The sequence below is a fragment of the Pristiophorus japonicus genome, chromosome 3 (genome assembly GCF_044704955.1).
Source record: "Pristiophorus japonicus isolate sPriJap1 chromosome 3, sPriJap1.hap1, whole genome shotgun sequence".
Lineage (NCBI taxonomy): Eukaryota > Metazoa > Chordata > Chondrichthyes > Pristiophoridae > Pristiophorus > Pristiophorus japonicus.
In genome coordinates this window covers 322,834,458-322,903,265 of record NC_091979.1, presented here as the reverse complement: position 1 = coordinate 322,903,265, position 68,808 = coordinate 322,834,458, and the positions used below count along the sequence as shown (strand labels likewise).

Genomic DNA, 68,808 nt, shown 5'->3' with positions numbered 1-68,808 from the left:
TCCTTTTAATAGTCTCAGCTTAATTATATACTACAGATATAAAGTCAGAATGGCTAATTTTATAAAAAGTTCAACATTTTTTGCAAATTGCAATTCAACATTTGTAGATAGGAATAGATTAGTATTCACTTGTTAAGGTCCAGGTCACTAATGCATTTAAAGTATGCAGTGTAACTATTTGTACTGCACCTTGTGTCTGTCAAACCCCGCCCCCTGTCAAGCTCCGCCCCCTCCCAGCCCCGAATCATTCCCTCGACGTGGTGCTGAGAAGCAGAATCGGAAGCACAACTCTCCCCCCCCCCCCCCGCCGACTCTATCCCCCGACTCTCGTCCCGCGTGACTCCCTCCCCCCCGACTCCCTCCCCCTGACTCCCTCCCCCCGACTCCCTCCCCCCGACTCTCTCCCCCCAAACTCCCTCCCCCCGACTCCCTCCCCCCCGACTCCCTCCCCCCGACTCCCTCCCCCCGACTCCCTCCCCCCGACTCCCTCCCCCCTGACTCCCTCCCCCCGACTCCCTCCCCCCAAACTCCCTCCCCCCGACTCCCTCCCCCCAAACTCCCTCCCCCCCGACTTCCTCCCCGCTATTCCCTCCCCCCGACTCCCTCCCCACTGACTCCCTCCCCCCAAACTCCCTCCCCCTGACTCCCTCCCCCCGACTCCCTCCCCCCCGACTCCCTCCCCACTGACTCCCTCCCCCCGACTCCCTCCCCACTGACTCCCTCCCCCCCGACTCCCTCCCCACTGACTCCCTCCCCCCCGACTCCCTCCCCACTGACTCCCTCCCCCCGACTCCCTCCCCCCGACTCCCTCCCCCCCAACTCCCTCCCCCTGACTCCCTCCCCCTGACTCCCTCCCCCCCAACTCCAACCCCCCCACTCCCTCCCCCTGACTCCCTCCCCCCCGACTCCCTCCCCCCTGACTCCCTCCCCCCCGACTTCCTCCCCGCTATTCCCTCCCCCCCGACTCCCTCCCCCCCGACTTCCTCCCCCCCCGACTCCCTCCCCCCCGACTCCCTCCCCCCTACTCCCTCCCCCCTGACTCCCTCCCCCCCGACTTCCTCCCCGCTATTCCCTCCCCCCGACTCCCTCCCCCCGACTCCCTCCCCCCCGACTCCCTCCCCCCTACTCCCTCCCCCCTGACTCCCTCCCCCCCGACTTCCTCCCCGCTATTCCCTCCCCCCGACTCCCTCCCATCCGACTCCCTCCCCCCGACTCCCTCCCCCTGACTCCCTCCCCCCCCGACTCCCTCCCCCCTGACTCCCTCCCCTCCGACTCCCTCCCCCCCGACTCCCTCCCCCCGACTCCCTCCCCCCTTCTCCCTCCCCCCGACTCCCTCCCCCCGACTCCCTCCCCCCCAACTATCACTCACCCCCGAACTCTCTCCCCTCCTGACTCTCTCCTCCTCGACTCTCTCCCCTCCTGACTCTCTCCTCCTCGACTCTCTCCCCCCCCGACTCTCTCCCCGACTCTATCCCCCGCGTCTCTCTCCCCTCCTGACTCCCTCCTCCTCGACTCTCTCCCCCGACGCTCTCCCCCGCGACTCTCTCCCCTCCTGACTCTCTCCCCCTCGACTCTCTCCCCTCCCGACTCTCTCCCCCTCGACTCTCTCCCCGACTCTCTCCCCCTCAACTCTCTCCCCCGCTGACTCTCTCCCCCTGACTCTCTCCCCTTCGACTCTCTCCCCTCCTCAATCTCTCCCCCCCCGTGACTCTCTCCCCCCCGACTCTCTCCCCCTCAACTCTCTCTCCCGCTGACTCTCTCCCCCCTGACTCTCTCCCCTTCGACTCTCTCCCCTCCTCAATCTCTCCCCCCCGTGACTCTCTCCCCTTCGATTCTCTCCCCTCCTCACTCTCTCCTCCCCTGACTCTCTCCCCCCGACTCTCTCTCCCCCGTGAATCTCTCTCCCCCCAACTCTCTCCCCGCTGACTCTCTCCCCCCGACTCTCTCTCCCCCGTGAATCTCTCTCCCCCCAACTCTCTCCCCGCTGACTCTCTCCTCCTCGACTCTGTCCCCCGACTCTCTCCCCCGCTGACTCTCTCCCCTCCTGACTCTCTCCCCCTCGACTCTCTCCCCTCCTCACTCTCTCCCCCTCGATTCTCTCCCCTCCTCACTCTCTCATCCCCTGACTCTCTCCGCCCCTCCCGACTCTCTCCCCCCTGACTCGCTCCCCCGAATCTCTCTACCCCCAACTCTCTCCCCGCTAACTCTCTCTCCCCTGACTCTCTCCCCACCGACTCTCTCCCCCCCGACTCTCTTCCCCCCGACTCTCTCCCCCCCGACTCTCTCCCCTCCTGACTCTCTCCCCTCCTGACTCCCTTCACCTCCTGACTCTCTCCCCTCCTGACTCCCTTCCCCTCCTGACTCTCTCCCCTCCTGACTCTCTCCCCTCCTGACTCCCTTCACCTCCTGACTCTCTCCCCTCCTGACTCTCTTCCCTCCTGACTCTCTCTCCTCCTGACTCCCTTCCCCTCCTGACTCTCTCCCCTCCTGACTCCCTTCACCTCCTGACTCTCTCCCCTCCTGACTCCCTTCCCCTCCTGACTCCCTTACCCTGCTGACTCTCTCCCCTCCTGACTTCCTTCCCCTCCTGACTCCCTTCCCCTCCTGACTCCCTTCCCCTCCTGATTCTCTCCCCTCCTGACTCCCTTCTCCTCCTGACTCTCTCCCCTCCTGACTCCCTTCACCTCTTGACTCTCTCCCCTCCTGACTCTCTCCCCTCCTGACTCCCTTCCCCTCCTGACTCTCTCCCCTCCTGACTCCCTTCACCTCCTGACTCTCTCCCCTCCTGACTCCCTTCCCCTCCTGACTCCCTTCACCTCCTGACTCTCTCCCCTCCTGACTTCCTTCACCTCTTGACTCTCTCCCCTCCTGACTCTCTCCCCTCCTGACTCCCTTCTCCTCCTGACTCCCTTCCCCTCCTGATTCTCTCCCCTCCTGACTCCCTTCACCTCTTGACTCTCTCCCCTTCTGACTCTCTCCCCTCCTGACTCTCTTCACCTCCTGACTCTCTCCCCTCCTGACTTCCTTCCCCTCCTGACTCCCTTCCCCTCCTGATTCTCTCCCCTCCTGACTCCCTTCCCCTCCTGACCCTCTCCCCTCCTGACTCTCTCCCCTCCTGACTCCCTTCACCTCCTGACTCTCTCCCCTCCTGACTCTCTCCCCTCGTGACTTCCTTCCCCTCCTGACTCCCTTCCCCTCCTGACTCTCTCCCCTCCTGACTCCCTTCACCTCCTGACTCTCTCCCCTCCTGACTCCCTTCTCCTCCTGACTCCCTTCACCTCCTGACCCTCTCCCCTCCTGACTCCCTCCCCTCCTGACTCCCTTCACCTCCTGACTCTCTCCCCTCCTGACTCTCTCCCCGACTCTATCCCCCCGACTCTCTTCCCCCCTGACTCTCTCCCCTCCGACACTCTCCCCCTGACTCTCTCCCCTCCAACTCTCTCCCCCCCGACTCTCTCTCCCCTGACTCTCTCCACCCTGACTCTCTCCCCCGTGACTCTCTCCCCTGACTCTCTCCTCTCCGACTCTCTCGCCCCCGACTCTCTCTCCCCTGACTCTCTCCACCCTGACTCTCTCTCCCTACTGACTCTCTCTCCAATGACTCTCTACCCCATGACTCTCTCTCCCCTGACTCACTCTCCCCTGACTCTCTCCACCCTGACTCTCCCCCCGACTCCCTCCCCCTCGACTCCCTCCCCCCCGACTCTCTCCCCCTGACTCTCTCCCCTCCGACTCTCTCCCCTGACTCTCTCCCCGCTGACTCTCTCCCCTCCGACTCTCTCCCCACTGACTCTCTCCCCTGACTCTCTCCCCGCTGACTCTCTCCCCGCTGACTCTCTCTCCCCTGACTCTCTCCCCCCGACTCTCTCCCTCTGACTCTCTCTCCCCTGACTCTCTCCCCTGACTCTCTCTCCCCTGACTCTCTCTCCCCTGACTCTCTCTCCCCTGACTCTCTCCCCACTGACTCTCTCTCCCCTGACTCTCTCCCCGCTGACTCTCTCTCCCCTGACTCTCTCTCCCCTGACTCTCTCCCCTGACTCTCTCTCCCCTGACTCTCTCTCCCCTGACTCTCTCCCCACTGACTCTCTCTCCCCTGACTCTCTCCCCCGTGACTCTCTCTCCCCTGACTCTCTCCCCGCTGACTCTCTCTCCCCTGACTCTCTCTCCCCTGACTCTCTCCACCCTGACTCTCTCCCTCTGACTCTCTCTCCCCTGACTCTCTCCCCGCTGACTCTCTCTCCCCTGACTCTCTCTCCCCTGACTCTCTCCAACCTGACTCTCTCCCCCGTGACTCTCTCTCCCCTCTCTCCCCGCTGACTCTCTCTCCCCTGACTCTCTCCCCACTGACTCTCTCTCCCTCCGACACTCTCTCCCCCCGACTCTCTCCGCCACGATTCTCTCCCCCCCCGAATCACTCTCCCTCCCAACTCTCTCTCCCCCGCCTCTCTCCTCCACCGAATCTCTCTCCCCCCGAATCTCTCTCCCCCCCAACTCTCTCCCCCTGACTCTCTCCCCCCCGCCCCAACTCTCTCCCCCGACTCTCTCCCCCGACTCTCTCCCCCAAATCTCTCTCCCCCCAACTCTCTCCCCCCGACTCTCTTCCCCGCCCCCCGGACTCCTCTCGGGGGCCTGAGAGCGGCTGGCGTGGGGCCAAGTGTGGCCAGCCTGGGGCTGAGAGGAGGGAGAGGGAGAGAGAGACTGGGGGGAGAGTGGAGGGTGGGGGGGGGGGCGGTCGGAGAGACATGGGTGGGGGGGTGGGTCGGAGGGGCGAGAGGGAACTCAGGGAAGACGGACCACCTTCTCCCAACCCCCTACAAGGGACATCGTTGGAGTGGATGATATCCAGCAGGCACAACACTGTCACTATTCACTTCATATCCAATAAACCTGTTAAAATCCGTACACAATGCCTGCCCCGTCTATGGTGGGGTGGTGGGGGCACTTGTGCTGGTGTAAGGCACCTTGGCTGGGGGAGGCATGCACTTGGACTGGCGTAAGGCACTTTGGCTGGTCCTTGCTGTCTTCTGGGGAGCTCTGTCCTCTGTCACTTCAGGAAGTCAAAGTGGATCGAGTTACAACTTACAACGTCAATGAGATCGTGGGATGGGCGGTTCCTGTGACTCCTTCCTGTGAAACTTCAGGGTGTGGCTTATCCTCCAAGGGGACCAATCATAGACAAAGGGTGGAGCACGGTGGCCAGTTTTGCAGTACAAATAAGCGCATCCTTAAATCTATGGGAATAATGAAGAGATGAAGATCACATCTAGTCAGAAAGTAACAGTCGTAGACTTCTCAACCGTCATCTTAATGGGGGACCCTGGAAAATTGCTTTGCCATTTCTTTTAAGTGGCAGGATTAATTTTTCTGTGTCCTCTCAGGCCCTGAATCCAGAGCAAAGCAGGTGGACGATCGCTGGAAGAGTAACTGTCATTGTGCTTTCCTCCACGGTCAGGTTATCCTGACCTCAGCTTTAAAATATAAATCTCACAATTAAGGCAGGTGATTTGATGCAGCAAGATCACCAAAAACCATGTGACAGTTGTGGGGAAAATGCTGAAAATTGCAGGGAGTACTCTTTTTTTGCAGCTATGGGCCAAGTAAAATCCATTTCTGTTCTTAGTCTCTCTGTATACTTGCATTTTAATCTTAATCAGCCTGTTTTAACGTACCAGTGTTGTGTTCTCTCTGCCCACCTAACACTGAAGCAGGTTTCCAGCCATTTACTGTAAACCTGCTCTTAAGGTTGGCAAACGTATTAGCACTATTTTAAATTTAGAATTTGAATCAAAGTGTGGAGCTGAGTTGAATGCTTACAAACTGTAGACTGATTTACGAGTAACCAGCTGCTCTTACAGTCTCCACACTTGCTCAGAGTGCTTTGCTCCACTTATTTGCACTTTGTGCCAGGAGCTAAACATTTGCCGCCTGTAAGGCCAGCTATCCATTAATCAGCAGGAAATCTACTTTGGTGTTGGAAAGGTAAAGAAAAAAAGAAAGACTTGCATTTATATAGCGCTTTTCATGACCTCAGGATGTTCCAAAGCCAATGAAGTACTTTTGAACTGTAGTCATTGTTGTAATGTAGGAAATGTGCCAGCCAATTTGCACACAGCAAGCTCCCACAAACAGCAATGTGATAATTACATAAGATTACATTGGATGTACAACACAGAAACAGGCTTTTCGGCCCAACCAGTCCACGCCGGTGTTTATGCTCCAGTCGAGCCTCCTCCCCTCTTTCCTCATCTAACTCTATCAGCATAACCCTCTATTCCCTTCTCCCTCATACGCTTGTCTGGCCTCCCCTTAAATGCATCGATACTATTCGTTTCAACCCCTCCCTGTGGCAGCGAGTTCCACATTCTCACCGCTCTCTGGGTAAAGAAGTTTCTTCTGAATTCCCTGTTGCATTTCTTGGTAACTATCTTATATTGGTGGCCTCTAGTTATGCTCTTCCCCACAAGCGGGAAACTCCACTTTCTCAAAACCTTTCATAATTTTAAAGATCTCTATGAGGTCACCCCTCGGTCTTCTTTTTTCAAGAGAAAAGGGATCCAGCCTGTTCATCTTTTCCTGATGTGTAGACCCTCGCATTTCTGGTATCATCCTTGTAAACCTTCTCTGCACCCTCTCCAGCGCCTCTATATCCTTTTTATAATATGGCCACCAGAACTGTATGCAGCACCCTATGGGCTAAACTTTCCATTCGTTTTGCATCGCTACTGTCCACTTAACGTCCATTTTAATGCCTAGATGAGGAATAGCGCCCAGATATCGCCCATTTTGCAAAAGAATGGAAACTAATGCCCATTTATCGCTCACTTATCGCCCAGTTAAGGCATTTAGTTAATGCCGAGAATTAATAACACCACCCGCCCATTTCTTTCTTGGCATAAATGTCAGAAAAATGGAAACTAACGACCATAATATCGGCAAGCGTTACTTTTGGCATCTTGCCCACATTGCTCCGAAAATATCGCTCGCCGAAACAACCGCTGAGAAAAAGTTGCCCTCACCTGAACAAAACCCAGCGGTATGGACGCCATTTCGTAAATCGGAGGAGTTTTCATAGAACAGGCTTCTTCAACTTCTGGGGAGTTTGGATGTAATCTGGAGTTATTTTAAGGTAATTTGAACATCTGAACAAACTTATCATACTGTGGACGATTTGAATTTATTTTATTTGTTTTAGTCGGTAAATTTATGGTTTGTGAACAGTAGGTGTAACACTGATAGTTATTACAATGGGGCCTGTCATTTCTCAGCCTGGCTCGATGACCACGCACATGCTGCAGACTAGAGATGGCAGAAGGTTTATTGAAGAGCATTTTATGCCCAATCAAAGGGGCGGCAGACTGAGGAGAAGGACAAGAACGTTCACCTGACGCACTTATGAGAAAATTAGCAAATGTTATGTAAAATAAAATAAATTTAATACGTGTATTGTCATACTGAGAACTGCACAAAACACCCCACCCCAACCCCACCCCACAACAAAATTAGATCATTTAAATCATCTATTACATTTTGAACACTTCCAACAACACTTCAAATACAGAGAACACAAATGAAAAAGAACAAGGAAGCCCCTCCCCCTCCCCCCTTCCCCCAAACCTCCCGACAAAAGAGCAACAACATCAAAATACTCTCACAAATACAACTCCTGCAGCCATGCACCTCACTTTCGTTTTCTCCCTGCTTCTCCTCCCAACCTCTACCCCTTCCCCATCCCCTCCAACAATATGGCCACCAGAACTGTACGCAGCACCCTATGGGCTGGACTTTCCATTCGTTTTGCATCGCTACCATCCACTTAACATCCATTTTAATGCCTAGATGAGGTATAGCGCCCAGATATCGCCCATTTTGCAAAGAAATGGAAACTAATGCCTTGGCGCAGTGCTCCTCAGGCACTGCTTTATTGGTGGGGGGGGGGGGGGGGGGATGACGGCAGATCCTCTGGTTGGCCGGATGCTGGAGAGGGCGGTCCCGAGGAGGGAACGGCCTCTGAGCCAGAAGCAAGAGCTTCCTCCTGGCTCGCATGTGTCGTTGGCAATGGGGGGCGGGGGAGGGGGCGGTGCGGCAACTTGGGGTTCAGTGCCGCGCTCCGGGACCACTGGGAGTCCTCTGGCACCAACGTTCCTGGCTATCGCCTCCAGGGCCACTGCTATCCACGGCACGCACTCGGTCATGGTGGCCAGCTGTTGGGAAATGCCCCCCCATTGTCCGGTGGACCTGCTGACCTATGTCAACACTCCTCCTGGACAAATGAACCATGTCCCCGCTGAGATCTGCCGCCTGTGGAGCAGTCCTGCTGCGTTGAGCCAACCTCCGCGGGGTCGGCGCCAACATGGAGACACTTGGGTTTGCCCTGCGGCAAAGTGCTTGGGCCCGCTACCTCCACGGTGGCGTAGGACATGGCCGCAGGAGCACGAAATGTCATCGGTGTTGTAGACATGCTGGAGCTTGTTGCTGCAGGCTCCTCAAACTCCGCACTGTCGTCAGTGGAGAAGGCACCCTGCAGCTCCACGGGCGAGATTTGGGGCTCCCCAGCACCAGATTGATGATCCCCCGCCGAGGTCGCTGCCGGATCCGTACCTTACCTCGGTGGTGTTGCCAGTGACTGCGCTGTTGGCTGAGCTACAAAACATAAATGAAGTTATTAAAGGAGAAGTGGGTGCTAAGGTCACGGTGATTCAAACACTACACACAGCATATGCACTACCGCTATCAAAACCATCACAGGCATCACATTTAATGAACATAACCAAATTCTGCACTGCAATGGTTTTCATGAGCCCATCATTAATTAGATAACACTTTCATCAATCATCTATCATATATTGTTCGGATAGGAGTGGGTGTGGCATCTATTGACTTTACATCACGCAATGGTGAATACTTTATTCACATGGCATCACATCAGGCTCTGCTGCTGCTTGCGTGGCCGACTCGGGGTGGATCCCCACGAGGGCCAGCGCCCGCTCCTCGATGTCCGTCAGCTCACACATGATGGTGGCCCCCCACCCGTGCACCGCTGCTCGGCCCGATTCTTCGAAAGCTTCTTCTGCAAAAGGTAACAACAGCACGACATGGCATGAGATCATTGCATAAGATCATTGCTAGGTACTGTCACAGACACTGAGGCAACACATAACCAACAGATGTTAGAATTATTATTATTATCATTATTAACCTAAAGACGTACACCATAAACGTAGGCTTTGAGTTAAACATTCCCGGTCTAAGAGCAATGCATCCGATCTGAATCTATTCGCTCATTACACTTACAATTCTAATTATATAAATATATAAGTAAATGTAAATAAATGTAATACTTACTCTGGTGGATCTGACAAGGTCGTTCCAGCGCTTGCGGCACAGGTTGCCCTCACGTACCTCGTGCATCACCGACGAGACCGCCTCAGCTATTGCGGCCCAAAATTTCTGGTAAACCTTTGGGGTGGGCTTCCCACATCCACCCCAGGTCAATTGACCCCCAGGCGTGACTCCACCTCCTGCAGGAGGGCGGCACTTGCCTTGTCGGAGAATCTCCGAGCTCGTTTTCATCCTCCCACTTTGACTTCCTCTCCAACTTCACTGCTCTCACCAGCCTCCTCCCCCTCCACATCATGCTGTCTTGCCTCCGCCATGCCTTCCACCTAAATTTTTTTTGGCCAAAATTTCAGTGTCAACAAACTCGATAGTGCTCTAAATTCTTGTTACTCCTCCAAAAAAAATCTTTCCTATCTCCCACAACAGCCAACCAACAAGACAACACACGCTTTCACTTCCTCTCTGCTCTCTCTCTCTCTCTCTCTTCTTCTGCGCATGTATTGATGACCCCTGACCTCCTGAAACGTGGGAAACGACCGTTGCCATAGCATTGCTATGGACGCTGACATTTTACGGCAGAAGAAAAAAAAATGACCCTAATGTCCATTTCACATCGCTCCCGCTAACGCCCATTTTATAAAGTGGAAAGTTAGGATTTCGAAAATGAGCCATAATCCAGCGATCTCAAAACCCATAATAAACGCCAACGCTGGAAATAACGCTCATTTTTGGGCAATCTGCCCAATACTGGAAAGTCTAGCCCTAAGTATAGTCTAACCTCCCTAGTTTTCAATTCTAAACCTCTAGAAATAAAACCTAGAGCTTGGTTTGCTTTTTTATGGCCTTGGTAACTTGTGTTGTAACTTAATGATCAGATAATCTGTTTTTTGTGATGTTGATTGAGGGATAAGTATTGGCCAGGAGACCGGGGGGTAACTTCCCTGCTCTTCTTCAAAAATAGTGCCATGATCTTTTACATCCACCTGAGAGTTGCATCCAAAAGTCAGCATCTCAGACAATGCAGCACTCCCTCAGTACTGCCCTGGATTGTCAGCCTAAAGTTTTGTGCTCAAATCTCTGGAGTGGGACTTTAAACCACAACCTTCTGACTCAGGGGCGAGAATGCTCCCAACTGACACATGGTTGGGGGGGGGGGGGCAGGGGAAGTTTTAGGGGATCAGCGGGCGCAATCAGTGGCGGGTCGGGTGGGACCACATGCCTTTCTCAAATGCCGGGTCTGTCAATGCTGAACAGATCTGATACGCAGCGGCACGGGAGGTAATTCAGGTCATTTTGAGCTTGTTAACAGACCATTGAGGACTATTTTGAGCTCATCTTCAGAGTTTACTAGGTTGCCCATAGGGTCTATGCTGCTTGGGGATCACGTCAGGTAAGCAGGTCGAGAGTTGAATGGCCATGGAATCATTTCATTAATTGACAGCTGCAAATGTGCTAGAAAAGCTTCCATTTCACAGCTCTCGCTTTACAAGCTCAGAAGCTGCTGCTTAGTCCATTTGAAAGACAGTTTGAGCTTTATGCAGGTTGCAATTGTTTGGAGCAAACTCTCTATCCAGTGTCACCTCATTGGAACAACTTCTCTCACCAGTGACAGATCGCTTCTATCATCTCAAATTCACCTGCCATCTATTACATCAGCACCGGTACCCTTGAAACTATCTCACCTTGGGCCTCAGAGTCACCCCACAATCATCCCCAACACCAGCAGCACCAGGCACACCAGCAGCACCAACAACAACACCAACCTTCTCCGCAATCAACTGATGCTGCACAGGACAGAGGACATCAGCACCCGACCACATTGCTGTCTGGGATTCCAAGGATGACCTCACCATGGCCAGATTTACTTCACTTGACACTGCACACCCTGGCTGCACATGGTGCACCACCCCACACCAACACCATAAAGCCTCCCTACAATGCCAAGCCATTGAGCATCCATGAGGCGCTGTGGGCCCTCAGCAGCAGCAGAACTGTATTCCACCACAATCTGTAACCTCATGGCCCGGCATATCCCTCACTCTACCATTACCATCAAGCCAGGGGACCAACCTTGGTTCAATGAAGAGTGTAGAAAATCATGCCAGGAGCAGTGCCAGGTGTACCTAAAAATGAGGTGCCAACCTGGGGAAGCTGCAACACAGGACTACATGCATGCTAAACAGCAGAAGCAGCATGCTATAGACAAGGCTAAGCGATTCCACAATCAATGGATCAGATTAAAGCTCTACAGTCCTGCCACATCCAGTCGTGAATTGTGGTGGACCATTAAACAACTAACGGGAGGAGGAGGCTCCATGAATATCCTCATCCTCAATGATGGCAGAGCCCAGCACGTGAGTGCTAAAGACAAGGCTAAAGTGTTTACAACCTCCTTCAGCCAGAAGTGCCGAGTGGATGATCCATATTGGCCTCCTCCTGAGGTTCCCACCATCACAGAAGTCAGTCTTCAGCCAATTCGATTCATTCCACGTGATATCAAGAAATGGCTGAGCACACTGGATACAGCAAAGGATCTGGGGCCCGACAATATCCCGGCTGTCGTGACGAAGACTTGTGCTCCAGAACTAGCTGCACCTCCAGCCAAGCTGTTCCAGCACAGCTACAACACTGGCATCTATCCGACAATGTGGAAAACTGCCCAGGTATGTCCTGTCCAGGAAAAGCAGGACAAATCCGAGTCGGCCAGTTACCGCACCATCAGTCTAATCTCAATCATCAGCAAAGTGATGGAAGGTGTTGTCGACAGGTGCTATCAAGCGACACTTACTCACCAATAACCTGCTCACTGATACCCAGTTTGGGTTTCGCCAGGACCACTCAGCTCCAGACCTCATTACAGCCTTGGTCCAAACATGGACAAAAGAGCTGAATTCCAGAGGTGAGGTGAGAGTGACTGCCCTTGACATCATAGAAACATAGAAACATAGAAATTTACAGCACAGAAGGAGGCCATTTCGGCCCATCGTGTCCACGCCGGCCGACAAAGAGCCACACGGCCCTCGGTCAGCAGCCCTGAAGGTTACATATAAACCTATGAACAATGACGGAAAGGCAAAGAGCACCCAGCCCAACCAGTCTGCCTCACACAACTGCGACACCCCTTATACTGAAACATTCTACACTCCACCCCAACCGGAGCCATGTGATCTCCTGGGAGAGGCAAAAACCAGATTAAAAACCCCAGGCCAATTTCGGGAGAAAAAATCTGGGAAAATTCCTCTCCAACCCATCCAGGTGATCAAAACTAGTCCAGGAGATCACCCTGGCCGTATTTGATTCCCTGCAGTACTTACCATTATATCTGCGCCATCCAACAAAAGGTCATCCAGTCTAATCCCAATTACCAGCTCTAGGTCTGTAACCCTGCAGGTTACTGCACTTTAAGTGTCCATCCAACCATCTCTTAAAAGTGGTGAGGGTTTCTGCATCCACCACTCTTCCAGGCAGCGAGTTCCAGATCCCCACAACCCTCTGCGTAAAGAAGCCCCCCCCCTCTCAAATCTCCTCTAAACCTTCCACCAACCACCTTAAAACTATGCCCCGTCGTTATAGGCCCCTCCACCAATGGAAATAGACCCTTACTATCCACTATGTCCAGGCCCCTCAATATTTTGTACACCTCAATGAGGTCTCTTCTCAACATCCTCTGTTCCAATGAGAACAAACCCAGCCTATCCAATCTGTCCTCATAACTAAGATTCTCCATTCCAGGAAGCATCCTAGTAAATCTCCTCTGCACCTTCTATAGTGCAATCACATACTTACTATAATAAGGTGACCAGAACTGCATGCTGTGGCCTAACCAAAATATTAATTCATTTAAGCATAACCTCCCTGCTCTTATGTTCTATGCCTCGGCCAATAAAGGCAAGTTTTCCATATGCCTTCTTAACCACCTTATCCACCTGGCCTGCCACTTTCAGGGATCTGTGGACAAGCACTCCAAGGTCCCTTTGTTCATCTACACTATTAAGTGGTGAAGAGTTGCATCCTCAAAGGTGATTGGTCTGCCATACCCAAGCAAATGTGTGAGGAGACCAAACCTTACATTCGTCGCAAAGATGAACTGTCTATTTAGTCGGATTGTATACTGTGGGGCAATCGTGTTGTTATGCCCAAGAAAGGGAGAGAGAAATTTGTACGTGAGCTACATAGCACACATCCCAGCATTGTAACGATGAGAGCCATCGCCAGGTCTCATGTATAGTGGCCAGGAATTGACTCTGAGCTGGAATCATGTGTGCATCAGTGCAACACTTACATGCAGCTCAGCAAAGCACCAGCGGAATCGCCGCTGAGTCTGTGATCGTGGGCCGTCGAGACCATGGTCCAGGATCCACATAGACTTTGTAGGTCCCTTCCTAGGGAAGATGTTTTTAGTTGTGGTGGATGCATATTTGAAGTGGATAGAGTGTATAATCATGTCATCCAGCACATCCACAGCTACCATTGAGAATCTCAGTGTCATGTTCGCGACACATGGTCTGCCTGACATCGTTATTAGCGACAACGGATTGTGCTTCACCAGTCAGGAGTTTCAAGAGTTCATGAAACCTCAATGATATCAAATATGTAAGGTCAGCACCGTTCAAACCTGCATCCAATGGGCAAGCAGAACGTGCTGTCCAAATCATAAAGCAGAGTATGAAGCGAGTAACCCAAGGGTCACTGCAGACCCGCCTGTCATGCATACTGCTTAGTTACAGGACAAGACCACACACGCTTACCGGGGTCTCACCTGCTGAACTAATGATGAAAAGAGGTCTTAAGACCAAGCTATCTCTTGTACACCTGACTTGAACAATCATGTTGAATACAGAAGACATAGTCAGCAAGGGTATCATAATCGCGCAGCTGTGTCACGCGATATTTCTGTAAATGATCCTGTATATGTTCTGAATTATGGTCAGGGTCTCAAGTGGATCGCTGGTACTGTCATGGCCAAGGAGGGCAACAGAGTACTTATTGTCAAGCTCAAAAAAGGGCAAACATGCAGGAAACATGTGGATCAGACAAAGCTGCGCTACACAGACGAACCGGAACAGTCGGAGGAAGAGACAATCGACGACCAACCAACCTACCCCCGGTCATCAGAGGACTCGGTGGTCATCAGTGAATCAGGACTTTCAGTCACTGACATGTTCAATGAAAATGGACTTTCAATCCCTGACATGGCCATTGCCACTCCCACCAGGTCAGCCACCCAGCCACCAGTCACAACAGACTCTGAACACTCACCCAAGGCTGGAGTTAAACTGAGACGGTCAACCTGGGAGCGTAAAACACCGGACCGTCTCAATTTGTAAAAGGCTGTGTTAACATCTCAGGGTGGGTTATTGTCATGTATGTACTTTTGGGATCACTAGCCACTAGATGGCATCACTGTTGGAGGCCATTGGGCTGCACGCACGTGTGTGCAGCCCAAGTATAACAGTTATTACATACACAACAAAACTTTACCAACATCTTCCTCCTCCACACAAAGATTACCCTCATGGTCTCTAATAGGCTCTATCCTTTCTTTAGTTACCCTCTTGCTCTTAATATATTTATAGAACAACTTAGGGTTTTCCTTAATTTTACTAGCCAAGAATTTCTCGTGCTCTCTCTTAGCATTCCTAATATCCTTTTTAATTTTGCCTCTTAACTCTATATATTTCTCTAACGATTCTATAGTATTTAGCCATTGTTATGTGACATAAGCGTCCCTTTTTTTCTTTATCCTCCCCTGTAAGTCCCTAGACATCCAGGGGGCTCTAGAATTATTTTTCCCAGCCTTTTTTTCTTTAAGGGCACATATTTGGCCTGACCCTTCTGGATCTCCACCTTGAATGCCTCCCACTGTTCCGACACTGATTTACCCACAAGTAGCTGTTTCCAGTCCACTATGGCCAAATCACTCCTTAACTTAGCAAAGTTAGCTTTTCCCCAATTCAGGACTTTTATTCCAGGCCTATATCCATAACCAACTTGAATCTGACTGAATTATGGTCACTGGCACCCAAGTGCTCTCCCACTAATACCCCTTCAACCTGCCCAGCTTCATTCCCCAAAACTAAATCCAAGACTACCCCCTCTTGTGTTGGGCTTGCTGCATATTGACTAAAAAAGTTCTCTTGAATGCATTTCAAGAATTCTGCACCCTCTATACCCTTCACACTAAATTTGTCCCAATCAATATTCGGATAGTTAAAATCCTCTACTATTACTACCCTATGGTTTTTGGACTTCACAGCAATTTGCCGACATATTTGCTCCTCTATCTCCCTCCCACTGTTTGGGGGGGTCTATAATACACGCCCAGCAGTGTGATCGCCCCTTTTTTATTTTTCAATTCGACCCATATGGCCTCATTTGATGATCCCTCGAACATATCATCCCTCCTCACCGCTGTAATAGTTTCTTTAATCAATACCGTGACACCTCCCCCTCCCTTTTTACCCCCCTCTCTGTCTTGTCCAGAAATCCAGGAATATTGATCTGCCAAACCTGCCCCTCTTTCAGCCATGTTCCTGTGATGGCTATAATGTCATACTCCCAAGTGTCTACCTGTGCTCTGAGCTCATCCGCCTTATTCATTATACTCCTTGCATTAAAGTATATACCATTCAGCACAGGAAGACCTCCTTGCTTACTACATACTAAACCCTGTATCCTCTGTCTTACAGATTCGCTTTCTAGATTCTTGCTATCCAATTTCTGCTTTACTTCCTTCCCTTTTGAATGTGTTCTCAGGTTCCCATCCCCCTGCCAAGCGAGTTTAAACTCTCCCCAACAGCACTAGCAAAACTCCCCCGCGGGGATATTGGTCCCGGCTCTGTTGAGGTACAATCCGTCTGGTTTGTACAGATCCCACTCCCCCAGAAGCGGTCCTAATGCCTCAAGAATTTAAAGCCTTCCCTCCTGCACCAACTTTCCAGCCATGTGTTCATCCTCTCTATCCTTCTATTCTTGTACTCATCAACACGTGGCACCGGGAGTAACCCGGAGATTATTACCTTTCAGGTCCTACCCTTTTATTTTCTTCCTAGCTCCCTGAATTCTGTCTGAAGGACCTCATCCGCCTTTTTACCTATGTCATTGGTCCCGATATGGACTACGACCTCTAGCTGTTTACCCTCCCCCACCCCAGAATGCCCTGCATCCGCTCTGTCAAGTCAGCATTTAACTGAGTGTGGCATCAAGGAGCCGCAGTAAAACTGAAGTCAATGGGAATCAGGGGGAAACTCTCCACTGGCTGGAGTCATACCTAACACAAAAGAAGATGGTTGTAGTTGTTGGAGGCCAGTCAGCACAGCCCCAGGACATTGCTGCAGGAGTTCCTCAGGGCAGTGTCCGAGGTCCAACCATCTTCAGCTGCTTCATCAATGACCTTCCCTCCATCATAAGGTCAGAAGTGGGGATGTTCGCTGATGACTGCACAGTGTTCAGTTCCATTCGCAACTCCTCAGATAATGGAGCAGTCCATGCCCGCATACAGCAAGGCCTGGACAATGTTCAGGCTTGAGATGATAAGTGGATGATTCGCGCCACACAAGTGCCAGGCAATGACCATCTCCAACAAGTGAGAGTCTAACCACCGCCCCTTGACATTCAATGTCATTACCATCGCCGAATCCCCCACCATCAACATCCCGGGGATCACCATTGACCAGAAACTGAACTGGACCAGCCACATAAATACTGTGGCAACAAGAGCAGGTCAGAGGCTGGGTATTCTGCAGTGAGTGTCTCACCTCCTAACTCCCCAAAGCCTTTCCAACATCTACAAGGCACAAGTTAGGGGTGTGATGGAATACTCTCCACTTGCCTGTGGATATGTACTGTTCCAACAACACTCAAGAAGCTCAACACCTTCCAGGACAAAGCAGTTTGCTTGATTGGCACCTTAAGCATTCACTCCTTCCATCACCGGCGCACCGTGGCTGCAGTGAATCCCATCTACAAGATGCACTGTAACAACTCACCAAGGCTTCTTTGGCAGCACTTCCCAAACCCACGACCTCTGTCACCTTGAAGGACCAAGGCAGCAGGCGCTTGGGAACACCACCACCTCCACGTTCCCCTCCAAGTCACGCACCATCCTGACTTGGAAATATATCGCCGTTCCTTCATCATCACTGGGTCACAATCCTGGAACTCCCTCCCTAACAGCACTGTGGGAGCACCTCCACCACACGGACTGCAGCGGTCAAGAAGACGGCTCACCACCATCTTCTCAAGGGCAATTAGGCTTGGCCAATAAATGCAATGCCCATACCTCAGGAATGTATATAAAAAAATCCTTTTGCACTCATCACCATTGAGGAGGGGGCGGGGGGGGGGGGCTGAGGGGGTGGGGAGATGGTTGTTACCATTATGTCACAACATTCACTGAGTATCACTAAGCCACTTCCAAAGGTGCACACACATCTGTCCAAGAAAGCAAAGTGTTGAAAATAAAGTGGAAGAAATTGGCCTGGTAGTGCCTGCGGGGGGCAGTATCAGGGCACTAAGGGCTTACCGCCCGGGCACGGTGAAATCGCCGACACCTGCCAAGTTCCCTGGTGGGTTTGCGTTGGCGCTAACACTTACTGCCTCGCTCTCGTGCGCTCCGCGGAACGTGACCACAGCTGACGCGCAGCGCTCCGCTCGCGCCTTGGCTGTCCGCACGGGGTGTGAGATTTAAAGGCAGTGGTGCTCAGGTAGGATATCATTTATTTCTCTCCCCAGTCTGCTGTCTTTTGTTGTTTTATGAGCTCGCGATTCCTCAGCTCTCCACCCTCTTAGACTGCTGGGAGCTGTTATGCACAAAGCACAGTTCCCGTGGCCCCACAGATGCAGCGTGAAGATTGATTGAATCCATCTTTGGCCCTTCCCTTTAAGCGAGGGAAGGTGCCTCCAAAGACGGCAGCGCTGCTTGGAACATCGTTCGGTGTCTGCCACTACCACCCCTCTCACACACTTCCGCGCTCGAAGGGAAGTGATAGCACTTGATTTAGCATTCCACTTCCCTCTTGGAGTTTCCGGGAGCAGCAAATCATTTTCGCCTGGTAATACTTTTGCGCTCCCTGAAAAGGTATCGCCCAAATGAAGCGCTATTCAATTTCTAACCCAACAGTTTCAATGTTTGACACCACATTAACAGAAACTTTATATGGACATTGCATAAAACACCCAAATACCTATCTTTCTGTGTTATTAGTTTGTATGATTGGACAAGGATGGGGTAGTGTGAGGGGTGGCTGGTGAGACTGGAATGTGATATTGTAGATAGCGAGGGATGGGTGGAGGTGCAAGGTCAGTTGATGTGTGAGTAAGGATGTGCAGGAGTAGGGTAGGGAAGGCAGAGTGATGGAGATGTGATGAATGACACAGCAGGATGAGGTTGAGTGTGGCTTTGCAGTAATGTTTCATGATCTGAGATCATTGAAAGGTTTGCACCACTGCAGCCTGGTCCTCCTGATGACATCCCTTTTTTTTTGTGCCCTCCTGTACAATGTGCAACCAGGCTGCATTGGTTTCCTGGGGAGGTCTCTTCCGCCTATTTGAAGTGAAGAGAACCTCCCTGCATGCTGTGACTCACTCCATAAGCATATAGAGGGAATCATGGGAGAGCCTGGGTGCAGCCCTGCTCCTCTGAGCAGTGTTAGTCAGTGTTTGCAGCAACTCAGTGCTGTAGAACACTGACAGCACAACTGTCAAACTAAATTTGCGCATGGTCTCTTTAAGGAAATCGGCTGATGACGCGCTTTCAAATGATGTCACCAGACCCGCTTCCTTCAATTGGCCGGTAAATGCGCTGGGCGGGCTTAACAAGCCCAATCAAGGGAAAATCACTTTGGACAGTGGGCTGGAGTCAGCAGCAAGGCCGGGGCCCGCCACTAACGTCACCCACCATGGACCCGCTGAGGTTGGTAAAATACAGCCCATGGAGAGAAGTAGAACACAGTTATTTCCTACGTTACAACAGTAACTATGCTTCAAAAGAACTTAATTGGCTCTAAAGCACTTTGGTATGTCCCGAGGTTGTGAAAGGCGCTACATAAATGCAAGTCATTCTTTCAAAACAGGTGGTTGTTTAAAATCAGAGCAGTGATGAGTAGCGAAATGGATTGAGGATGTTGTAGGTTTTGCCTGGCTCCTCTGGAACTTGTAAGGAGCTCCCCAGAACCAATCACGTTAAATAATAACCAGGCAGAAAAGTTACCAACAGCAGTGGTTAGTTACAAGATGTAGGAAAAAAAAATCAAAAATAAAAAGGTTTCATTATTGAAACTAACAAGCAACGATAGTTAGGTTTAAGTGATCAAAAAAAGAAAATAATTTTTCCAGGGTTTTATATCATTTAAACCACTGAATATTCTGAGCTAAATGGAGTGTTTGCAATGAGGGGTTTTTTCTGTCAGTGAGAGTGACTAATACTTGTGCCACAAGGGGATATTTAAGTGATGCTTTGATGTTGCAATGAGATATTGGAGATGGAGTGAGTCAGTCAGCCAGGCCCGTTTTGTGGGGAGTGAACCACTCGACAGTGAGACAATCTCCCTGTTCCACTGCTTCAGCAACAGCAGCTTCAACATGTGGAGGGCAGAGAAACCCAAGGCAAAATCAAAAAGGGCCACATTACGACATAATTCTAAAAGGACAAAGAGTGTTAAAAAGCAAGCCTCAATGCAAGGAGCATTCGTAATAAGGTGGATGAATTAACTACGCGGATAACTGTTAACGGATATGATGTAATTGGGATTACGGAGACATGGCTCCAGGGTGATCAAGACTGGGAACTCAACATCCAAGAGTATTCAATATTTAGGAAGGATAAACAGAAAGAAAAAGGAGGTGGGGTAGCGTTGCTGGTTAAAGAGGAGATTAACACAATAGTAAGGAAGGACATTCGCTTGGATGATGTGGAATCTGTATGGGTAGAGCTGCGGAACGCCAAAGGGCAGAAAACGCTAGTGGGCGTTGTGTACAGACCACCAAACAGTAGCAGTAAGGTTGGGGATGGCATTAAACAGGAAATTAGGGATGCGTGCAATAAAGGTACAGCAGTTATCATGGGTGACTTTAATCTACATATAGATTGGGCTAACCAAACTGGTAGCAATACAGTGGAGGAGAATTTCCTGGAGTGTGTAAGGAATGGTTTTCTAGACCAATATGTCGAGGAACCAACTAGAGAGCTGGCCATCTGAGACTGGGTGTTGTGTAATGAGAGAGGATTAATTAGCAATCTTGTTGTGCGAGGCCCCTTGGGGAAGAGTGACCATAATATGGTAGAATTCTTCATTGAGATGGAGAATGACACAGTTAATTCAGAGACTAGGGTCCTGAACTTAAAGAAAGGTAACTTCGATGGTATGAGACGTGAATTGGCTAGGATAGACTGGCGAATGATACTTAAAGGGTTGATGGTGGATAGGCAATGGCAGACATTTAAAGATCACATGGATGAACTTCAACAATTGTACATCCCTGTCTGGAGTAAAAATGAAACCATGGCTAACAAGGGAATTTAGGGATAGTGTTAAATCCAAGGAAGAGGCATATAAATTGGCCAGAAAAAGTAGCAAACCTAAGGACTGGGATAAATTTAGAATTCAGCAGAGGAGGACAAAGGGTTTAATTAGGAGGGGGAAAATAGAGTATGAGAGGAAGCTTGCTGGGAACATAAAAACTGACTGCAAAAGCTTCTAGAAATATGTAAAGAGAAAAAGATTAGTGAAAACAAATGTAGGTCCCTTGCAGTCAGAATCAGGTGAATTTATAATGGGGAACAAAGAAATGGCAGACCAATTGAACAAATACTTTGGTTCTGTCTTCACTAAGGAAGATACAAATAACCTTCCAAAAGTACTAGGGTCGAGTGAGAAGGAGGAACTGAAGGAAATCCTTATTAGTCAGGAAATTGTGTTGTGGAAATTGACGGGATTGAAGGCCGATAAATCTCCAGGGCCTGATAGTCTGCATCCCAGAGTACTTAAGGAAGTGGCCCTAGAAATAATGGATGCATTGGTGGTCATTTTCCAACAGTCTATCGACTCTGGATCAGTTCCTATGGATTGGAGGGTAGCTAATGTAACCCAACTTTTTAAAAAAGGAGGGAGAGAGAAAACAGGTAATTATAGACCGGTTAGCCTGACATCGGTGGTGGGGAAAATGTTGGAATCAACATTTAAAGATGTAATAGTAGTGCATTTGGAAAGCAGTGACAGGATCGGTCCAAGTCAGCATGGATTTATGAAAGGGAAATCATGCTTGACAAATCTTCTAAAATTTTTGAGGACATAACTCGTAGAATGGACAAGGGAGAACCAGTGGATGTGGTGTATTTGGACTTTCAAAAGGCTTTTGACAAGGTCCCACACAAGAGATTAGTGTGAAAAATTAAAGCACATGGTATTGGGGTTAATGTACTGACGTGGATAGAGAACTGGTTGGCAGACAGGAAGCAAAGAGTAGGAATAAACGGGTCCTTTTCAGAATGGCAGACAGTGACTAGTGGGGTACTGCAAGGTTCAGTGCTGGGACCCCAGCTATTTACAATATACATTAATGATTTAGACGAAGGAATTGAATGTAATATCTCCAAGTTTGCAGATGACACTAAGCTGGGTGGCGGTGTGAGCTGTGAGGAGGATGCTAAGAGGCGGCAGGGTGACTTGGACAGGTTAGGTGAGTGGGCAAATGCATGGCAGATGCAGTATAATGTGGATAAATGTCAGGTTATGCACTTTGGTGGCAAAAACAGGAAGGCAGAATATTATCTGAATGGTGACAGATTAGGAAAAGGGGAGGTGCAACGAGACCTGGGTGTCATGGTACATCAGTCATTGAAAGTTGGCATGCAGGCGGTGCAGAAGGCAAATGGCATGTTGGCCTTCATAGCTAGAAGATTTGGGTATAGGAGCAGGGAGGTTGTACAGGGCCTTGATGAGGCCATACTCTGAATATTGTGTACAGTTTTGGTCTCCTAATCTGAGGAAGGACATTCTTGTTATTGAGGGAGTGCAGCGAAGGTTCACCAGACTGATTCCCGAGATAGCAAAAATGACAGATGAAGAAAGACTGGATCAACTGGGCTTATATTCACTGGAATTTAGAAGAATGAGAGAGGATCTCACAGAAACATATAAAATTCTGACGGGACTGGACAGGTTAGATACAGGAAGGATGTTCCCAATGTTGGGGAAGTCCAGAACCAGGGGTCACAGTCTAAGGATAAGGGGTAAGCCATTTAGGACTGAGATGAGGAGAAACTTCTTCACTCAGAGAATTGTGAACCTGTAGAATTCTCCACCACAGAAAGTTGTTGAGGCCAGTTCATTAGATATATTCAAAAGGGAGTTAGATGTGGCTCTTATGGCTAAAGGGATCAAGGGGTATGGAGAGAAAGCAGCAATGGGGTACTGAAGTTGCATAATCAGCCATAGAAACATAGAAAATAGGTGTAGGAGTAGGCCATTCGGCCCTTCGAGCCTGCATCACCATTCAATAAGATCATGGCTGATCATTCCCTCAGTATATTGAATGGCGGTGCAGGCTCGAAGGGCCGAATGGCCTACACCTGCACCTATTTTCTATGTTTCTATGTTTCTATGTAAATACAGACCCCCCTTGAAAGAAAACACTATTATAATCCCCAAAAATAAATGAGAAAATAGGCTTTGGGTCGAGAGAGGGGAAGAAACAAATAAATAAAAATCTGTTCATCTTCAGCAAATACTGCAAATTGACTGTGGGATGTGCAGCAAAGAAAATTTATTGTGTGATCTAAATGACTGAGGATAAAAGATTATTTGCATCCTAAACAGTATTTTTTTAATGGTAAGGAATAGAATTACAAATATTCTACCTGTGAGACTTGCATCTTTCATGTTTGCCTTGTGTAACATTGCATCAGTATTCATAATGATGGGCAAATCGTATTTAGGCTCCAGGTCCTGGACCATCCATGAACAACGCAACAGCTGATCTACTGATACTTGCAAGGAAAATTAATGAAGAGCATTTAGACAGTCCGTGTTATTATTCCGTGAACCTGGTATGTTAGACTGAGTTGGTAGATTTGCACTTGTAAAGGTCAGAATTGTTAACTTGCCACCCAAGTGTTCATGGTGTGCAATTTAATCGAATACTGCAGCCTGAAGGGATCTTTATTTTTCTACATATGACAGACTTCCAAAGAAACAAATCTGGGATTTAGGACATAGGCGTCTTACAGTGACTGTTCCTCATTTCCGTGTTCCGCCTTATCGAAAATGTAGACTACTCATTGAATGATGAATATTCTATTTTAAAAGTTGGCAATTTCTCAGTTATTTTACCTATATTATCGCGCTCTCACTGATTATGTCACGATGCTATCATAATGTTTTTTTCTTAAAAATCACTCAAAAGCTCAGGCCATATAAAAGTGAAATGCTTAAAAAAAAACGGTTCTTGTAAGCTTTTCTTGAATAGCTGACATCTCCTGAGGCCCAAAATTAAATTTAAACTAATCTGCGGACGTTTCTTAATTCTTTAATCTTCGAACTGCTTTCTCTAAATGCAGCCACCATTCAGACTAATCTCCACACTAATCGGGACATGAGGATGCTTGGAAAGAGGTGGGAGCAGTGTCGGAGCGGCCTATAAAAGGCCCAGCGGGAGCTCAAGAGTCAGCGGCAGTTGGGGAGAGGCGGGAGCAGTGTCGGAGCGGCCTATAAAAGGCATACCGGTGCAGCTACAGCGGGAGAGAAAGCAAAAAAGAAGTAGAAAGGAATCAAAAGGTGATGTCACAGCCAATGGGGTAAGTGATTGGCTGGTGATTGGTGAGTAGCTTTTCTTTTTATTTTTATATCAGTAAGTGAACTGTAACACTGTTATTACCAATTTAAGGGTATCTAAGGGTTAAGTCATGGCAGGAGAGCTCGGTCACGTGATATGCTCCTCCTGTGCCATGTGGGAACTCAGGGACGCTTCCGGTGTCCCTTACGACTACATGTGTAAGAAGTGTATCCGCCTCCATCTCCTGATGGACCACGTTGCGGAATTGGAGCTGAGGGTGGATTCACTCTGGAGCATCCACGATGCTGAGAATGACATAAGTGGCACGTGTAGTGAGTTGGTCTTACCGCATGAGAAGGATCCACAGCAAGCTAGGGAATGGAAGACCAGCAGGAAGAGAAGTGCAAGGAAGGTAGTGCAGGTGTCCCCTGTGGTCATCCCCCTGCAAAACAGATACACCATTTTGAGTACTGTTGAGGGGGATGACTCATCAGGGGAGGACAGCAGCAGCCAAGTTCATGGCACCGTGGCTGGCTCTGCTGCACAGGAGGGCAGGAAAAAGAGTGGGAGAGCGATAGTGATAGGGGATTCAATCATAAGGGGAATAGATAGGTGTTTCTGCGGCCGCAATCGACACTCCAGGATGGTATGTTGCCTCCCTGGTGCAAGGGTCAAGGATGTCTCTGAGCGAGTGCAGAACATTCTGAAAAGGGAGGGAGAACAGCCAGTTGTCGTGGTGCACATTGGTACCAACGACATAGGTAAAAAAAGGGATAAGGTCCTACGAGACGAATTTAAGGAGCTAGAAGTTAAATTAAAAAGTAGGACCTCGAAAGTAGTAATCTCGGGATTGCTACCAGTGCCACGTGCTAGTCAAAGTAGGAATCGCAGGATAGCACAGATGAATACGTGGCTTGAGCAGTGGTGCAGCAGGGAGGGATTCAAATTCGTGGGGCATTGGAACAGGTTCTGGGGGAGGTGGGACCAGTACAAACCGGACGGTCTGCACTTGGGCAGGAATGGAACCAATGTCCTAGGGGGAGTGTTTGCTAGTGCTGTTGGTGAGGAGTTAAACTAATATGGCAGGGGGATGGGAACCAATACAGGGAGACAGAGGGAAACAAAAAGGAGACAAAAACAAAAGACAGAAAAGAGATGAGTAAAAGTGGAGGGCAGAGAAACCAAAGGCAAGAAACAAAAAGGGCCACTGAATATAAAAGGGCTGCAGGAGGGGTAAAAACTAAAAATCATGGTTTAAAAACTAGGATGAAAACACTCTACCTAAATGCACGCAGCATTAGAAATAAAGTAAATGAGTTGACGGCACAAATCATTACAAATGGGTATGATTTGGTGGCCATTACAGAAACATGGTTGCAAGGTGGCCAAGACTGGGAATTAAACATACAGGGGTATCTGACAATTCAGAAAGATAGGCAAGAAGGGAAAGGAGGTGGGGTAGCTCTGTTAATAAAGGATGATATGAGGGCAGTTGTGAGGGATGATATTGGCTCCAATGAACAAAATGTTGAATCATTGTGGGTGGAGATTAGTGATAGTAAGGGGAAAAAGTCACTGGTCGGCGTAGTTTATAGGCCCCCAAATAATAACTTCATGGTGGGGCGGGCAATAATCAAGGGAATAATGGAGGCATGTGAAAAATAAACGGCAGTAGTTATGGGGGATTTTAACCTACATATCGATTGGTCAAATCAAATCGCAGGGGGTAGCCTGGAGGAGGAATTCATAGAATGCATACGGGATTGTTTCTTAGAACAGTATGTAACAGAGCCTACAAGGGAGCAAGCCATTTTGGATCTGGTCCTATGTAACGAGACAGGAAAAATAAACGATCTCCTCGTAAAAGATCCTCTCGGAATGAGTGATTGAATGGTTGAATTTGTAATACAGATTGAGGATGAGGAAGTTGTGTCAGAAACGAGCGTACTATGCTTAAACAAAGGGGACTACAGTGGGATGAGGGCAGAGTTGGCTAAAGTAGACTGGAAACAAGGACTAAACGGTGGCACAATTGAGGAACAGTGGAGGGCTTTTAAGGAGCTCTTTCATAATGTGCAACAAAAATATATTCCAGTGAAAAAGAAGGGCGGCAAGAGAAGAGATAACCAGCCGTGGATAACCAAGGAAATAAAGGAAAGTATCAAATCAAAGACCAATGCGTATAAGGTGGCCAAGGTTAGTGGGAAACTAGAGGATTGGGAAGATTTTAAGCAACAGCAATGACTAAAAAAGCAATAAAGAAAGGGAAGATAGATTACGAAGTAAACTTGCGCAAAACATAAAAACAGATAGTAAAAGCTTTTACAGATATATAAAACGGAAAAGAGTGACTAAAGTAAATGTTGGTCCCTTAGAAGATGAAAAGGGGGATTTAATAATGGGAAATGTGAAAATGGCTGAGACCTTAAACAATTATTTTGCTTCAGTCTTCACAGTGGAAGACACAAAAACCATGCCAAAAATTGCTGGTCATAGGAATGTGGGAAGGGAGGACCTTGAGATGATCACTGTCACTAGGGAGGTAGTGCTGGACAGACTAATGGGACTGAAGATAGACAAGTCCCCTGGTCCTGATAAAATGAATCCCAGGGTATTAAAAGAGATGGCGGAAGTTATAGCAGATGCATTTGTTATAATCTACCAAAATTCTCTGGACTCTGGGGAGGTACCAGCGGATTGGAGAGCAGCTAATGTAACGCCTCTGTTTAAAAAAGGGGGCAGGCAAAAGGCAGGTAACTATAGGCCGGTTAGTTTAACATCTGTAGTGGGGAAAATGCTTGAAACTATCATTAAGGAAGAAATAGCGGGACATCTAGATAGGAATAGTGCAATCAAGCAGACGCAGCATGGATTCATGAAAGGGAAATCATGTTTAACTAACTTACTGGAATTCTTTGAGGATATAACGAGCATGGTGGATAGAGGTGTACCGATGGATGTGGTGTATTTAGATTTCCAAAAGGCATTCAATAAGGTGCCACACAAAAGGTTACTGCAGAAGATAAGGGTATGCGGAGTCAGAGGAAATGTATTAGCATGGATAGAAAATTGGCTGCCGAACAGAAAGCAGAGAGTCGGGATAAATGGATCCTTTTCCGGTTGGAAATCAGTGGTTAGTGGTGTGCCACAGGGATCAGTACTGGGACCACAACTGTTTACAATATACATAGATGACCTAGAAGAGGGGACAGAGTGTATTGCAACAAAATTTGCAGATGACACTAAGATTAGTGGGAAAGCGGGTTGTGTAGAGGACTCAGAGAGGCTGCAAGGAGATTTGGATAGGTTAAGAGAATGGGCTAAGGTTTGGCAGATGGAATACAATGTCGGAAAGTGTGAGGTCATCCACCTTGGGAAAAAAAACAGTAAAAGGGAATATTATTTGAATGGGGAGAAATTACAACATGCTGTGGTGCAGAGGGACCTGGGGGTCCTTGTGCATGAATCCAAAAAGTTAGTTTGCAGGTGCAGCAGGTAATCAGGAGGCAAATGGAATGTTGGCCTTCATTGCGAAAGGGATGGAGTACAAAAGCAGGGAGGTGTTGCTGCAACTGTATAAGGTATTGGTAAGGCCGCACCTGGAGTACTGCGTGCAGTTTTGGTCACCTTACTTAAGGAAGGATATACTAGCTTTGGAAGGGGTACAGAGACGATTCACTAGGCTGATTTGAGAAATGAGGGGGTTACCTTATGATGATAGATTGAGTAGACTGGGTCTTTACTCCTTGGAGTTCAGAAGGATGAGGGGTGATCTTATAGAAACATTTAAAATCATGAAAGGGATTGACAAGATAGAGGCAGAGAGGTTGTTTCCATTGGTGGGGGAGACTAGAACTAGGGGGCACAGCCTCAAAATACGGGGGAGCCAATTTAAAACCGAGTTGAGAAAGAATTTCTTCTCCCAGAGGGTTGTGAATCTGTGGAATTCTCTGCCCAAGGAAGCAGTTGAGGCTAGCTCATTGAATGTATTCAAATCACAGATCGATAGATTTTTAAGCAATAAGGGAATTAAGGGTTACGGGGAGCGGGCGGGTAAGTGGAGCTGAGTCCACGGCCAGATCAGCCATGATCTTGTTGAATGGCGGAGCAGGCTCGAGGGGCTAGATGGCCTACTCCTGTTCCTAATTCTTATGTTCTTATGAAATGATCTACCTTTACCGTGGGAACACTGAGCCCAGCATTTCTCTTACTTCATCACTGAGCTCAACAATGAATGCAAATGAAATGTTACTCGAAGAGTTAATTGTCTTCCCAATCCTTTCATGAGATGAGCAGTATAAAAACACTGTCTGCTGGCAGGGCAGGAGGGCTGGATTTTAGTTCTGCTTATAATGGCGACGGGGCAATAAAGTTTGTGCCCGGGAACAATTTGTGCCTTGGTTGGCAAAATTCATCAGCTGGGCCCTAATTGTGGGCTGGAGCACTAAGGGAGGCATTCTACGTCTCTTTTAGGGCTGTCTGAGCAACTGAAAATCCCGAGCTAACGAACCGGCCTCAGAGTGCCCTCAGAGTGGATTCCGTGGCAAGAAAAATATTCGCTCCTAAAAACACAACAAACATTCCCAATACCTTAAACGCCCCACAATACACTACATCGCAAAAAATAAAAGTAAACAAAACAATCAAACTTACCTCATTCACCAATTCCATCACTCACTGTCACTGGAACAGCTCTGGCCACCTGGTTTTCTAGTCCCAGTCACGGTCCCACCACAGCATGCGATGGGGCGCTATAGGGTCAGTGCACAACAAATTTCAAAGCGCAATCGAAACTGGCAGCGTCGCATGCTGGCTCGAAGCTTCCGGGGCAGAGCCGCTCTGTCGCCCCCGCAAAACCGGCAACTCATCTCCCGGCGGGACGCTGGGAGCTGGCCGGCTGCCCGGAAACTATTGCCGCCTCCATTACCGCCCCACCGGGGCACAAACAGAGGCAGCACCATAACGGAAATCCAGCCCAAGACATGTACAGTACAGGTGGTACTTATTTGCACTCAATTCTCAGATCAGCATTGTGGTACAGGGTTCAACATTATTACGGAGAATTGCACACTCTGAGCTACATATTTTTTACTGCAGTAATACCAGGGAGCCAGTGTAACTCCAGGAGATGTTGCAGGGAAATTGTTTCTAAGCCACTCCACCAATTCCATGCTGACCTCTGACACATGTCCTGCTAGAAGTAGCAGAGGTGGTACAATATGCCCTGCCGTTCAGCATTGCTATTGATCGCATAAGGAGGATTAGAGTGTTAAACCCCAGATAGCCTGTGTAATCGAGCACACCCGATAGCACCACATTTTAAAAAGTACACATTTGTTTCAGGACAGGTAATGCTACACCCGCGCAGGTTTCCCAGGCTTGCTGCAGCCAATCTACCCACCTCTCCCTCCCCAACTCAGTCAGGTGGATTCCCTGGAAGGCACAAGTCTGCCAAAATGATGTACGTGAACCTGAATCTGGAAAACTGATCATGCTGAGGGGGTCACGGGCCCGGCCTCTTTGTGGCAGCCAGACACCCACCACGTAAAAGAAAAGTTCTCCATTCTGCAAATGTGGAATATCCAGCCGACATGTAACTTCTGCAAATCAGCTTAAATTTAATTTTGGGCTTTGAACAACCGCCAGATAGCTGCTGAAGGTTCACACATGTTTTAACGTCAGTGTGTGGTATTTAGGCTTTCCAGTTTTCAGGTTAAACTGATTAACCCCGTTCCTCAGCCTCCCTCCTCCGCTATAATTGAAACATGTAGACATCGGTGTTTGTGTTCCCACTGAAGAAACCTAATATACTCTATTTGCATTTGATTATTATCTAATAATTTATATGACTTTTAATAATCTGGATTATGCTTCTGAGCTTCCTCCAAATTAATAAAAAAATGACAAGATCATTGATAGTTGCTGATACGTTTCTTTGGGCTGAGCTCTTCCAACCTCATGAGGTGATCTCAAATTGAAACATTTGACCCATCTTTTACTTTATTTTTGAAGGAAAGCACTGAAAAGAATCAAACATAGCACAACTGAAAAAATGGCCAAAATATGGACGGATAATTGAGTGCGGGAGTGACAACCAGTGAACATATTAAATGTATTGATTTTCTATAAAAGTTTTGGGAACATTCCAGGCATCACACTTCAATTGTCATAATTGTTCATTTGGGATTTGTCGGTGTTTTATAAAATCTTAGAAAAACACAAAGAATATGCAAAAAAAAAAATGAAAGTTGTTTCCAGCTGTTTTTTTTCTGAGCTTGAAATAATGGGACGAGGGAGGAGACAAGCTGACAATCCAGACAACATGTGGCTTCTAATTGACCCAGGAACCTATTTAGACCACATGCCCACAGAGAGTGCTTGAACATTGACTTTAGATGGAAAGACATGGTCAGCAACTAATTGACTCCAGACTTCACAGCCACTGCAAATCTTCACCTTGGAGACGGCCTTTAGGCACGACTGCACCAAGGTTTTGAGACTCAGCTGCTCAGAGGCACGTCTCATGTCAGTGTGACTCCTTTTCTCAAAGCCTCGCTGGTAAAGTGCGACATCACCACTGACACCTGGGCGACCCTGGCCGCAGACCGCCCGAGGTGGAGTAAGTCCACCCGGGAGGGCGTTGAGTTCTTCAGAGTCCCAACGCAAAGAGCGTGAAGAGGCCAGGCGCAGGCAGCAGAAGGGGCGCGCGGCAAACCAGCCCCACCCACCCCTTCATAGAAACATAGACATAGAAACATAGAAAATAGGTGCAGGAGTAGGCCCTTCGGCCCTTCTAGCCTGCACTGCCATTCAATGAGTTCATGGCTGAACGTGCAACTTCAGTACCCCCTTCCTGCTTTCTCACCAATTCCCTCGATGAATGTCTGTCCCACCTGTAACAGGGTCTGTGGCTCTCGTATCGGACTGTTCAGCCATCAAAGAACTCACTTTGGGAGTGGAAGCAAGTCTTCCTCGATTCCGAGGGACTGCCGATGATGGTGATGATTTTCTCTATTACTTTTGGCCATCCTTTCTTTTCCGCTATGACTCTCTTACTGTGCTTGTTGCTTTCCTTTTTTGTTCTTTCTCTCCTCTGTTACCATCCCCTTTTCTCTTGGCTCATTTGCCTCAGATGTGGCATGGTGTTTTCTCCCTGTAACTCTCTCTGGTCCTGTTACTCTAGTGTTTTCTGTCCACCATGTATTTTTCCTTCGGTGAGCTTCACTTGTTTTCAATTCCTCCGCCAGTCGCTTGCAATGGGAACCAGAAGGCAGGGCCACAGCATGGGGAGCTGAGATCAGAACCATAAGAAGGCGTAAGCAGGGAATGGTTGGGCCCAGTACAAAACAGCAAGCCCCAGGAAGGAACAAGTGGGAGGACATGGAGTAACCCAGAATTTGCTTAGGAAGGATGGGGTCATCAGTAAACCATACTTTTGATTTACTGCATACTCAATACATCGGGAATAAATTGTGCCGAGCTGTGGGGAATACAGGAATGTGGGTGTGGCTGTGTTGTCTGCTAATGAGAATCATAGAACCACACCGCACATAAGGAGGCCATTCGTCCATCGTGTCTGTGAAAGTGCTGTCCAACTGGTCCATCTCCCCTGTTCTTTCCCCATAGCCCTGCACATTATCCATTTTCAAGTATAAACAATCAGTGTCCAGGCTGTTGATTTTAAATGAAGGGAAGAGATGTCACAGTGATTCGGAGATGGTATCAGGAACTTATAGGTGTGTTTGAGATTTTTTTTTGTGAATTATTGACTTGATCGTGAATGAAAACCAGTAAGTGAAGTTTTGCGTTCTAGTGGGGTGGCTGAAGAATAAGCATGGTAACTGTATCTCAAAAGATTTTTTGCTGCAATGTTATTTTGTAGATGCAGAGAAGCATTGTGCAATATGATTTGTGAATATTGAAAATTGACAACCAATTAGAAAGGAGAAAATAGAAACTTTACCAATGAGGAAAAAAGACATTTAACCAATGATGAAGAAAATTGATGAACATTTCGCAACCACATTACAGTCACTAAGATGTTCGATACAGTTGTGAAGTAGACAATGGCCACAAAAGCCAATACATATAGACAGGTAGATAATGGTTCAAATCCTAGCACTGGCCACATTACTAGAGGTACTTACTGAGGACATTTACTGAAGTTGACAGTGTGAATGAATTTACACGTACAGTTCAAGTGAGAGGAGCCTCTGTAGTAGCCTGGGTTAACAGCAGTTTTGTGTAAATCCCTTGTCCAGGAGGAAGGCAGTCTCACTCTTGATTGGATTCAGACTGCATGCACACCAAGAGCTGCAGGCTGAGAATGCATTGCGTGGACACCGCACGGGTTCACACCCATGTCCAGTTTGTAATGTGACCATTCGACTCGGGCCTGGTGGGTTTCACGCCTTGCAGATTCCATGTTTGAGTAACGGTGACGTTTGTGGCTGCCGGCTCGCCTCCCTCAGCGGTAAAGGGCAGTGATGGTGTCCAGGCTGACCTCTGCCTCGCACTCGTACTGGACGCCGCCCGGGAGCAGCAGGTCCCTGTGCTCCCCGGGGCTGTGAGCCGAGGAAATGGTGGAGACCTTGTCGAAGGAGACCTTGTCGAGGGGGGCCCGGTGCTCGTCGGGCTGGTTGAGCGAGTGGGCCAGCTGGCTGGGCAGGCTGCCGGCATTGGCAGCGGCCGCCGGGACGTCCTTCTGCAGGGTGGTGTCGTGCTGGTAGGACGCCAGCTCGTTGCTGAAGTTGACCGCCTCCACCGCGTTGCTGGGGCAGAAGCGGGCGCAGCCCAGGATGGTGGCGAAAGCCTTCCTGAAGTCGGCGTTGAAGGCGTAGATGACGGGGTTGAGCGACGAGTTGGCCCAGCCGAACCAGACGAAGATGTTGAAGGTGAGCTCGCTGACACAGGGAGACTGCCCGGCTCGGGAGAGGCGCGGCTCGCAGAAGGGCACCAGGCAGTTCAGCACGAAGAAAGGCAGCCAGCAAAAGACGAAGACCCCCATGATGATGGAGAGGGTTTTGAGCACCTTGGTCTCCTTCTTGAAGGAGGTCTTGAGCGCCGCTTCGTGCGGGCAGTCGGCAGTAGGCTGCTGGCAGCCCTGGGCGTGCTCCGCTGCCCTCTCCAGGGAGGAGATCCTGCGGATCTGGGTCTGGGCGATGCGGTAGATTCGCGTGTAGGTGCCCACCATGATGGCCACCGGGATGTAAAAGCTGATGAGGGAGGAGGAGATGGCGTACGTCCTGTTGAGGCTGGAGTCGCAGTTGGCCGTGCTGGGGCTGCCCAGGCCCTCCGACCCTTGCAGCCGGCCGGCCTCCGCCTTGTGCCAGTCGAGTTGCACGGGAATGAAGGAGATAAGGATGGACAGGGTCCAGGCCACCCCGATCATCACGAAAGCCACCCGCTGGGTCATCTTGCGCTCGTAGCGGAAGGGGCTGGCGATGGCCCAGTACCTGTCCAGGCTGATGATGCACAGGTTGAGGATGGAGGCTGTGGAGCACATGATGTCAAACGCCACCCAGGTGTGACAGAAGGAGCCGAAGAGCCAGTAGCCGGCCACCTGGCTCAGGGCTTTCCAGGGCATCACGAGCACCGCCACGCAGAGGTCCGACACCGCCAGCGAGATGACGAAGAAATTGGTGACTTTCGAGCGCAAGTGCCTGAACTTCATGACAGCCAGGCAGACCAGCATGTTGCCCAGGAGGGTGGAGAGGATGAGAAGGAACAGTAGGCTGCCAGTGACTGCCCGCAAGCTCAGCTGCTTCCCCGCGCCTTCCCCTTCCCCAAAGATACTGCTCTGGTTCCCCAGCTTCCCCATGGAGACTGCCCCTTTCTTTCCCCTTGTCCAAGCCACCGCCTCTGGTTTGGTTTTCTTTTTTTTTTATATATAGCGATTTTACAGCCTCCCCGCTCAGCACATGTTCCCCCCCGCTCCGTTCCTGGCTGCACAACATCAGCCGGCGCACCTCGGCTCCATCAGACACCGAGCAAAGTCCAGAGCAAGGTTCAGCCTGTCCGCCGGCCCTTCACTGCTGGCTCTCACCACCGGCATGGCGATTGCATTCTCTTTCCATAAAGCTGATAGAGTCAGTTCTCGATAACCGGGCCGTTCGCAATGCGGCGGTGCTCCCCTTAATAAAATAAAGTTCTATCTCACAAATCTAAGTTCAGACAAACTCTTCCCAACATTAGTTGCAAGGACAATATACATTAACTATATTATATACCACATTTCCACATTAACTATATTATATACCACTTTCTATACATTAACTATATTATATAATTCATTCTATACATTAGATATAAACTACACACTATATATACATTCATTCACTACACTATAATGGAACTAAACATTTCACTATAAATATCCTTATACCGTAGCTATATACATCAACTGCGCTATATTCAAATTGTACGAACACTATACATTAATTGCACAACACACACTGTATAACTCCATATAATCCAGTTAATGTATAGTGTGTGAAGTCTCTACATTAACATTAGCTACAATTTACACTGTATACTGTGCATCTATCATTCATTTACAACACACACTGCATAACTCCATATCCTTTGTGGATTACAGCGAATAGTTCGCTTCTGAACTGAATCGAGCGTTTCACGGCCATGGACTGTCAGAGAACGTGCCCGTTTTACCCCTCAAAACAAGACCTGCAGCTCCTGACCTGCAGTTGAAGGGCAGTTGAACCAACAACTATTTTTAAAATAAATAACAAGCGATACACTTTGAACGGAGAATCGTTCAGTCAAATAATTCAGCTGTTTAGAGCAGGGGTCCTCCCCAAGACGCACTGGTCCTTGATATATGCACACTGTCTTCTTTACTATCATTGGCTAGATATGTAGACAATAAGTAGCAGGATTTCTGTAAATTCTTAGAATGAGTCAGCAATAGCCAGCAACCAGCTCAAAGTGCGTCTAACTCCCTGCAGCTCCACAGAATGGCTGGCGGCTGGAGGGGATTTGGGTCACAACTTGATGTGAGATCCGGGAGACGACCGTGGAGTAGGGACTGGCCGCGGAGAGATGAAGCTAGGGTTCCCCGTGTACACAGGATCGCAGGACCAGGGCGCAACCCCCCCCCCCCTAATTCATAAAGAAACTAGAGTGGCTTGTTTTGACCTGGTCTCCAATTGAAGTTTGCAAAACATTGAGCCGTCTTTCGCGTGAAACCGACGAACGACTGCAGAAATACACAAGTGGCGAGCCGCATGAATCTTCTGCTGGCAGTGAGGTATTCCGCTCCCAGTGTGCTGATTTCAAGCGAATAGGGGCAGCTTCAGAGTTGACCCGGGGCTTGCTGTGCAGACAGCGGCTGCAAGTGATGGAACAGCAGGGATTTAACCCAGCCACAGTTGGCATTAAACTGGAGCACACAGGCTGATGATTTTAGGATCTCAGTCCACACGAGCATATTCATCCTGAGCCTTCTCCCGTTTGTCCCTTGCTGTCCCAGGCGCCACTGTGCAAGCAGTGCGGCTCGTGTCTAATCAACTGCACTCCCCACTACTCCCAATCTGTTTCTCATTCATTGTCCTCTCCTGCGCTCTTCTCATCGAGGTGCTGACTCCTTGCTGAGTGGCTACCTTGCCCAAATGACGAGTGTTCACCTGTAAGCCGTGACATCGAGCAGCTGGGGAGATATTTGTAGATTTTGTGATATTATTATAGCGCCCTTGCTGTTTTGTTGTTACCATCACCCGGAACTTTCAAGCTGGGTGTGCGGATGAATCTGGTGGGAGTGAGGTATTGCGATCCGAGTGTATTGACTTCAAGCAAATAAAGATAGGGAGCCGAAAGGGAGCCTCAGGCGGGGTTCTTAAACTGGCTGTCGCTAAGGGCAGTTGGTAGCTACACAATACTCAGATGATACAATGTTCTATTTTTAATTGACCAAAAAAAAGCACAATTTTTAACCAACTATTGGCGAGTAAGTCAACTGCATTAAACAAAACGGAAGTGACAATAGTTTAAAGACGCTTTAATGTCTGTATGGATATCAAAGGACCTTTGCTGAAGGCTATATTCTGTTACTCTATCAGGAAAATAGTTTAGAAAATGAAGCTGAGACACTTAAAATATGCTGCTCCAGGATCATGTTAACGTGCTACAGTGTGTTTGTGTGGAGCAGTTTCTTTGCATTAAATCCTCTCTGTAGTGTTACATTTGTGGTGTGAGGCGGGGGGGGAGGGGGGGGGGGAGCCACTGGGTTTGGTGTTACATCCACTGACAACTTATTGCCCCGGCATTGTCTGTGCTGTTACCATTTGTGATTAATGCAATGACATCTACTTGCATTTATATAGCACCTTTTCAACGTGGAAACATGTGCCGCAGTGCTTCAAAGCTGTAATAAAGCAAAATGAAACATTGATTCAAAGGAAGAGCTATTCGGAGCAATGACTAAACTTCAACAAGTAGGTCGGTTTGAAAGGTGGAGAGGCAGAAGGGTTTAGGGAGAGAATTCCACAGAGAGATCTCAATGGCTGAAGGCTGAGGGCAAACGAGAGGAGGGGAGGCACAAAAAGCCAAAGTTGGAGGAACAGCATTTATTGCCCCCGAGAAGGTGGTGGTGAGCCGCCTTCTTGAACCGCTGCAGTCCGTGTGCTGAAGGTGCTCCCACAGTGCAGTTAGGAAGGGAGTGGCAGGATTTTTACCCAGCGACGATGAAGGAACGGCCGATATATTTCCAAGTCAGAATGGTGTGAGACTTAGAGGGGAACTAGGAGGTGGTGGTGTTCCCATGCGTCTGCTGTCTTTGTCCTTCTAGGTGGTAGAGGTCGCGGGTTTGGGAGGTGCTGTCGAAGAAGCCTTGGCGAATTGCTGTAGTGCATCCTGTAGATGTACACATTGCAGCCACGGTGCGCCAGTGGTGGAGGAAGTGAATGTTTAAGGTGATGGAATAGATACCGATTAAGTGGAAAGCTTGCTCCTGCATGGTGTCGAGCTTCTTGAGTGTTGTTGAAGTTGCACTCATCCTGGAAAGTGGAGTATATTCCATCACACTCCTGACTTGTGCCTTGTAGGTGGTTGAAATTCTTTGGGGAGTCAGGAGGTGAATACCCATGCAGAGAATACCCATGACCTGCTTTTGTAGCCACACTATTTATGTGCTGGGCCAGTTAAGTTTCTGGTCAGTAGTGGCCCCAGGATGTTGACAGTGGGGGATTTGATGATGGTAATGTCGCTGAGTGTCAAGGTGAGGTGCTAAGACTTTCTCTTGTTGGAGATAGGCATTGGTTGGCACATGTGTGCAAATGATACTTGCCATTTATCAGCCCAGGTCTGAATGTTGTCCAGATCGTGCTTCCTGCTGGCATGGACTGCTTCATTTTCTGAGGAATTATGAATGTAACTGAACACTGTGCAATCATCAACGAACATCCCCACTTCTGAACTTATGATGGAGGGAAGGCCATTGATGAAGCAGCTGAAGATGGTTGGGCCGAGAACACTGCCCTGAGGAACTCCTGCAGTGATGTCCTGAGGCTGAGATGATTGGCCTTCAGCAATCACAAACTTCTTCCTTTGTGCTAGGTATGACTCCAGCGAGTGGAGAGTTTTCATCCAATCACCATTAACATCAGTTTTACACGAGCACATTGGTGCCACACACGGATAAATGCTGCCTCGATGTTGAGGGCAGTCACTCTCACCTCAACTCTCAAATTTAACTCTTTTGTCCATGTTTGGACCTAGGCTGTAATAAGGTCTTGAGCTGACTGGTCCTGGTGGAACCCAAACTGAGCATCGGTAAGTAGGTTATTGGTGAGTAAGTGTCACTTATTAGCATTGTCGACGACACCTTGCATCACTTTGCTGATGATCGAGAGCTGGCCGATGGGGCGGTAATTGGCCAGATTAGATTTGTCCTTTTTGTGGATAGAACATAGTTGGGCAATTTTTCACGTTGTCAGGTAGGTGCCAGTGTTGTAGCTGTACTGGAGCAGTTGGCAGGCTACTTCTGGAGCACAAGTCCTCAGCACTACAGCCAGGATGTTTTCAAGGCCCATAGCCTTTGCTATAACCAGTACGCTGAGCCATTTCTTTATTGTGCATTGATTGAATCGAATTGCCTGAAGACTGACATCTGTGATGGTGGGAACATCAGGAGGAGGCCAAGATGGATCATCCACTTGGCACTTCTGGCTGAAGATGGTTGCAAATGTTTCCACCTTGTCTTTTGCACTCATGCTGGGCTTGCCATCATAGCGCCTCCTCCATCCGTTAGTTGTTTAATTGCCCATCACCATTCACGACTGGATGTGGCAGGACTGCAGAGCTTTAATCTGATCAGTTTCTTGCGGGATCACTTGGCTCTGTCTATTGAAGATTGCATCCGCTATTTAGCATGCATGTAGTCCTGTGTTGCAGATTGGCACCTCATTTTTAGGTACGACTGAAACATAGAAACATAGAAACATAGAAAATAGGTGCAGGAGTAGGCCACTCAGCCCTACGAGCCTGCACCACCATTCAATAAGATCATGGCTGATCATTCATCTCAGTACCCCTTTCCTGCCTCTTGATCCCCTTAGCCGTAAGGGCCATATCTAACTCCCTCTTGAATATATCCAATGAACTGGCATCAACAACTCTCTGCGGCAGGGAATTCCACAGGTTAACAACTCTCTGAGTGAAGAAGTTTCTCCTCATCTCAGTCCTAAATGGCCTACCCCTTATCCTAAGACTGTGTCCCCTGGTTCTGGACTTCCCCAACATCGGGAACATTCTTCCTGCATCTAACCTGTCCAGTCCAGTCAGAATCTTATATGTTTCTGTGAGATCCCCTCTCATCCTTCTAAACTCCAATGTATAAAGGCCCAGTTGATCTAGTCTCTCCTCATATGTCAGTCCTGCTATCCCGGGAATCAGTCTGGTGAAACTTCGCTGCACTCCGTCAATAGCAAGAATGTCCTTCCTCAAATTAGGAGACCAAAACTGAACACAATATTCCAGGTGAGACCTCACCAAGGCCCTGTACAGCTGCAGTAAGACCTCCCTGCTCCGATACTCAAATCCCCTAGCTATAAAGGCCAACATACCATTTGCCACCTTCACCGCCTGCTGTACCTGTATGCCAACTTTCAATGACTGATGAACCATGACACCCAGGTCTCGTTGCACCTCCCCTTTTCCTAATCTGTAGCCATTCAGATAATATTCTGTCTTCGCGTTTTTGCCCCCAAAGTGGATAACCTCACATTTATCCACATTATACTGCATCTGCCATGCATTTGCCCACTCACCTAACCTGTCCAAGTCACCCTGCAGCTTCCTAGCGTCCCCCTCATAGCTCACACCGCCACCCAGTTTAGTGTCATCTGAAAACTTGGAGATATTACACTCAATTCCTTTTTCCAAATCATTGATGTATATTGTAAAGAGCTGGGGTCCCAGCACTGAGCCCTGCAGCACTCCACTAGTCACTGCCTGCCATTCTGAAAAGGACCCGTTTATCCCGACTCTCTGCTTCCTGTCTGCCAACCAGTTCTTTATCCACGTCAGTATATTACCCCCAATACCATGTGCTTTGATTTTGCACACCAATCTCTTGTGTGGGACCTTGTCAAAAGCCTTTTGAAAGTCCAAATACACCACATCCACTGGTTCTCCCTTGTCCACTCTACTAGCTACATCCTCAAAACATTCCAGAAAATTTGTCAAACATGATTTCCCCTTTCATAAATCCATGCTGACTTGGACCAATCCTGTCAATGCTTTCCAAATGTGCTGCTATTTCTTCCTTAATAATTGATTCCAACATTTTCCCCACTACTGATGTCAGGCTAACCGGTCTATAATTACCCGCTTTCTCGCTCCCTCCCTTTTTAAAAAGTGGTGTTACATTAGCTACCCTCCAGTCAATAGGAACTGATCCAGAGTCGATATACTGTTGGAAAATGATCACCAATGCATCCACTATTTCTAGGGGCACTTCCTTAAGTACTCTGGGATGCAGACTATCAGGCCCAGGGGATTTATCGGCCTTCAATCCCAGCAATTTCCAGAACAAAATTTCCTGCCTAATAAGGATATCTTTCAGTTCCTCCTTCTCACTAGATAGACCCTTGGTCCCCTAGTACTTCCGGAAGGTTATTTGTGTCTTCCTTTGTGAAGACAGAACCAAAGTATTTGTTCAATTGGTCTGCCATTTCTTTGTTCCCCATTATAATTCACCTGAATCCGACTGCAAGGGACCTACGTTTGTCTTCACTAATCTTTTTCTCTTCACATATCTATAGAAGCTTTTGCAGTCAGTTTTTATGTTCCCGCAAGCTTCTTCTCATACTCTATTTTCCCCCTCTTAATTAAACTCTTTGTCTTCCTCTGCTGAATTCTAAATTTCTCCCATTCCTCAGGTTTGTTGCTTTTTCTGGCCAATTTATATGCCTCTTCCTTCGATTTAACTATCCTTAACTTCCCTTGTTAGCCACGGTTGAGCCACCTTCCCTGTTTTATTTTTACTCCAGACAGGGATGTACAATTGCTGAAGTTCATCCATGTGATCTTTAAATGTTTGCCATTGCCTATCCACCGTCAACCCTTTAAGTATCATTTGCCAGTCGATTCTACCCAATTCATGCCTCAAACCATCGAAGTTAGCTTTCCTTAAGTTCAGGACCCTAGTCTCTGAATTAACTGTGTCACTCTCCATCTTAATAAAAAATTCTACCATATTATGGTCACTCTTCCCCAAGGGGCCTCGCACAACAAAATTGCTAATTAGTCGTTTCTCATTACACATCACCCAGTCTAGGATGGCCAGCTCCCTAGTTGGTTCCTCGACATATTGGTCTAGAAAACCATCCCTAATACACTCCAGGAAATCCTCCTCCACCGCATTGCTACCAGTTTGGTTAGTCCAATCAATATGTAGATTAAAGTCACCCATGATAACTGCCGTACCTTTAATGCATGCATCCCTCATTTCTTGTTTGATGCTGTCCCCAAACTCACTACTGCTGTTTGGTGGCCTGTACACAACTCCCACTAGCATTGTCTGCCCCTTGGTATTCTGTAGCTCCACCCATACCGATTCCACATCATCCAAGCTAATGTCCTTTCTTACGGTTGCATTAATTTCCTCTTTAACCAGCAATGCCACCGTGCCTCCTTTTCCTTTCTGTCTATCCTTCCTAAATGTTGAATACCCCTGGATGTTGAGTTCCCAACCTTGGTCACCCTGGAGCCATGTCTCCGTGATGCCAATTACATCATACTCATTAACTGCTATCTGCGCAGTTAATTCTGAATACTCCTCGCATTGAGGCACAGAGCATTCAGGCTTATCTTTCTAACACACTTTGCCCCTTTAGAATTTTGCTGTGTTGTAGCCCTTTTTGCTTTTTGCCTTAGGTTTCTCTGCCCTCCACTTTCACTTTTCTTCTTTCTATCTTTTGCTTCTATCCCCATTCTACTTCCCTCTGTCTCCCTGCATAGGTTCCCATCCCCCTGCCATATTAGTTTAACTCCTCCCCAACAGCACTAGCAAACACTCCCCCTAGGACATTGGTTCTGGTTCTGCCGAGGTGCAGTCCGTCCGGTTTGTACTGGTCCCACCTTCCCCAGAACCGGTTCCAATGTCCCAGGAATTTGAATCCCTCCCTTCTGCACCACTCCTCAAGCCACGTATTCATCTGAGCTGCTGCTTCTGGCATTCTCTTCTACACTACTCATTGAACTAGAGTTAGTCCCCTGGCATGATGGTAAAGGTAGAGTGAAGGATATGCTGGGCCATGAGCTTACAGATTGTGGTGCTGTGCAATTCTACCTCTGCTGATGGCCCACAGCATCTTGTGGATGCCCAGTTTTGAGCTGCTAGATCTGTTCTGAATCTATCCCATTTAGCACGGTGGTAGTGCCACACACCATGATGATGGGTGTCCTCAGTGTGAAGACTGGACTTTGTCTCCAGAAGGACTGTGTGGTGGTCATACCTACCAATATTGTTAAGGACTGTTGCATCTGCGACAGGTAGAATGGTGAGAACAAGGTCAAGTGGTTTTTCCCTTATCTTTTGTTCCCAACACAAGACTAATCTGGTTAGTTATGTCCTTCAGGGCTCTGTCAGTAGTGGTGCTACCGAGTCACTCTTGGTGATAGACATTGAAGTCCGCCATCCAGAGTACATTCTGTGCCCTTGCTACCCTCAGTGCTTCAGTGCTTCTTCCAAGTGGTGTTCAACATGGAGGAGCACTGATTCATCAGCTGAGGGAGGGCGGTAGGTGGTAATCAGCAGGAGGTTTCCTTGCCCATGCTTGACCCAAAGCCATGAGACTTCATGGGGTCCGGAATTAAAGCTGAGGACTCCCCAGGACCACTCCCTCTTGAGAGTATACCACTGTGCCACCACCTCTGATGGATCTGTTGTGCCCAATGGGACAGGACGACCCAGGGATGATGATGGAGGAGTGATGGGACGTTGGCTGAAAGGTATGATTCTGTGAGTATGACCATGTCAGGCTGTTGCTTGACTAGTCTGTGGGACATCTCTCCCAATCTTGACACAAGTTCCCAGATGTAGTGAGGAGGACTTTGCAGGGTCGACTGGGCTGACTGTTCCTTTCTCGTGTCCGAATCTGGTACCTAGGCCGAAGCCGATTGGCCTATCCATTTAAAAAAAAATCTTGTACTTTTTTGTAGCTGTTTGATACAGCTGAGTGGCTTGCTGGGCCTTTTCAGAGGGCAGTTAAGAATCAACCACATCAGTGTGGGTTTGGAGTTACATCTAGGCCAGACCAGGTAAGGACGGCAAATTTTTTTCATTAAAGGAACCAGATGGGTTTTTACGACAATCAAATAGTTTCATGGTCACCATTACTGATACTAGCTTTTTATTTCCGATTTATTTAATTAACTGAATTTCAATTCACAAACCGCCATGCTGGGATTTAAATTTGTGTCCAGTAATGTAACCACTATGTTCTGAACCCCTAATTTGGGATTGGATGCTTAATACAGTCCCAATAGGGTCCACATGAGGGAGTAGTTTGTAAGGAAGGCACATTTGTTAAATTGAAATGTAACATTTTTCTCATCCACTGCCGTATGATATCAGCAACAGAATATTTTTCAACATTGGTAAAGCTTCTCCCCCAAAAAATGACTCAAAACAAAAAAGCCCAAAGCAAACAGAATAAACAAACCTTTTTCATAGTAATTATTTTTGCTAAGTCTTTTATGACTTGACATCTGATTTACACTCCAAGTTTAGCATCTGTGTGTGTGGCCAAAATCACTGGGCACTACATTTAAACATGTGAATAATTAAACTGCTGCCCGAATCATTTGATGTTTCTCAGTAAAACCAGAGAATCGTCGTTCATGATTCATCAATTAAATTTCAGCAGAAAATTGAACTGGAAACTTTGACATTAAAAACATTGTTTACCTTCAGATAAAAGGCTGAGTTTTATGATCTTTACACTGATGCTGGAAAGAGCTCATTTCTTGCATTTTCAATGAATTGAAAAACATTTTATTTGCCTTTCATAATATTTTCCAGCATGTTGTTTTTAAATGGTAATATATACAATTCAAAATGTGCTTTTCCCATGCTTCAATACGGAAACCTCCATGGCTGTGGGGAGGAATGTCCACCTCCAATCAAGGCCAAGTGCCCCAAATATATTTAATATGGTTATAAAACTTGCATTTATGTCGAGCTTAATTAAGTCCTCAGCAAGTCCCAAATCACTTAGCAGCCAGTGGATTACTTCTGGAATAAAGTCAGTGCTGTTGTGTAGAATTAAAAAGTCATCAATTTTCAATTTACTGCAAATGTAATGAATGACCTGCCAGCTTGTTATCAATGGCATTGGTTCAAGAAAGAATATTGGTCAGAGCCTCTGAAGAACTTGCTTCCCTTTCAATAAATGCCATGGTATCTTTTACATATATCCAAACTGACAAAACAGGGTCTCTGCTTAATGTCTCATCATCCATCAAAGAAGCACTGCCTCAGTAGTGCACTGGAGTACTAGCCTTGATTATGTGCTGAAATCATAGTGGAGCTTAAACCCATTATTTTTTGACTGAGAGACAAGAGTGCTATCAAAAAGACTGTGGCGGTATAAATGATCTCACCATAAGTGCTATGCTAATGCCATTGGAAATCAACATGATGTCCACAAGAATACCATACAACAGGTCCTCATTCCGCTCCCCCTCCCCCCCCCGCCCCGCCAATGTAATCCTTTTCAAAGTACCTGGCATAACATTTTGGGGTTTTAGTAAACTGATTAATAAAACTGCTGCTTTATTTTTGATGATAAACTGTGTATCTATGACAAATATAATTAGTTAGTCTGTCACCAATAAATGTAAAATTTTGCCTGGTGTTGGCTGAAGATGGACATGAACATTAACTAATGCACGTGACAAATATGGAGGATATTTTATGTTTTAGGGAGTAAAATGTTGCCCTTTACCATATTACTCCATGATAATTATATGGAAGTATGCTTTTTAAATCTATTGTAACAAAAGCAACGTGCTTGTCCTATGTCCAAAAGAGAAAATGTCTGTGATATATTATACGGTTTTGAAATAACCGGAAGAAATGTGGAAGCTGTCCTTCCTTGCTAAATTTGATGTTCAGCCCTCTGCAAGAATGCAGGTGTGCTATTTAACCTGAGACGGACCAGGATGCAGAAACCTAGCTTTGAAGGACAATGAATATTTTATAAGTCCACTGCAACTGATGCTAAATCAGCATAGAAATGGTTTCAGTTGTTGGCAAAATGTGCAAGCTTACAAATGATTGCTTATATCTTAAGTGGCTGAGCCATAAAAGATGCTTTGTTCCAAGAGGCTTCTGGTTGTGAATTGTTTAAGTGTTGAGTAGTATGTGAGAACTGGACAAGATATGATTTTCAATCACTGATAGGCATCAATAGCAAATGAGCAATGCATTTACGCCCAAAGTAACATATGGTCCAATCCATGGTTTCATTTCCCCACTTGCCAATAACAACAACAACTTGTATTTATATAGCGCCTTTAACATAGTGAAATGTCCCAAGGCACTTCACAGGAGTGTTAGAAGACAAAAAAAAAGCACCACATTATGGGGCCAAGAATAATTCCATGTGAGTCATCTTCCCACATAATGTCCATCATGGACTGAAAAGAACTACAGATTTTGGACACTTCTTTTGAACCAGTTTGTGAAAGTCACAGTATTGTATTTTGAGTTTCTCTCTGTGCCTTATGGATCAATGTGACTGCTTTTAGTCTTGCGCCTTGATGTGTATTGTGATATTGAACTTTTACAGTGAACAGAAAAATGTTGTGGGCACGCCATATGGTGCCCGGTGTGATATTTCATGATTAAGGGATAATTTTTAGTCCCATGGTCCATGAACCGCCTCACAACAATGGAGACAGGTTTTAGTTAGTAGATTTGCACTAGAAATTTCCTGGGTGCTGGGGGGGGGGGGGGGGGGCAGTTTGAATGTGTTGATAGAAAAACATCTATATGATCAATTCTTATTAAAATGTAAAATGGTAGGACTGACCTTAGTTTTTTCTGGAATGACCTTGGCAATAAATTGCATCTGCGTTTTGTTTCTATGACTTGACACAGGAGCTATTTATTATCTCAACAAACCCAATGAGCCAAGACAATTAGTCAGGTAAACATTTGGGATATCTTAAATATCTCCCTAATGGGAGGATGAGACTAATGTGTAAGTAATGCAAATTCACAATTCATTGATGGTACATCTGGGGGAAACAAGTCTCACTTCAGTTTTAATATATTTTGCATTGTTGCGTTCCATTTCTACTGAACCATTCTCTCACACTTAACAGGAAGATGAATGAAATCCATTTCGTTTTGCATGTAAAGGAAATGCTTACAAAGCAATGGAAATTTGAACAAATTGCTATTCACGCACCTTGGTAATCCAAATTATCAGTTACAATTCATAAACTTTCCACAAAATTGAGTTAGAGAAATTGTGATGTCTACTAGTCCCACCTAATATGTACTCTGCACAGTCACTGCATTTTTATAATGTGTATTCTTTTTGTGACTCAATGAAAAATAACTTTTAGTTGGTGATCTTTATTCATACCTGTAAAATATAGTAATATTACTGGGAATTTATAATCAAAATGCTTGTATCTAAAATTCACGTTGATCCATGCCAAGCCTATACACTTGCCTTCTGAAGTTGTGATTTTGAAATGCTCTTATAGTATTATTATTAGATGGCTATGGTATTTATTATTAGATTGCATTGCAATGTTACAAAACATGCTCAAACTAATTTGTGAAAATTTCATTAGGTAAATGTTAATCCCTGAAACAATGCAAGGTAATATTCGATTTAAGACATGTTTTTTTTAATGTACAGATGGGGAGGAGCTGGCAGTCGTCACATTGGATGGTCAGATCTCCTTCTGGGATCATCAGAATGCCGTGCAGACTGGCTCCATCGAAGGCTGCCACGATCTGCAGATGGGCCGCAAGAAACTGGACAAGATCACGGCCAAGCAGGAGATCATAGAAACATAGAAACATAGAAAATAGGTGCAGGAGTAGGCCATTCGGCCCTTCTAGCCTGCACCGCCATTCAATGAGTTCATGGCTGAACATTCAACTTCAGTACCCCATTCCTGCTTTCTCGCCATACCCCTTGATCCCCCTAGCAGTAAGGACCTCATCTAACTCCTTTTTGAATATATTTAGTGAATTGGCCTCAACAACTTTCTGTGGTAGAGAATTCCACAGGTTCACCACTCTCTGGGTGAAGAAGTTCCTCCGCATCTCGGTCCTAAATGGCTTACCCCTTATCCTTAGACTGTGACCCCTGGTTCTGGACTTCCCCAACATTGGGAACATTCTTCCTGCATCTAACCTGTCTAACCCCGTCAGAATTTTATATGTTTCTATGAGGTCCCCTCTCATTCTTCTGAACTCCAGTGAATACAAGCCCAGTTGATCCAGTCTTTCTTGATAGGTCAGTCCCGCCATCCCGGGAATCAGTCTGGTGAACCTTCGCTGCACTCCCTCAATAGCAAGAATGTCCTTCCTCAGGTTAGGAGACCAAAACTGTACACAATACTCCAGGTGTGGCCTCACCAATGCCCTGTACAACTGTAGCAACACCTCCCTGCCCCTGTACTCAAATCCCCTTGCTATGAAGGCCAACATGCCATTTGCTTTCTTAACCGCCTGCTGCACCTGCATGCCAACCTTCAATGACTGATGTACCATGACACCCAGGTCTCTTTGCACCTCCCCTTTTCCTAATCTGTCACCATTCAGATAATAGTCTGTCTCTCTGTTTTTACCACCAAAGTGGATAACCTCACATTTATCCACATTATACTTCATCTGCCATGCATTTGCCCACTCACCTAACCTATCCAAGTCGCTCTGCAGCCTCACAGCATCCTCCTCGCAGCTCACACTGCCACCCAACTTAGTGTCATCCGCAAATTTGGAGATACTACATTTAATCCCCTCATCTAAATCATTAATGTACAGTGTAAACAGCTGGGGCCCCAGCACAGAACCTTGCGGTACCCCACTAGTCACTGCCTGCCATTCTGAAAAGTACCCATTTACTCCTACTCTTTGCTTCCTGTCTGACAACCAGTTCTCAATCCATGTCAGTACACTACCCCCAATCCCATGTGCTCTAACTTTGCACATCAATCTCTTGTGTGGGACCTTGTCGAACGCCTTCTGAAAGTCCAAATATACCACATCAACTGGTTCTCCCTTATCCACTCTACTGGAAACATCCTCAAAAAATTCCAGAAGATTTGTCAAGCATGATTTCCCTTTCACAAATCCATGCTGACTTGGACCTATCATGTCACCTCTTTCCAAATGCACTGCTATGACATCCTTAATAATTGATTCCATCATTTTACCCACTACCGATGTCAGGCTGACCGGTCTATAATTCCCTGTTTTCTCTCTCCCTCCTTTTTTAAAATGTGGGGTTACATTGGCTACCCTCCACTCCATAGGAACTGATCCAGAGTCAATGGAATGTTGGAAAATGACTGTCAACGCATCCACTATTTCCAAGGCCACCTCCTTAAGTACTCTGGGATGCAGTCCATCAGGCCCTGGGGATTTATCGGCCTTCAATCCCATCAATTTCCCCAACACAATTTCCCGGCTAATAAGGATTTCCCTCAGTTCCTCCTCCTTACTAGACCCCCCGACCCCTTTTATAACCGGAAGGTTGTTCGTGTCCTCCTTCGTGAATACCGAACCAAAGTACTTGTTCAATTGGTCCGCCATTTCTTTGTTCCCCGTTATGACTTCCCCTGATTCTGACTGCAGGGGACCTACATTTGTCTTTACTAACCTTTTTCTCTTTACATATCTATAGAAACTTTTGCAATCAAGGGCAGGTCATTCTCCACCCTGTGTTACTCAGCTGATGGGGAGTGGGTGCTAGCGGGAGAGCACTCCAAATTTGTCTGTTTCTACTATTGCCCATTTTCTTCTTGGTCCCTAAGATCCTTTGTGTTTCTCTTCTGTTGAAAGGGCAGCCAGATAATCTACCTCAAACTTCTATTCTCCACCTCCAAAGGTGGTTCAGACAGAGTACTTGACAGTGAGATCATGCTTTGCCTTGTCGTTCAGGAGAACTTCCAATCTTTTGCTCAGACCTCCCTAGATGCTTTCAGCTGTTCAGACCGGTAGGCCGCTTTTGGGCATTTGGTCATCTTCTTGGTGACACTAGCTAGGCAAGTTCTCGGTGAACTAGCACACACAGGCAGGCCACGTGTAGGTTGTCAGCAGCTCCCTCGAAGACAGTGGACAGCGCTCAACCCAATCCACACAGGGCATGGACGATACGGCCACCTGCTCCACAAGTGGGAGATGAGGGATGGCCCAAAGTGCGACTGTGACCATGAGTCCCAGACCATGGAACACATCACATCACCCTGCCCACTAAGATCTGTTGCAGGAGGCGCCTCATTTCTCCCGCGGCACCTCAGGAGGCCAGCGAATGGATAGCCATGATTTGAGACTTTGGCACCAACACAGTTGTTACAACTTTTAAAACATTTGATGGCTAACAAATGTTAATATTGGTCACACGCCACAACAAAGAGACATGCCCGAATAAATTATATTTATGCATTAAGAACTTTTGGTGATTTTCCAGTTTAAAGATGTTTACTTACACATTCCACACTTTATTTTGCTTCAAGATGTTTAAAAAAAAAATATTGTTTAATATTTGGATTATTTTCATTTTGTTCACCCAGCTAGTCAATTATAAAATAAAGCTAAATGGTGCAATTATTTATCAAAGCCAGATGTTTAGTAGAGACACAAAATTGGCCTTTTTTATAGTCCTGTTTAGCTAATTTTTTATCGCTGTGCGCTCCTATCCCTTATTGCTCCATGCTGACGCCTTTGCGCCCCACGGGACGCGAGATTTGCGCGGGGCACGAAGCCGTCCTTAAAGTGGAGGGCCTTGCACCGTGGCTGCCGTCTTTTTTTTTTGTCGGCCGACTTTGCAGTTTGGCACCCCATTCTTGGCCCGGCTGAAACCCTCCCTGGTGGTCCAGTGAGTGCCATGGAAGTGGCTGCAGGTTTTGCGGCGCCCCTCCCCTTTAAAAGACGTGTCAGCGTGGTGACGCAGCGCGTCCACATCACGCTGACATCAGCAGTGCCCTGCTTCCGCCCCGCCTCTGATACCGCCCTGCAACTTTTTCTCTTTCTAAGTGCCCAATTCAGCAAGAGCTTAGCGGCCCATCTCGCCGGCCGCTAACTCTTCACTTAAGTCAAATTGTACACCCCAAATGGACACAGAACAATTTAGTCCCCTTAATGCCGAAGGAAAAATAGAGGTCGCCGGCTCAAGATTATTTCTTCCCGGTAGACGTTTGCTCATTAAAGGGTTTTCCTGCAGTTACTGACAGTGAAATCAAAGAATGAGACCTGTTGCGTCGTACGGTCTGTTTCTGTGCTATACATTCTGTGTAATTTAGAATGACCAAGGTCCTCATTCAAATGAGTATTTATTCTCACAATTATACGCTTAACCAAGATCACATCAATTCAGGAAAGCCTTTTTGAATAAGAAGGATTTAAAGGGCTTTCTTCCTGAACAGCTTTTGATGTTTGCAAACAAACTGAGGCCTGACAGTGGTGATTTGAAACTCGAGTACAATCGGTTCAAAAGCTGGACTAGCCTTAACCCAGCAGTGTTAGTCTGCAAAAGACTTGAGATTTTTAAATGGAAAAGCAAAACTACTGCAGGTAAGTTATTTTACAGGATATCACAATATTAAAAAGTAATTCCACTGGGTACATAAATAATTTTATTTGCTGAAAAATTCCATTTAAAAATAGAAGAATGACTGCACCATAAAAAGATTATATATTTTTAGTTCAGTCTCACAAACAGTCCTCTGCCAAAATATTACCCCAAATAATACAGCAAACCTACAGTCTGTATGTGATCAGTGTCACTGTCAACTAGTAGTAACTGCTTGGGTGAAGGAGAAGCAATGATATCTCCAGGGCATAATATAACAAAGGAGATTGATTACATGAGAAACTGTGAAAAGACAAAAGGCCTCTGAGCTCGCTATTTCCAATGAACCAAATTCTTCCCAGGCCCGCTCGCTCTTAGGGGCCCGCTGCTCTTCTGGGCCCGCCGGCCCACCGGCCACAAGGAATACGCTGTGGTGGAGTGTTCCGGCAGTACTGTAAAATATTCTGCCCAGGGCCGGCCGAACCGGCCGAAGAGACTGAATTTTTAAACTTTTAATCAACTTTTAAACTTCTTAAACAATTCGGGAAAACTTTCAAATTTTTAACCAACTTGGAGAATTTTTTTTCTGTAACTTTTAATCAACTCTTAACCTATTTATTAAACCTTCAATCAACCTGCGTAACTTAAATAAAATAATAATTTGGAAATACTTTTAAACTCTTAAACTTTTAAAACAACTTGGAAACCTCTGGGGAAATGTTTTAACCTTGGAAGAAACTTTGCAAAACACCCCTGGGAACCCCAGCGGGCAGCTGACCTTCCCAATGCCTACCCCCCAAACAAGCCTCGGGCCATCTACCACCAAGGGCGCTGTAGGCAACTAGGCTTATACAGCAGTGCCTGGTCTCCAGTCGTCTTGGACCCCCTTGCCACTGGACCAAGACCTTGCTCAGCTAAGCTGCACCCCACATTAAAATAACTCACGCACAGGCATCTTCCACTTTGTCAGTATGAAGTTTGGGACCTGGAACATCAGGACCCTCATGGACAATTCCAACTGCAACAGGACGGAACGCCGCACCGCCATAGTTGCCTGGGAACTTAGACATTTTGACATCGACATCGCCACCCGAAGCGAGACCCGGCGGGCAGGGGAAGGCCAGCTCAAGGCACATGGTGGAGGTTACACCTTCTTCTGGAAAGGGAAACCAGAGGAAGAACGCCGCCTTCATGGAGTCAGCTTCGCTGTCAAAAATGAGCTGGTCGACCGCCTCAAAGACTACCCCTGTGGGGTTAACGAACGCCTCATGACTCTTTGCCTTACCCTATCCCGGAACCAATGTGCCACAGCCATCAGTGCGTACGCCCCTACACTCGATGCAACGGATGAGGCTAAAGAGGGTTTTTATTCCACCCTTGAGACATCCCTGTCCCACGTCCCCATGGACGACAAATTGATCCTCCTGGGTGACTTTAATGCCAGGGTCAGCAAAGACACAGCCCTCTGGGGAGGCGTGATTGGCAGAGAGTAGGTAGGGAAAGCCAACTCCAGCGGTACCCTACTCCTGACAAAATGTCTAGAACATGAACTCCTCATCACCAACACCCTGTTCCGCCAGAGGGACAAACACAAGGCATTGTGGCAACACCCTCGCTCCAAACACTGGCACCTACTTGACTATGTCATCGTCCGAGCCAGGGATCTCAAGGATGTGCACATCACCCACGCCATGACATGAGCTGACGACTGCTGGATGGACCACCGCCTAATCTGATCCATCGTCAACATTAACATTGCCCCAAAGCAGAGGGGACAGCAGAAGCAGTGCCGCAAAAAAGTTAATGCCGGGGCACATAGAAACCCAGTTAAGAGAGCCCTATACAGGCAGCGCCTCACAGCTAACCTGGTGTGCCTTGATGACCCTGAGATGCTCAATGCCTACAGTGCTTGGTCTGCCCTCCAGGTCTCCATAACCAGTGCCTGTGAAGAGACACTTGGTTACTCAACCAGAAGACACCAGAACTGGTTTGATGAAAATGATCAGGAGATCCAAGAACTAATAGATCGTAAGGGCAGAGCATTTCTGAGCCTCAAGCAACAACCCAACTCGGGAGCTGCAAAGCAACATTACAGACGGCTCAAGGCTGAGGTCCAACAAAAAACCAACAAAGAACAGGTGGTGCATGGAGAAAGTACAGGAGATACAACAATTGGCCGACAGCCACGATATGCAAGGATTCTTCACTGCAGTCAAGGCCACCTACGGTCCAAACTCCCAAGGCCCCACGCCCCACTCCTGGCCAAGAACGGGGAAACACTCAACAAGCTGGAAGGAGCACTCTGAAGATTTCCTCAATTGAGACTCTGCCTTTGACTCGAGTGTTCTCGACTTCATCCCGCAACATGCGACCCGCCGCCAACTCAGTGAAACCCTAACGTTGCACGAGGTCGGCAAAACCATAAAACAGCTCAAGAATAACAAGGCTACGGGTGCGGATGGAATCCCTGCTGAGGCGCTAAAGTATGGCGGAGAGGCGCTGCTGGCATGGATACATTACCTCATCTCTCTCATCTGGAGGGAGGAGAGCATGCTGGGAGATCTCAGAGATGCAGTGATTGTGACCATCTTTAAAAAAGGGGACAAGTCCGACTGCAGCAACTACAGCGGTATCTCCCTATCAGCCACTGGGCAGGTTGTCGCTAGGGTTCTCCTCAATCGTCTTCTCCCTGTGGCCGAGGAGCTCCTCCTGGAATCACAGTGCGGATTTCGTCCCCTACGGGGCACAATGGACATGATCTTTGCAGCGCGACAGCTGCAGGAAAAATGCAGGGAGCAGCGCCAGCCCTTATACATGGCCTTTTTCAATCTTACAAAGGCCTTTGACACTGTCAACCATGAGGGTCTATGGAGCGTCCTCCTCTGTTTTGTATGCCCCCAAAAGTTCGTCAACATCCTCTGCTTGCTTCATGATGACATGCAGGCCGTGATCCTTACCAATGGATCCATCACAGACCCAATTCACGTCCGGACCGGGGTCAAACAGGGCTGTGTCATCGCTCCAACCCTCTTCTCAATCTTCCTCGCCGCCATGCTCCACCTCACAGTCAACAAGCTCCCCGCTGGAGTGGAACTAAACTACAGAACCAGTGGGAAGCTGCTTAACATATCCCGCCTCCAGGCCAGGTCCAAGATCATTCCAATCACTGTCGTTGAGCTGCAGTATGCAGACGACGCCTGCGTCTGCGCACATTCTGAGGCTGAACTCCAGGATCTAGTCGATGTATTCACCGAGGCATTTGAAAGCATGGGCCTTACGCTTAACATCCGTAAGACAAAGGTCCTCCACCAGCCTGTCCTCGCCGCACAGCACTGCCTCCCAGTCATCAAGATCCACAGCATGGCCCTCGACAACGTGGACCATTTCCCATACCTCGAGAACCTTTTATCAACAAAGGTAGACATTGATGCGGAGATTCAACATCGCCTCCAGTGTGCCAGTGCAGCCTTTGGCCGCCTGAGGAAAAGAGTGTTTGAAGATCAGGCCCTCAAATCTACCACCAAGCTCATGGTCTACAGGGCTGTAGTAATACCTGCCCTCCTGTATGGATCTGAGGCATGGATGATATACAGAAGACACCTCAAGTTGCTGGAGATATATCACCAACGATGTCTCCGTAAGATCTTGCAAATCCCCTGGGAGGACAAACCCACCAACGTTAGTGTCCTCGACCAGGCCAACATCCCCAGCATTGAAGCACTGACCACACTTGATCAGCTTCACTGGGCAGGCCACATAGTTCGTATACCAGACACTAGACTCCTGAAGCAATTGCTCTATGCGGAGCTCCTTCACGGCAAATGAGCCAAAGGTGGGCAGCGGAAACGTTACAAGGACACCCTCAAAGCCTCCCTGGTAAAGTGCGACATTACCACTGACACCTGGGAGATCCTGCCCGAAAACCGCTGAGGTGGAGAAAGTGCATCCGGGAGGGCATCGAGCTCTTCGAGTCTCAACACGGTGAGCGTGAAGAGGTCAGGCGCAGGCAGCGGAAGGAGCGCGCGGCAAATCCGTCCCACCGACCCCTTCCCTCGACGTATGTCTGTCCCACCTGTGACAGGGTCTGTGGCTCTCGTATTGGACTGTTCAGCCATCAAAGGACTCACTTTAGGAGTGGAAGCAAGATTCCGAGGGACTGCCTATGATGATGATGAATATCACCTGCCTCTCCACCTTCCCCCAAACTCCCACCTCAGCCCATCAGCTGCTGAAACTTTCATATATATCTTTTATCAATTCTGAATTCGACTATTGGAATGCTCTTGCCAACTTCCTAGCCATCACAAAATTCAGCTCATTCAATAATCTGCTGCCCCACCCACTCATCACACCAGTCCTCGCTGACGTACATTGGATCCAACTTCCCCAGTACCTCACATTTATAATTCTGATCCTGGTGTTTAAATTCCTCTGTGGCCTTATCCCTCCCTATCTCCTTATGTTCCTCGAATCAACCACTGAACTTTGCATTCCTCTGATTAGAAACATAGAAACATAGAAAATCGGTGCAGGAGTAGGCCATTCAGCCCTTCGAGCCTGCACCACCATTCAATAAGATCATGGCTGATCATTGTAGAATTTACCAATATCTCGCAAAGATTCCAGGTACCTTTCCCCTACAGAGGAGAAGAATCCCTTTCTGGGCTTTTAAAATGAGTTTAAAGGGGCAGACGAAGCCTGCGGGGGATAAAAGGGGACGCATTCATGGAGACCCCCCCCCCTCAGTGTTTGGACTCATAGGAAAGGGAATTCAAAATGGACCTAAATTACAGAAGCTTGAGATCCCTAAACATCTACGGGAAGGAATTTTACAACATTTTGGCTGCGAAAATGAGTTACCAAATACAGGAGGTGCAGCCAACGTCTGAAGCAAATTCGTGTATTAAGGATCCCAGGCTATTCACCCTCTGAGAGATAATCGAATTACCCAATCAAGCACAATGGAAATCATGGTCAAGAAACTGGACAATCCTAAGACAATGCAAAACCAGTGATAGCACATTCTCACACCCGAATCAAGTTACTGCTGACAAAGGAGACATTTAAAAATCAATGGCCAGAACAGTTTAAACAGAGCCCAAGAGATTTGATGGGAGATAACGGAGCCTTTTTTTGGGATATATCTATCCCCCAGTTTTTACAAGGACAGACTCGAACAGAACACAGACTCGAACAGAACACAGACTTGAACAGAACACAGACAGACACAAGCAGCCGGAGTGAAGAAATTAAGTCGTGAAGGAACCTACAAGAAATCGTCAAGGACCGACCGAGCACGAGGCCCACAAAACGGAAGGTTGTCAGCAACCAAATTGACAACCCGGGCCACCACAACCAGCGAAACGACCAACCAAAACCAACTCAGCAAAAACCGAAGAATCGACCTTTATTTCCACTCTACAATCTACTTCTGAATGACCCAACGGGTGAGAAATTACCAAAAGGGACTAACTAAAACTATTCCTAACCAAAGAAAGTGGGTACTTACCCCATACATCCAAAACGCAACTTACCGCATCAACGGACGCACCCCAACCGAAGACTACGCAGTCCGAAGTCCTCTCCTCCGTCCGGGGTACGGCTCGCCGAGAAGGCCAAGTGCAGTGAACCCTGAAACCGTGATTCACCGGCAACTGTCTAAAGGGATTGGTGAGCATAGCCCCTGAACCCCCAGAGCTATAACTTAGTTAGTTAGGGGAATTGGGAGGGGGGAGGCTGGGATAACTTGTGTAAATGTATCTGCATTCTCCTCTTTACCCCATTTAGACTTTAAGCTGTATTCTTTTCCCCACAGGCTGTACTTTGACAATTTATTCAATGTGTTGTACCCTTCAGTGTGTAGTGGTCTGTGTGTGTTATTAAAGGTGTGCCTTTTACTTCTTTTTAAACACAAAAAAGCCAGACCTGCTTCCTACCTTGAAACCGATTGTCTGTCCAAGTCTGTCACAGTCCCTTCATAATTCCAGTGTCTAGAACCAAGGGTGTGGGAGCGATTCGGAACCGCTCATATAAGGTCAGAAGGGAAAGCTGACCCCCTGCAAACCACCCCTTACATCATTCACATCAGTACCCCTTTCCTGCTTTCTCTCCGTACTCCTTGATCCCTTTGGCCGTAAGGGCCATATCTAACTCCTTTTGAATATATCTAATGAACTGGCCTCAACAACTTTCTGCGGTAGGGAATTCCACAGGTTCACCACTCTCTGGGTGAAGAAGTTTCTCCTCATCTCGGTCCTAAATGGCTTACCCCTTATTCTTAGACTGTGACCCAGGTTCTGGACTTCCCCAACATTGGGAACATTCTTCCTGCCTCTAACCTGTCCAATCCCGTCAGGATTTTTTATGTTTCTATGAGATCCCCTCTCATTCTTCAAAATTCCAGTGGATACAAGCCCAGTCGATCCAGTCTCTCCTCGTATGTCAGTCCTGCCATCCCGGGAATCAGTCTGGTGAACCTTCGCGGCACTTCCTCAATAGCAAGAACATCCTTCCTCAGATTAGGGGACCAAAACTGAACACAATATTCCAGGTGAGGCCTCACCAAGGCTCTGTACAGCTGCAGTAAGACCTCCCTGCTCCTATACTCAAATTCACTAGCTATGAAGGCCAACATGCCATTTGCCTTCTTCACCGCCTGCTGTACCTGCATGCCAAACTTCAATGACTGATGTATCATGACACCCAGGTCTCGTTGCACCTCCCTTTTTCCTAATCTGTCACCATTCAGATAATATTCTGTCTTCCTGTTTTTGCCACCAAAGTGGATAACCTCACATTTATCCACATTATACTGCATCTGCCATGCATTTGCCCACTCACCTAACCTGCCCAAGTCACCCTGCAGCCTCTGAGAGTCCTCCTCACAGCTTGCACTGCCACCCAGCTTAGTGTCATCTGCAAACTTGGAGATATTTCACTCAATTCCTTCATATAAATCATTGATGTATATTGTAAATAGCTGGGGTCCCAGCACTGAACCCTGCGGCAACCCACTGATCACTGCCTGCCATTCTGAAAAGGACCCATTTATTCCGACTCTCTGCTTCATGTCTGCCAACCAGTTCTCTATTCACGTCAGTACATTACCCCAATACCATGTGCTTTAATTTTGCACACTAATCTCTTGTGTGGGACCTTGTCAAAAGCCTTTTGAAAGTCCAAATACACCACATCCACTGGCTCTCCCTTGTCCACTCTACTAGTTACATCCTCAAAAAATTCCAGAAGATTTGTCAAGCATGATTTCCCTTTCATAAATCCACGCTGGCTTGGACCGATCCTGTCACTGCTTTCCAAATGTGCTGCTATTTCATCTTTAATAATTGATTCCAACATTTTTCCCACCCCGATGTCAGGCTAACCAGTCTATAATTCTTTGTTTTCTTTCTCCCTCCTTTTTTAAAAAGTGGTGTTACATTAGCTACCCTCCAATCCATAGGAACTGATCCAGAGTCGATAAAATATTGGAAAATGATCACCGATGCATCCACTATTTCTAGGGTCACTTCCTTAAGTACTCTGGGATGCAGACTATCAGGCTCTGGGGATTTATCGGCCTTCAATCCCATCAATTTTCCGAACACAATTTCCTGACTAATAAGGATTTCCTTCAGTTCCTTCTTTTCGCTAGACCCTCAAACCCCTAGTATTTCCGGAAGGTTATTTGTGTCTTACTTAGTGAAGACAGAACCAAACTATTTGTTCAGTTGGTCTGCCATTTCTTTGTTCCCCATTTTAAATTCACCTGATTCTGTCTGCAAAGGACCTATGTTGGTCTTCACAAATCCTTTTCTCTTCACATATCTATAGAAGCTTTTGCAGTCATTTTTTATGTTCCCTGCAAGCTTCCTCTCATACTTTATTTTCCCCCTCCTAATTAGAGCCTTTGTCCTCCTCTGCTGAATTCTAAATTTCTCCCAGTCCTCAGGATTGCTGCTTTTTCTGGCCAATTTATATGCCTCTTCCTTGGATTTAACACTATCCCTAATTTCCCTCGATAGTCACGGTTGAGCCATTTCCACTTTTTATTTTTACTCCAGGCAGGGATGTATAATTGTTGAAGTTCATCCATATAATCTATAAATGTCGGCCATTGCCTATCCACTGTCAACACTTTAAGTATCATTTGCCAGTCTATTCTAGCCAATTCACATCTCATACCATCGAAGTTACCTCTCCTTAAGTTCAGGACCCTAGTCTCTGAATTAACACTGTCACTCTCCACCTTAATAAAGAATTTGGTCTCTTGTGCATCACCCCTCCCTTCGTGCTGCCATTTGCCGCTAAACCTTCAGCAGCCTAGGCACCATATTTCCTCTTTAACTCCACTGCCTCTCCACCTGGTTTTATTCATGAAGGGCCTTCTTAAACCCCATGGGCTAGAAATTCGGTATCGCCCATTTTGAGGCGTTAATTCTGTCGGAGCGGTCACTTTAGTTTGCGCCGCCCATCATGAAATTAGGTTTCTGTGCCCCAAGAGGGAAAGGGAGAGCTAAATCAGTCCTTGCACAATTCTTTTAGGGCGATGGAACCGAAAATCTCAGCAGTACATTTCCAGAACGAACGCGCTTGGTGCGAAGGTCGGTTTATATCCCGTGAACAGCCAATTCTTAAAGGCGTGGTAAGATATGGGCATGCACAGTTCCAACTTCTCAGTCTGCTCAGAGTGGGAAAATGGAGGACGGAGGAGGTTACCATCGTGCACACTGCTTTCCGCCCACGGCCGTGGACACATTGGTGGAGGCAGTGGAGAGGTGCTGGAACGTGCTCCAACCTCCCACTGGAAGGAGGCCCGCTCCCAGAATATTCAGGAGGCTATGGAGGGAGGTGGCCCAGCACGTCTCCGCCAGGAACACGGTGGCCAGAACTGTGACATGATGTCGCAAGAAGTTCAACAACCTCACTAGGGTCATGAGGGTGAGTACCCTTCCTATTAATATTGCAATGCCACAAAATGAACCTCACTGTCTCACACAATGTCAAGTCTTTTCAGTACCTGCTCCTTCACTATGCACCAGGCCATGGTCTTCCTTTGATGAAGACACCATAAGAGTTCAGGCGCAGTTCAGCAGCCATGCCCTGGCCATTCAGTCGTTGCTGACCTTCTTGTTCCCTACTCAGCCTGACCCCTTCTCGCACCACCGTTTCACTCTTGTTATGTGTTAGCATCACTTCAGCCTCATCCTTCAGCTTGGTTGTCACCTAAGCCACACCATTCACTCTGCGCGGCCACGCAGATCCAAACGGGGATCTGCACACTTCCATACAATAGGAGCTATTCACCTGTGGAAGGCACATGTGGCACACCATGAGCTGCTCACTCACTCACACCTTGTGTTTGTTATTGCAGTCGAAGCTGGCACACAACGGGCACAAGCAGAGGTGCAGCAGAGGGGGGGAGCCTGAAATCCAGGACCTCACGGAGGTGGAGGAGCGAGTCTCTGCCCTCATGGGCACAGCAGTTGGTGTGGTAGCGGTCAGTGAAGCTGAACCCCCTGGGGACAGTGGCAGTGTGTTAATGCCCTTTGCATTTTACCCTTGACACCACAAGCCTTAGCCCCTTTACATATTAATGTCCAATGCCACCTCCTTCTTCCCTTCCTGCCCCCTCCCCTGGTGCTAACCACAGTTCTGTTGCTTTGTGCTTATAGATAATGTGCCAGAAGCACAGCAGGTTGCCCGTGAGCCCTCCACATCGAACGACGGCGGAGACGAGGAGCAAGGGGACCAAAGTGTAACCAAAGTGTGGGACCTTCCATCAGCAGCACCGAGAGTGGACAACACCTCAGTAGAAGAGCCGACGTTCATGGGCTTCAAAGATCCTGAGGCTCCTGGCCCCAGTGGCCTGCAGCAACGTCCAGTGCGAGGGGAAGCTCGGGGGCCAGCTCCCCGGAGGGTGAGTCAGCTCACGAGTCCTGCTCAGAGACACTCAGATGTGGATCCGGACTTGGAGGCTATGTCGAGAGAGTCCATGGTCATGCACCGCGAGCTTATGGGGGCATTGGAGAGGGTCCCCCAGAGCATGGATGCACTTGCTCCAAGGTTGGCGGAGGCCGTCTCAAGCATTGCCCGTGCCTCTCAGCAGTCCAACAAGCCCATCCTCGCCTGCTTACAGAGGGAGATGGACTCAACGAGCGACAGTGGAATGCCAGAGGTGATGGTGCCTGCCACGGTTGACACGGCAGCAAGGATCACATCACAGATTGAAGTCACCCAAGGCTTCGGGAGGTGATGCAGTCACTGCTTGCTGGCATCAACTCTCAGACTGCTTCTTTTCAGACTGAGTGTGCTTTAAGTCAGATTGAGACCATGCAATAACTGACCCCTGCCATCCTCTCTGTGTTCCCCACAGTCCAACCGGGACGTGATGGTGCCGAAGCAGGCCAGTAATCTGTGCTCCCACAGATTGCTCCTGATGCTCAGGCTCTGCCCCGGGGAAGTGGCAGTGGGCCGCTGGAAATGGAAGGTGCTGCCCTCGCTCAAGGTGACAGCATTCCGGCTCCCACCACTGCCAGTCCGCCTCTGTACCTGCCACGGTCTACTCCCCAGCCATCCCAGACTGCTGCCGCCGATACGGAGGTGGTACAGTCCGCAGCTGGGCCTTTCAGCCCCAGAGCTGCTCCAGGGTGTCCCGCTAGGCCATCTGTACTGTCTGCCTTAGAGACACAGCAGCCCTCAAGCAGCCTTGCTGCAGGCACTGCGGCCCCATTAGGAAGGAGCAGTAGGCATGGGAGGGGGGGTTAAGAAAAGAGGTGGCAAATCGCTGAGCAAGTCTCAGTAAACACTTATGTCCTCATCCTGTAAATATCATTGTTAATATCTCATTGCTGTGGGTTGACGCTTGCTGTTGGTGTATGGGTTTGGGCCTGATAAGGCACATGGAAGCTAGTGGGGAATTACAAATGTCAGGGGCATTCATACATATTGCTGAAGTGGATTGTGTGTTATGCTGTTTCAAGGGGCATGTTACATTTGTTATTCGTTCCTGGTGAGGGGTTATTGGTGAGATGTTTGAGGCGAGACTTTTGATGCCGTTAATAAAATGTTAATTCGACCGTTTGCATTACTAGGGGGATCAAGGGGTATGGCGAGAAAGCGGGAATGGGGTACTGAAGTTACATGTTCAGCCGTGAACTCATTGAATGGCGGTGCAGGCTCGAAGGGCCGAATGGCCTACTCCTGCACCTATTTTCTATGTTTCTATTCCCGTCTAGTGTATCAAGGTGTAATTTCACCGAGATGTGCCATTATCATAGCACATCGCCCGGCCAATGTCATCTGCCTCCGTCAGCTCCCTCCATTCAAGAGGAGTGATGCGTTGTGAGCCGCTGACGTGTGGTCCTCGCAGCGGCAGCATGGCCGAGGTGTCTCCTCTGTGCCTGCTGCTGCTCCTCCTCGTCAGGCTGGCCATTCGGTGCCTCGCCAGGCTCCTCCTCCTCCTCCCCCTGAGGTGTACTGCAATCCTCACTGGCACTGCCTGGGCCCTTTTTATTGCTAAGTTGTGCAGTTAGCAGCACACCACAATGAATAGCGACACCTGTTGTGGGCACTATTGAAGGCTGCTTCCAGAGCTGTTCAGGCATCGGAACATAAGAACATAAGAACATAAGAATTAGGAACAGGAGTAGGCCATCTAGCCCCTCGAGCCTGCTCCGCCATTCAACAGGATCATGGCTGATCTGGCCGTGGACTCAGCTCCACTTACCCGCCCGCTCCCCGTAACCCTTAATTCCCTTATTGGTTAAAAATCTATCTATCTGTGATTTGAATACATTCAATGAGCTAGCCTCAACTGCTTCCTTGGGCAGAGAATTCCACAGATTCACAACCCTCTGGGAGAAGAAATTCCCTCTCAACTCTGTTTTAAATTGGCTCCCCTGTATTTTGAGGCTGTGCCCCCTAGTTCTAGTCTCCCCGACCAGTGGAAACAACCTCTCTGCCTCTATCTTGTCTATCCCTTTCATTATTTTAAATGTTTCTATAAGATCACCCCTCATCCTTCTGAACTCCAATGAGTAAAGACCCAGTCTACTCAATCTATCATCATAAGGTAACCCCCTCACCTCTGGAATCAGTCTCGTGAATCATCTCTGTACCCCCTCCAAAGCCAGTATATCCTTCCTTAAGTAAGGTGACCAAAACTGCACGCAGTACTCCAGGTGCGGCCTCACCAATACCCTATACAGTTGCAGAAGGACCTCCCTGCTTTTGTACTCCATCCCTCTCGCTTCAGCACCCCTATTGTCTGCTCGATGATGTTGCGGGTGGCTGCATGGCTTTCATTGTAGCAATGCTCCCCTTGGGTGGTGGGGCTGTGGAGGGGGCGGGATCATTAGCCAGATGGCTAGTCCGTATCCTTTGTCCCTGAGCAGCCAGCCGCGCCCTTCCCATGGTGGCTCAAACATTCGTGGCATATTGCTCTCACACAGGATGAATGCATCATGTGCGCGGCCAGGATAGCAGGCATTCACCGCGAGCATGCGCTGCATGTGCTCACACAGCAGCTGCATGTTCAGGGAGTGGTACCCCTTTCTGTTTCGGAAGACCTCGGCATTCGGGAATGGTGCTCGCAAGGCTATGTCTGCACAGTCAATGGCTCCTTGAACCATCGGGAAGCCCGCTATCCTGGCAAAGCCACATGTCCGCTCATCCTGTTTATCCCCGTTCATTGGGAACGTGATGAAGTCCATTCTTCGTCTGCACAGAGCATGTGTCATGTCGCGGACACAGCGGTGTGCAGCGAATTGGGAGATGCTGCATATATGCCCTAATTCAGCTTGGAAGGAACAGGAGGCATAGAAGGTCAGCACCCCAGGGATCTTCACTGCGATGGGCAGCGCAGTCCTGGTGCCGATGTCAGGCTGCAGGTCTGCCTGCAGGAGATGGCATATCTCTGTGAGTACCTCCTTTAGGAAGCGCAGCCTTCTGACGCACTGCTCCTCCGACATTTGCAGGTATGATGTTGCTCCCGGTAAACCCGTGGTGGGTAAGGCCACCTGTCCTGACGTCTACGGGGTCTCCTTAATCATGGCCCGACATGGCCAACAGCCCTTCTATCTTGACAAGAACACGTAGAAGGTGACACTGGCGTGCTAGTAATGCACCCATGGAACTCTCAAACTCAAGTTGCTAGGAACCTGTAAGCTCAGATAAATCTGCCTGTGTCAAGTAAGAGGTTCACGCACTGTGCTCTGTCGAAACGTTACACTCTCTGTGACCGCCGATTAATCCAGTTGCTCCCTCCCTTCAAACAGACTCCAGGTATCACCGAAAGAAGTTGGGACCCCTTGGTTTCTCTGGCGTGTTCAGCGGCGGACGCTAAATGAGGCTGAGACACTTAATTTTGCGAGCGGGACGTTGCACGTGTACTGACGTCATGATCTGATTGACGTTATATGCCAAGGCGGTAGTGAATTGCACTGCCGGTATAGCTGAACCAAATTTTGCGGTGGAATGCTACAACCTGCGCGGCCAGGCAGTAAGCCATTCGAGGCGCATTAACGCCCCCTGTGGTGCTAACTGAGACACTACACAACCAAATTTCTCTCCCCATATAAATAGATATTCTCTTGTTCACTACTTTAGTCACCTCCTCAAAAAATCAACCAGGTTTATCAGGCATGACTTACCTTTCACAAATCCATGCTGCCTCTCTGATCAACTGATAATTTTCGAGGTGTTCAGTCACCCTATCCTTAATTGCAGACTCTAGTAATTTCCCGACAACAGATATTAGGTTAACTGGTCTATAATTCCCTGGTTTCCCTCTCTCTCCATTAAATAGCAGAGTGGCATGCACAGTTTTCCAATCTACAGGAACAGTTCCTGAATCGAGAGAACTTTGGAAGATTATAGTCAGGGCATCTGCAATGTGCTCACCTACTTCCTTTAAAACCCTGGGATGGAAACCATCTGGCCCTGGGGATTTGTCACTCTTTAGTGCCATCATTTTCTTTATTACGGTTATTTTACTTACGTTACTTTTGTTGAGTCGCTGTCCCTGATTCAATATTTGTTTCCTTGAGATTTTTACATGCTATCCTCTTCTTGGGGAAATAACAGCGAATTTAACGCACACGCTGTTATAAGTGTGTAAATTGTCCAGCAATTTGTGGTGAGGAAGAGATACCCCGTGAATTGCGAATCGTCACAAGTTGCTGGACAATTTGCGCTGCTCTGTCATTAGCCTTGCAAAAGCAACAGCTCGCCCTCAACCTCCCCGTGAGTTTCATGGAAATGTTGGAGTTGCTGTTTATATGAATGAAACTCTTTTAAACTGACCGCAGAAAGTTAGGGCTGGTATTTAATAGTGTAAGGACCATTTAATGATGAGCTTTATACTCCTGCCATGTCACTCAACCTCTCCAGCCTAGAAAGGGAATAATTGAAACTGTGGAGTCTAATTCCTGTGGGTTGTAAATTGTTCTTAGAGATATTTAACATTTTACCTGTTTATATTTTTTTCTTACTTTTCCCTTTTGTCTCTTCTCTCTCTCTTAATCCAATATTTCTTTCCCTCCCTTTATTTCTCTTTCTGTACTTAATTTGACTCTAATTCATCCTATTTCCTTTGCCATTCCTCTGTTTCTTTCTCTATCCTTTAATCTCATTGAATAATGAGGCAGACTATTGGTCCCATTATTCACCAAGGTCCCAGATGACCCGTTCATCCCGTTTCAGGTTCCACTTCCAGCAATTTGCGGTGCAAACATTTTTGAGGCCAAAGGATGAGGGGAAAAGTCTAACTAACGGGACATGCCACACGATACCCAGCTCCAGCAAATTCAGGGAAAATTTGTTGTAAATATATTCCTCAGGCTACAACTAATGATTCACTAAGTTTTACACATGCATGACTTTCAATAGATTGCAGAGTCCTGTTAGAGGTACCTGTATTCTATTGTAATTCTATTCGATACATGAAATATTTTAAAATGAGTCTGTTTGGTAGCTGGAACACATCACCCACTTAGCATTAGCTAAGCAATTCTCCATATCTGTAGCTGAGCTGGAGTTTACATGTTCAGTATCAATAATAAACTTATTGATGACACTAATGTACTGGCAGAAGGACTGATTATCCAAGTCACAATTACCCGCCTTCCCCCGTTAGCTGGACTGACTTTATATTTGCATAAAGTACTTTCTCACATTGCAGAATTTGATCTTTGGATGTGTCTCTCTAACATTACACAGACACCACACTGCACTGAATTAACCACAGCAGTTAGCTGAATATCTAATGTAGATAGCTTGCTGTTGCAATATGTTCTTTTAATTCAAACTCTTAATTAAGCCATGAAAATTGATACGTCCTTACTATACAGTATAAATGCACACGAGGCCCATGCTTGAGAGAAGGTCAGTCTGTGACCCGTCCTTTATTTCACAGCACTCAAGTGATGAAGGTGGGTGGAGCTTCCCCTTTTATATCTGAAGGTCCAGATTAGGAGTGTCTCCCAAAAGTTCACCACCTAGTGGTCATTGTTCTCACAGTGTAAAACTTGTCAGTTTATACTTGGGTGACAATACTGGTTGAATACATGACATCACCTCCCCCCGCAAAGTCTTATTGGGATCACAGGTTGAGTCTCTCTGGTGGTTTACGCTCTCTTGTAGAGCGCCTGAGTTGGGGCTCCGGTTGTTGGGCGCTGGCCTGAGTGTCTGTTATTTGCGGTGCCTCAGGCCTGTCCGGACTGCCCACAGTGACTGGGCTCTCCTCCACTTGGTTCCGATGTTCGGTTACCTGTGGTGGAGTGAACTCTACATCGGGTTCTACCTCTACTTCTTCTATGGGGTTGCTGAACCTCCTTTTTGTTTGATCCACGTGTTTGCGGCAGATTTGTCCATTGGTAAGTTTAACGACCAGAATCCTATTTCTCTTTTTGGCAATCACAGTGCCTGCGAGCCATTTGGGCCCTGCAGCGTAGTTGAGGACAAAAACAGGGTCATTTACATCAATACATCGCGCCCTCGCATTCCTGTCATGGTAGTCACATTGTGACTGGCGCCTGCTCTCGACAATTTCTTTCATAGTGAGGTGTATAAGGGATAACCGGGTTTTGAGCGTCCTTTTCATTAGCAGCTCTGCGGGTGGAACCCCTGTGAGCGAGTGTAGTCGGGATCTGTCGGCCAACAGGAGGCGTGATAAGCGCCTTTGTAGGGAACCCCCTTGGATTCTGAGCATCCCCTGTTTGATTATCTGCACTGCTCGTTCTGCCTGGCCGTTAGTTCCATTGCCTGCCATGAAGTCCTGGAATTCAGTGCTTGTGAAGCACGGGCCATTGTTGCTGACCAAGATATCCGGTAGACCGTGGGCGGCGAACATTGCCCGTAGACTTTCTATCGTGGCAGAGGATGTGCTTGAATTTAAAATGTCACACTCGATCCATTTGGAGTAGGCGTCTACTACAACCAAAATCATTTTTCCCATGAAAGAACCTGCGTAGTTCACATGGATGCGTGACCAAGGCTTGGCGGGCCAGGACCAGAGGCTAAGGGGGGCTTCCCTGGGCGCATTGCCCAGCTGGGTACACGTGTTGCACCTGCGAACACAAAGTTCCAGATCTGTGTCTATCCCTAGCCACCAAATGTGTGACCTGGCAATTGCCTTCATCATGACAATGCCCGGGTGCTCATTGTGGAGTTCTCTGATGAACACCTCTCTGCCCATCTGGGGCATGACTACGCGGTTTCCCCACAGTAGGCAATCGGCCTGAATCGAGAGTTCAGCAGGAGTCAGGCAGTTCGAGCAGTCAGTCGAGGAGGCGGGAGCTTAGAGCAGTGCAAGTCCGGGGTCGGCGAGAGGCGGGGCTTGTGCAGCTACAGGGAGGAGGCAAAAAAGAAGTAGAAAGAAACAGAAAGGTGACATCACAGCCAGGGGGAAAGTGATTGGCTGGTGATTGGTGAGTAGTTTTTCTTTTTTCTCTTCTATAACAGTGAGTAAACTTTAACATTGTTGTTGCCAATTTAAGTGTATCTAAGGGTTAAGTCATTGCAGGAGAGCTCGGTCACGTGTTATGCTCCTCCTGTACCATGTGGGAACTCAGGGACACTTCCGGTGTCCCTGACAACTACGTGTGTGGGAAGTGTATCCGCCTCCAGCTCCTGACAGACCACGTTGTGGAATTGGAGCTGAGGGTGGATTCAATCTGGAGCATCCATGATGCTGAGAATGACGTGAATAGCACGTTTAGTGAGTTGGTCTTACCACAGGTGAAGGGTCCACAGCCAGCTAAGGAATGGAAGACCAGCAGGAAGAGAAGTGCAAGGAAGGTAGTGCAGGTGTCCCCTGTGGTCATCCCCCTGCAAAACAGATACACCATTTTGAGTACTGTTGAGGGGGATGACTCATCAGGGGAGGGCAGCAGCAGCCAAGTTCATGGCACCATGGCTGGCTCTGCTGCACAGGAGGGCAGGAAAAAGAGTGGGAGAGCGATAGTGATAGTGGATTCGATTGTAAGGGGAATAGATAGGCATTTCTGCGGCCGCAACCGAGACTCCAGGATGGTATGTTACCTCCCTGGTGCAAGGGTCAAGGATGTCTCTGAGCGGGTGCAGGACATTCTGAAAAGGGAGGGTGAACAGCCAGTTGTCATGGTGCACATTGATACCAACGATATAGGTAAAAAAAGGGATGAGGTCCTACGGGATGAATTTAAGGAGCTAGGAGCTAAATTAAAACATAGGACCTCAAAAGTAGTAATCTCAGGATTGCTACCAGTACCACGTGCTAGTCAGAGTCGGAATCGCAGAATAGCACAGATGAATATGTGGCTTGAGCAGTGGTGCAGCAGGGAGGGATTCAAATTCCTGGGGCATTGGAACCGGTTCTGGGGGAGGTGGGACCAGTACAAACCGGACGGTCTGCACCTAGGCAGGACCGGAACCAATGTCCAAGGGGAAGTGTTTGCTAGTGCTGTTGGTGAGGAGTTAAACTAATAGGGCAGGGGGATGGGAACCAATGCAGGGAGACAGAGGGAAACAAAAAGGAGACAAAAGCTAAAGACGGAAAGGAGATGAGTAAAAGTGGAGGGCAGAGAAACCCAAGGCAAAAAACAAAAAGGGCCACTGAATGTAAAGGGGCTGCAGGAGGGGTCAAAACTAAAAATCATGGTTTAAAAACTAGTATTAAAACACTCTACCTAAACGCATGCAACATTCGAAATAAAGTAAACGAGTTGACGGCACAAATTATTACAAATGGGTATGATTTGGTGGCCATTACAGAAACGTGGTTGCAGGGTGGCCAAGACTGGGAATTAAACATACAGGGGTATCTGACGATTCGGAAAGATAGACAAGAAGGGAAAGGAGGTGGGGTAGCTCTGTTAATAAAGGATGATATCAGGGCAGTTGTGAGAGATGATATTGGCTCTAATGAACAAAATGTTGAATC

General features: G+C 47.8%; 1 protein-coding gene across 1 annotated transcript; it reads right to left on the bottom strand.

The window, feature by feature from the left end:
- Positions 1-32,575: 32,575 nt before the first annotated feature.
- On the bottom strand, positions 32,576-33,871 carry drd6b (dopamine receptor D6b). The gene has a single exon (XM_070874196.1). It carries the CDS (start codon positions 33,800-33,802, stop codon positions 32,576-32,578), a length of 1,227 nt encoding a protein of 408 aa, XP_070730297.1. The 5' UTR covers positions 33,803-33,871.
- Positions 33,872-68,808: the final 34,937 nt, after the last annotated feature.

Coding starts and splice junctions, on each gene's coding strand:
- drd6b (XM_070874196.1), bottom strand. CDS start 33,802: ATGCTGGTCTGCCTGGCTGTCATGAAGTTCAGGCACTTGCGCTCGAAA.